At 39.3% G+C, this 72,089-nt stretch overlaps 2 protein-coding genes and 2 long non-coding RNA genes across 4 annotated transcripts in view; 2 read left to right on the top strand and 2 right to left on the bottom strand.

Moving 5' to 3' along the window:
- Window positions 1-11,953: 11,953 nt before the first annotated feature.
- LOC145483072 (uncharacterized) lies at window positions 11,954-15,947 on the top strand. Its single transcript, XR_014048870.1, has 2 exons — window positions 11,954-12,458; window positions 15,020-15,947. It is a non-coding gene; the product is annotated as an uncharacterized LOC145483072 (long non-coding RNA).
- A 6,278-nt stretch (window positions 15,948-22,225) lies between these two features.
- LOC145481470 (uncharacterized) lies at window positions 22,226-36,871 on the bottom strand. Its single transcript, XR_014048646.1, has 6 exons — window positions 33,268-36,871; window positions 27,966-28,044; window positions 26,780-26,852; window positions 26,198-26,283; window positions 25,487-25,568; window positions 22,226-24,580 (listed from the first exon to the last, which is right to left on the bottom strand). It is a non-coding gene; the product is annotated as an uncharacterized LOC145481470 (long non-coding RNA).
- Window positions 36,872-38,911: 2,040 nt separating this feature from the next.
- LOC145483071 (uncharacterized) lies at window positions 38,912-42,455 on the top strand. The gene is made up of 3 exons (XM_081461687.1): window positions 38,912-39,701; window positions 40,117-40,264; window positions 41,290-42,455. The coding sequence occupies exons 1-3, from the start codon at window positions 39,170-39,172 to the stop codon at window positions 41,399-41,401; spliced, it is 792 nt and encodes a 263-aa protein (XP_081317813.1). The 5' UTR covers window positions 38,912-39,169; the 3' UTR covers window positions 41,402-42,455.
- Window positions 42,456-68,375: 25,920 nt separating this feature from the next.
- The window catches only part of LOC145481457 (runt-related transcription factor 1-like), an 8,094-nt gene continuing 4,380 nt past the window's right edge, over window positions 68,376-72,089 (bottom strand). Inside the window, exons 3-4 of the mRNA XM_081459953.1 lie at window positions 71,448-71,657; window positions 68,376-69,918 (exon numbers count right to left, since the gene is read on the bottom strand). Coding sequence (XP_081316079.1) covers window positions 69,032-69,918; window positions 71,448-71,657 — 1,097 coding nt within the window. The 3' untranslated portion in view covers window positions 68,376-69,031. The remainder of the gene's footprint in view (window positions 69,919-71,447; window positions 71,658-72,089) is intronic.

Raw genomic sequence — 72,089 nt, 5'->3', positions numbered from 1 at the left:
ATTTCGCCTGGGACTCGAATGGCAGAGTTGCAGCCGTAGCACTTAAAGGCCTTAGTGTCCTTTAGCCATTTAAGTTTATACTTGCGGGTTGCGGAGCTCTTCGTGTTTTCCGAGAAAGTAGCGGATGGTGGTTTATCTGATCGTTGCCTTTTTGGGCGCTTCCCTTTGTTCCCGAGGGTTGATTTCTTCACATTTAAGTTGGCAGCGCTGGTCAAATTCCGCTTCTTGGCAAACTTTAGCTTACCATACCAGGTAAGGTAGGAAGCGATCTCGTCTTCCTTTTCGACAACGGCCAGGGCATGAGAGCATATCTTAGCTGCCTTCCAGTGAGGACACTCGCATTCGACTTTCCCTCTATCATCCATCAGGACATAATTTGGCCTTTTCCCAGATTGACTTGCGACGTAAACAGACCTTGATCCATCGGCAGCTCGAGGTTCTCGCCATACACTGTTTAGGCGTAACAGCAATTTGGCCTTTTCAATCATTGCCTCACGGGCACGACTGGACAGGTGTTGTAGTCGCTCATCATTCTCAAGATTGCTCAGAACGCTGACCAGTGATTCCTTAGGATCGTTCTGTTCAGAAAGATCGCTTTCCTCGAAGTCGCTGTCGTTGAAATAAGAATGCGCCAAGTCTGACTTTCCAGAATCTAAAGTGAAGCTTGCATCTTTTTGTCTTCTTATGACGCTATCTGGTACAAGGCCGAGACTTGTGGGATTCTCAGCGGCATAGAGCTCTTCCATAGTGGCTTTTCGTAACTTCTCAAGGTAAGATGTCCTTTCAATCTTCTTCCAATCCATAAAGTCAGGAACGGTGAACTTGGCAAACTCAGGACGAAGTTCATAGCTTTGTGAAATGCCTCCGACGGCTTGCGCAGACTCCTCCTCTTCTTCTTTCGCGATACTTTCAACAGCCTCGATGGTACCAGTAAAACCGGATGACTGCCTGCCTTTCTTGGCCTTCAATCTGTTGATGTTCGATTCTGCTTCGTTTGTGAAGAAGTGGACAGGAATGTCCACTTGTGGGCTCATCGCCTGGAGCCTTGCAGCTCGACAAACACTAGCGATTGCTCTTTTCTTCAGCATCTCTCCCCGTTCTGAGACCCAGGAGTAAACCTTTTCTGATTTATCTCCTCTTTCCACCCATCTCTGTCTGAGAGACTGAAGTGTGGCATCAAACTCTTCGGGAGACTCTGCATCAAGGAGGCCAGCCAGGTAAATGCCGTCCTTGTCAACACTGCCGAATACGTCATCAATGTAGTCTCTCTGTCTTCCTGTTACGCCAAACGAGCCAAGAGCAGATTTCATGTTATCCTGGAGATGTTTAAAACACCTCACACTTCTTTCGTCCGCCTTCGGAAGAACGCGTTGGATTGCGTTGATCAACGCTGTCTCCCCATCCGTACCACAGAACAGAATTTCCTTGAGCTTCGGTTTTGCATCAATGACCGTCTGGAGGAAGTCTCGAAAGGTTTTCTCGTCTTTTCGATAATGAATCAAAACGGGACCAAGCCTTACTGGAAATGTACCACTTCTTTTGCTTTTTAGCGACAGATTTCTGTAGGAAATCGGTGTACATTCGTATGGCCCCAGATTGAATGTGGGATCTAGGTGAACAATGGAGAAGTCCAATTCTGATGTGCTGTACTTTGCCAACTCTGCTAACTGGTTTTCTGATGCAAGAACGATGGTAAGGTTTTCCTTTTCTAGAGAAACCTTCCGGATGAAAGGTTCCTTTTCGCTTTTCATCTTTAGCAGAACCTCAAGTAGCTCATCATCTTTTTCCTTGCCCTGGAGATAGGCTGGTAGAGGTGTCTTCTTTACCTGATTTCGGTAATAACCCTGACGTGGACCACGTGGAAGGTCACTCTAAGAGTCCACTTGCATGACACTACCGGCGTCTCTCGTTGCCTGGAATACTGCTTCTTTAGGACCCATAGAGGACAAATTAGTGTCAATTTTCCGGATAACTGAAGCCTTTCTACGCGTGTAACCAGGTGCACGCCCCTTTTTGGTGTTTTGGTGAGGCTTGTCAATGATGTTCTCCTCGTCACCGTCATAGACGTACTGCACAAAAGCCACGTTGTTAAGAATGTCATTTCTTCGATCTCTCATGTGCATAATCTTTCTATGGAATTTATTTCCCCCGCTTCCAACACTCCAACTGTGATATAACCTTTCGAAATGATACTCGTTGTTGCTCTTCAGATTGTCCTTCGCTCGTCTTGTAACCAGCACCTTCATATCATCAGCATCAGCGTCGTTTACCTCGACTGTCCGGGTGCGTTTACCTCCACATGTGTCATATTGAGGCAAGCCATCATCTCGAAGATCTTCAAGGCTCGTGTAACGCAGATCAATCAAGAAGACAGCATTCTGTTGAACTTTCTTCGGAGGTTTCCTACACTTAAACTGGTCTTCTGTTGCACTCCAGAGTATCTTCACAATTTCGACCGTGGTGTAGGTGCATTTATCACTGTGGAATATCGTCACGTCTTTGTCGTTGTTGAAGTAAAGGGGATGGCCTCCAGCCCTCAGATGATCTTTGCTTTCAGAGTCGCTATCACTTGAACTCGATATTTTTCCATACATTTCATCCTTGCAAGTCTTGACTGGACTTTCTGTCAAATCTACAACCTCAAATTCCCCAGCCTACAGATACAAAAAACGTTCTTTCTATAATTGAGTGCCTACATTTGCCTTGCTATCATATCCTAGTGCTAACGAGTTGAGGTCCTGGTGGTGGGAAAGACTTGAGGTGACGCTGCCTTATAGCTAATCAAAGGTAATCTTAACCCTATTCAGACCGGGAGGGGATGGGTGGGGCTTCCCCGTTACTCCTGTTAAGGGTATGACATTTAATCTTCGGTGCAGCCCCGTCCCAGGACTTTTTATATAATACGTCCAAATATCTTTTTCTTAATTTAGTACAAAAACGTATTAACCCAGCCTAGGAGGCAGAGACAACTTCACCGATCACCAGATCCATCCACCAGATTCGAGTTTACCAATACGCGAGAAAACCACTCAGAATTCATAAACGGTCATAGTCTGGGGGAGGACCACTCCCTACACGCACACTAACACATACACGAGCACCCCGGTCTCGGAAAGAAAAAAAAAGAATTTTTTAAGGTGACAAAACCCTTCCGAGGTGGGCGTGAAACATTTTAGTTTAAAGTATGTTCTTTTTTTATTTATTTATTTATTTATTTATTTATTTTTTGCGTTTCTTGTTATCCACGTCAGTGACATTTAGGTTTAGGTTAATTTGCATAGAGACTATATCGACATCGAAACTTTGCTATTTTTTTATAATCGCCAACTTACGGGCCTGCTTTAACATCAACGTGTGTTACAGCTTTTAAATAGGTTTTTCGCCCTTTTTAAAATACTGGAAATCCCTATTTAGGAAAATGGGCAGCATTTAGAATTCAAATGAAAAGGAGAAACACAGACGTATTGTTCTCCGTGATATCCCCTTTCTTAAAAATTCGGAGTTATAATTAACCTCGTCAGCCTCTTTCAGGAATTTGGCCGGCCCTCTGAACTCTTCCTCAATGCTGCCAAGAAATGAAATGAAAGCAGAATCAATACAGTATTTACAACTAAAGCTGGAGAATGTAAGGGGAACTATCGCTTAAACGGTCAGTATATGGATTTGTAATGGTTCGCCCCTAAAAGTTTTCTTTTCCGGTTGCGCTTTCGCATTTCTGTGGTTTGTCGCTGGCAAAGATGAAAACGTTCCCCACGCGGTCGACATTGACTCGCCAGACAGAAAGGCAACAACACGTCCTTTGGCGCCGTTCTGGTCGGCGATTATGCTAAATGCCCTCTGCCGAGAAAAGTACTTGCCGGTTGCCGGTATAATAGCAACAGTTTATTTCTACTACTGTAAACAACTAAAAGAATTTACAAGATTGTAATTATAAATATATAAATAAACAGTGCAGTACATACAGTAGTGGGACACCCAAAATAACTAAAAAGCTAAACTAGTTGGGTGACCGTAATTATAATAATTAAAAATGTAAGAGTCAGGAAAGAGGCACAACAAATACATTGGTACACATAAGTATCACAAACTTGGTACAAGATTAAATATACAAAACAAAACAAAATAAATAGATATAAACCATCAAAATATCAGTAAAGATTAATAGAGACTAATGAAATGCGAAGTTAGTTCTTTTTTAAATTGATTAGAAGTACAAAACTTGAATCTTTCATCGAGTTCATTCCATAATTTGGGTCCATTAAATCGAATATTAAATTTGCCATAATTTGTTCGAATTTTTGGAAGATAGAAAGTAGATCTAGATGCAAAGCGAGTATTTACATTATGTCTACAAGATGTTTTGACAAAAAAAGAATCAAAGATCTTTGGTAGTTTGCCAGTATTAAACTGGTGAATGAAAAAGAGAGTTTGAAGCTTAATATAATCTTGAAGTTTAAGAAGGTTAAGCTTAGCAAACAAAGGACTTGTATGTGCATCAAAATTTGAGAAAGTAATTAAACGGATTGTTTTCCTTTGTATTATTTGAAGTGGTTTAATATTGTGATCATAAGTGTAATAGAACAATTTGTTTTCATTAATGAACGAGCATTTTTTCCACTGTGTTCAGAGTATATACTTATTAAAAGAGCTGAGGCGCGTGTTTATCAAATTATAAGGATTACTTTTAGACTATTAGAATAAAATATATTATGATTTCAGATCTAGACTGATCCGCAAAAACTTGTGTAATCATTTTGCTCGTTAGTTCAATATGCTTGTGGAATGTAAATCGCTTAGCGTATAACGAATCAAATTCAGGTAAAGAAGAAATTAAAAAGTTCAAAGTATTAATGTCTACGACATGGACTACATAAATCGCCCAGGTGCACTTCAGTAGTCGATCCTATATAAAAATCTTACTCCTCACCTCATTTTTCGCCTCTTCTCTTGCGTGTGCTAAAATGAATTAAAGAAAAGTAGCAAAGTAGATGATATATATAAAAAACAAATAATAACTGACTGGTGAAATGATGCCTACCTCTCGATTGCCTTCTTCCATGGCGGCGCGCACTTCACGAAACTCCTCTATGAAAGTCACTCAGCAAAACAACTTTCAGCGGGGCTTGGGCTCCATTATGTCTCGCAGACTTTATTTTGGCTTGTAACGCAACATTTCTGATTTTCGTTTAACATATTTTTTATTCATTATTATCTTATAAACGATTTGAATTTTTTTTTTTGATTTTTTTTTCTTTAAATTTTTTGATCCGATCCGTGATCCTGTCCGCTCCGATCCGGGTTTTGTCGACGCCGATGTTGCAACATTTTTAAATCGCTACTCTGAAAATGTCGCTCTTTTGTAAACAAGAGCTGCGCGTCTGCTCAAAAGTGAAAATAATTGATACTGAAAGCCACCATGCTTAATGAATTGCATCTCAAAACGCGGCACTTCTGGATGACGAAAATTGCATTGAATTGCTTGACAGAAGTCACCTGTGTTACAAATCAATCATTAACTATGACCTCGATACAACGAACATTTTGGTCGTTTCCCCTCAAATTCGTTATATCGAGGTTTTCGATTTAACGAACCCTCGATTTAGCGAACAAATTTGGCCGGTCCCCAGCGACTTCGTTAAATCGAGGTTCCAGTGTATTTAGAAGTCATAACTTTATTGCATTTAATTAAAAACAGCACAAGCTGCGACAACCGAAACGATTTTGCCTGACTCCAAACACAAGGTCTACTATAAAGTTTAAGAATCAGTTTCTCTGTCTATGTTCCAATGTTCTAGGAACAATTTTACAAACAGTGGTTAAAACATCATCGCTTCTGCACGCATTGCGTGCCGTTTATTTAAGGGCCTCTTCATATGAGCCCGGTCAACCGGGCTCACTCGGTTTCCGAGATCTCGCCTCGCCACTCTTTCCTTCGTAAATATTTCGATGTGTTCATATGGCTTCATATGATCATGAGAGGCCGGGCTGGCCCGGTTACCGAGATCTCGGTTTTTGCGACGGAGATCTCGGTAACCAGGAAGAAAATTTCCCATATGAACACCCTAGGCCTGGTGACCGGGAAGAAACTTTTTTGACAAAATAGCTTCGTTTTCGCAACATAGCGGCCAAAATGGCCTAATTTTTGTCTTGTATGTATTCCATTTCAAAAGCATGTGAATTAGCTTTATTAGTAAAGTTACAAGAGCCCACAAAGCTAAGTCAGTCGCGAACGATAAAAGTTTATGTTCCACCATTTTGGTTTTGTTTGAATTTCAGCCCGGTCGACCGGGCTGAAATTTCCCATATGCGCGCAGGGGGGGGGGGGGGGGGGGCGGGGGGCCTTAGCGCCACCCCCCACTTTTTTGGCGGATTAAATCACTATTTATTTTTACTTAAGTAAACCAGGTCTTTAAGGTGTTGATGAAGGACGGAGAATTTACCTGTTTAGATGACATTTTAGCCAAGATCAAGCAGTTTTCTGAAGCCGAAAAGTGTATGATAAGTGAAATCATAACGATATGTAAACTTCTTCTTGCAAATCCAGCAACCAGTGCGGCAGGCGAGAGATCCTTTTCTTCCGCTCTCAGACTGAAAACGTGGCTACGCTCGACGGTGACACAAACAAGATTTAGTAATCTGACGCGAACACCCACAAACAGAGCACAGACAAACTTTGTCTTATAGATGTCGCCAATGAGTTTGCAGCTCTCGATAACAGTCGAAAAAGCAACTGCGGCACCTTCAAAGAATCCGACTTAAAAATGTCGGGATTACACTCTACTGTTGCGTCTGTTGGATTTAGCTTAGAAGTTAGTCTATTCATTTAAATTTGGTCAAACGTGAGGGCCACTTCGTTACTCGTTGTTTTACAGTAATTAAAAATTAACTTCACTATTGACAGTTTTAGATCCATTTCTAGCGATATCAGAGGACTTAAATTTTAAATTTTCCCGGAGGAGCATGCCCCCGGACCCACATTCACATTAGCCCCCCCCCCCCCTTTACTCGAAAATCCGCTCCGCGGGCCCTGCTTTTTACTTACTTTATTCGGTGAAGCGCATTTGAACATTACTTTAGTATGGAATTTGCGCTATATAAATATTTAAGAAATAGAAAACATGTACCGTGTGTTCGAGTTATAGAAACACGAGTAGAAGTTTGGAAGAAAGAGAAATGCTGTGGGAACACGAGCCGCAGGCGAGTGTTTCCACAGCTTTTTCGAGTTTTCCTAAACTTTCACCAGTGTTTCTATAACTCGATAGAAACACGGAGAACATGTTTTCTATTTCTTTTAGAAAACACCGCGAGGAAAAAAAGGAAAACAACTTGTTTACTTTGATCATCAAAATGTAAATTCTCTTTGCACGCACCATCATTACGTCAACAGTTCGTGTCACGTTCTGTTTCCATCGAGTTATAGAAACAGGATTTTTAACCAACCAGCGCGCGTATTTTCTTAGGGCTGTTTTCTAAATTGTATTATTATGATGTTTTAAAATCAGCGTTTCAAACCTTTTGTAGACACGGCTTTGACTAGGTGCATAAATTCATATGTAGTTGCAATTCTGCTGGAGTAATTACAATTTACGATAAATATTTTAGTTCTAGAAACATTCTACACAAATTCATACCAAAGTGACCCTTAGTGACCCAGGATTTTTAACTTTTTGAAGGTTTCGAAAATGAGACAATCAGGAATTGCAGGGCAGGTATATTTTCAAGTTGGCAGGTTGCAGGTTGAAAAATCAACTTTTGAGTCTCGGTTAGCCTACATAGCACTCCGCATAACCTAAATCAGCTTAGGTTGCTTGCGGTTAGCCTTTATATTGGGGTTTATTCAACTTCAATTCGAATAAACAGCTCATTTCAACCTGCAACCTGCAAAATGTACCTGCTGGGAATTACGCAGATTTCACATGTCACATGCTGTGCAAGATGCTATCGTGTGAGACATGAAAAGGAAAGGAAATATCGTGTGTATTGTTCTTCATAAATTTGTAAGCATAACAGGAGCGCAATTAACACTTTCCTATGCTGTATGGAACTCAAAGAGCACTGGTTTATTTTCCTAGGTGTAACAGCCGACAGGGATTATTCCACAAATTTGAGTGCTAACCAGGCCAGTTACACTCTCATGATCTCCTAAACGGATCAATTCAATCAGAGCCCCAAAGAAAGAAAATTGGAAAGCTTTACTTGTCTTCCATAACGAAACCATTATTTGTTGACCAGGCTGTTGATCCTGAATTTCAATATATAAAAAATCACCTATTACAACTCATTTATTGAAGTATACGTAATGTTTTTCCTGTGTTTTCATTTTAAACACAAAGTAGTTCTTTTATCTAAAAATTGAGTAAATGTAGTCAGGAGATGACATCATCGATAAAAGTGCCGTTTTTTGTCACTGACTTGTATATATCGACTGACTTGTATATATCGCACGTAACATCAAGGCTTAAGAGTTAGACGAAAAGTCTTGCTAAAATATATACAAGTCAGTGACAAAAAACGGCACTTCTATCGGTTAGTTCTTTTAACATTCATAAGAACAAAGTTATCAACAAAAATTGTTCTGATTAAAAAGCACAGAACATTTACATGTATATATAATTAGGAATTTAGTCTCAATTGTGCAAGTTCTAGGGCAGAGAGACCCTTAAAAACAAAATACATATACTAGTTTTGACTAGTAAATGTTGTAGGATATTTTTTATTGAGAGCATTCTCTCGTCATGAAGAAAGTATTATTATAATTTGTCATATTATGAAAAACTGCTTTAACTAATTAGCAAAAAGTTACAGGGATAGTAGTACATATTCTTTCTTGTTTTCATCCTGTGTGGGTCAAAGTGGGAGTTGAATTTCATAAACTGTGAACAGGCTCTTTATTGGGGTGAAGAGAACAGGGGCACATATTCTTCATATGACCAGAAGTTCCCTTCATACAAGAAGTTTCAGGCGTATACATCTTTCTGTTTTTAGATAAAGATTAACTAAAAACGGCTTTGCGGGCGCGAAAGGTTTCCGGGGCTTTCGAGAAACAGGCCTCTGGCCCTTCCCTGGGGTGTTGAAATACCTTTTGCAGCGTACCTGAGAAGGACCAAGCCCGTAAAGTCTGTGATAACCTCGCCATTTTTCACATTTAAGAGCTTTGTCAAGAGAGACATCATTCTCGATTTATGATTTCTGTTATTAACAAGAGAGTAAGGGTTCTATGCCCCGGGCTTATACAGCTTCGTAAGCATTTTTAGGTGGGTTTGTAAACGGAAGGGCGTATATCCGAGGGGTCTTATAACCGGAATAAAAAATCCGTTTCGAAACGAGTTATAGCTGCACATGTTGATCGAAATAGTTAAAGTCATAATAAAACGAATTCAAAACAAGGAAAGCTAGAGGGGGACTTATATTATAATCGCATGTAGTTTTTGGTTTACAGGTAATTGGGCCTATAGCTGGGGGGTGCTTAAAGAGGCAGTTTACGATATCTTTTTTACTGCCGCCACTTGATGAAAATATAAGGAATATATGAGTCTTCTAAGGACAATATGCAGTCCTAAATTCATTCATGTTGGAGTGACTATTTTTATGACTTCAATTTTCAATACGTACGAACATTTTCTATCCTGGCTTGCATGTCTAAAACACTGATACACGACACAAGGGCGACCTCTAGTTGTTCAAAGAAAGGGTAACGCTTTCCACCGGGTAGATCGCGCCCCGGGGGGTACTCCACAAAGTTCTATACTTGGAGGCTCCGCCCCGAGGCGAGGACCAACCCCTTACCCTCTTGTATAGCATTTTGACAGAAAAGGCACCTCTTTCGTATACTTGCTATTGAGAAAAGGTGGTACTCTTTTCAGTAATTCACATACTTTTATAACTGGCCAATAGTATGAATAAATTGACAAAAAAGGAAGTCTTCTTGTCATTTTCATGTGGTGCCTAATAAATGAAATAATACAGCAGTAAGGTGCGTCTCTTTGAATTTTAATTAAAGGCCCTTTAAAATACCTAAATGATAGATTTCCCTACCCTGTCATATACCTCATCTTGTGAAATCCCTTCCCTTTTATATCGGAGCCCCATACCTTAGAAAATTTGGAAACCCATCGATCTAAAAAAGTTTGGTTGTCACGTGACTGTCTCTACGAGGGGTCATGTTGCATGGTCATGTTGCAGCGACAAAAAACTTCTGTAGTACACACTGAGGCGACATGAAGCAGGGACGTGTAGCGGGGACATGTAGCAGGGACAAAATCACAACATCTGCACACACATGAAAATGTTGCGGGTACATATCCCAGGGATATGTTGCAGCGACATGTCCCCTCGTGTAATCCGATACTTTTTTACTTGTGCAACACCAATTTGGGGGTCATTTTGTCCCTGCTACATGTCGTACAAAGTTCAGCTTGTTGAACTTCATGGGGCACGTCGCGGGGACAAAACGTTGCAATGATGCCATGAAACTTCGTGTGTACGGTTATGCAGCATGTCCCTGATACAGAATCAAAAGTTGAGCCAATCAGAGACAACGACCAGAATTCTTTGTGCTCGTGCACAGAGAAAAACAACATGGCAGCCATTAGTAGCGGTGGTCATGCTGCTGCTTTTGACTGGAATGATTTAGGTCGAAATAGAAAACTGCTTGTGCCACCTTGATTTGATCGCCGCTAGGTTTCTTGGTGGTTGTGCCTTCTCAAATCGTGCTAACAAAGGTGCGATTGCCTTTTTAGTTTTCTGTCTGTTAGCACTGTCTTTTAGTTGCTTGTCCCATAGAATTGGATTATCCTTGAAATGAGCAATCAGCATACCTATCTCGCTATTATTCCAAGAAATATGACCGCTGTCCTCAGGATTTTCAGCTGGAGAATCATCCTCAACCGATTCTACTTCGATGGCCGCCATTTTACTTCAACGATGCAGTGCCTCAAAGCAGGCTGGGCATTACCAAAACCATGCACCATGCGGTCAGTCAGTTCACGCGAGGGGACATGTCGCTGCAACACATCCCTGGGACATGTTCCCGCTACATTTTCATGTGTGTGCAGATGTTGTGATTTTGTCCCTGCTACATGTCCCCGCTACACGTCGCCTCAGTGTGTACTACACACGTTTTTGTCGCCGCAACATGTCCTTGCAACATGACCCCTCGTGTCCGGCCACCTGAAAACCCTAGCTCCTATCTATGAAAAGGCATGTTAACTCGTCCTTATGCTAAAAAAATGTCCAGTGTGGAAAGAAAAGTTGAAATGAGAATGAGGAGCCAAATGACAAAGAGTTGAAACTGAATAACAGATGAGTATTAATCAAAGAGTTAATTATGGAATGCAGGATTGAACGTTAAACAAGACGAATTGGATATTGCTTCATTTGGCTTGCCATTCATGTATTGAGCTACTTTTGTGTTATTAAATAGGAATTATTTATGGTCGCTTTCATTTTTTAAAAGTTTTTCGTTTATGTTTTTATTCCTTATTCTCGTTGAACGATTTTTGAACATCTTTTCGGTTTATAATCAAATTCAATACGAGAATTCACTCTTTCCTCTGTATCAGTGATATTAATGTAACAGTAATTTTGCCTGTTTTCACTACTCACGCGAAGATCTTAGTGAAGAGCGACTTGTTGTAGTCATACTTTTTCTTCAAGGTAATGTGTTCATCCCAAGTGGTTTCCCTTTGAGTCTCTTTACAATCACATTCTTATTGAGATCTTTTGCTACCAAAAGTAACGATGTAATGGGTCCATTATCAATTTCATGTAATTGAAAGATTTAGATCATAACTTTACCTTGTAGAAGCCGGAAAACGTTACGAGCTACGCCCCACGACAGATTTCAAGATTACTTTTGGAGAAATTACCTTTACACTTTAAATAATTTAGTATTTAGTGCCACAAAATATGAAACAATCCTGGTGAAATCCGTTTCAAAGGTAACAAAAATATACTGAATTTGAACTGCTTAAGATTTTTTTTTCAGGTCTAATAAGAGCTTTTGTTTTGTCTTGAGCTGTTCAGGCGGAGTGGAGCACTTATGAAAATTTCATCTTAACGACCAGCAAATCAAACGCCGTGACGAAAGATCACGATTGCATGCAAAATAGAAACAACCACGAACGAGCGGAAAAAAACGTTTGCTATCAGCTGTATCTTGAAGCCGAGGAAGAACTTACGGGACAACTGCTGTTCACTGCATTTGGCCGAAGAGAAACACTGTAAAACTTGCTGAGCTTGATTTTGATTTTTAGTATTCATATCGCCGAAGGTGAAGAACAAATCTGTGTCGGTCGATTGGGGGATAGAATTAATATTATTAGAAATCATTTTCCATGTTGGCCTGAGTTTTAATCGAGAGGAAAGATGGGCCAAACGGAGAGTCGTCGTTGCAGAATCTGTGCCACAAAATTAAACCCGAAGAAGAAGCAGGACATGGAACAGTCGCTATGTTCCAAGTAAGTGTTTATTATAATTTTTGGTAAGAAATCGTCGGGTTTGAACGCAGCAAATTTCACGTTGTTTTGTTGAAAATTTGGTGTATCGATATAATCACAGTCGTCTAAAACCTAAACCAACTAAGCTTACTGCTGCTTTCCTTTACAGAGAAAATGTCTATTTATTTTGCGTGTCAATCAGGTGAATCAGGAAAACGCTTTCGCAAGTATTTGACACAGTTGTTTTGAAATCGGGAACTGATCGAAGCGTGTCACGGAATATAAATTAAGGTACACGTAGAAATCATCCAAAATCTTCCCATCGATTATTATCTCCAAGGGGCGACAACAGTGCAGATTTAAAACGAGTTCTGTATTGCTTTCCAAAAAATATCTGAATCGAAGAATTAAGTATTTTCCCTGTTGTGAATATTTAATTACTTTTTCACCGCAGCGGAAGAAAACATTGTTATTGTAAATCGTGGTTATGTAATCATTTCTTTACTATACAGTTTTGATGGAAAATGTCAGATGAACGTTTGCGCGGTGTTTATAAAGAAAAGAAGTTTAGATAAAGAAAAATTCGATTTCTCTGTTGTTTGGGCTGGGAAGAAAGCATTTTGAATCAATTTTAAGAATTTAAGAAAAAAAATTTAACCGGATGAAAACCTGATCGAGCTAAGTTTATTTGTAGTATGTTATGTCTTAAACTTTGTTCCAATATTTTTGCAAAACCTTTTCCCACAATAAAAAAAAAAAAAAAAACAAACTTTGAAGTGAAGTTTCATACACTTTGGTTTCTTTTTGCTGGGAAGAGGTTTTACATTAGTTTCTACTCTACGTATTCTCTGTTACAGTTCTGTTCTTTTTTTGTTCATTCTAATCATTGATGTTTACTTTTTATGCAACCAAATCGTCTTTGTGATTGACAGATTTTCACCTATGATCAATTGTCCATGAGAACAGCTGGTCTGAATTTTATTACAAACACTCATAAAAATGTGAGAGTTCACTACTGGAATTTCTTGTTCTCCCAGACGTACACTCATTCATGTATCCAAAACATTTAAGAATACGGGAATGTTTCGCATTTCTTCCATGTACAGTTTGTAGTTACGTTTCTTTTTTTGAGTGCAATGTACTTCGATCTTTATCGGTCAATGACAAAACAAGTGAATAGTGCGTTCTGATTGGCCGCTTAAACAGTCAATATCCCGTATGATTTTCCGTATTTGACAAACTACGGGCAAAATTTCCCTCCTCTCGTACTTCACCTGACGATCTTTGACGGGGATGGAACTTACCCAATGTTCTTTCTTTTGCCTTAAGTTCCAACCATTTATACTGCAAGGTAGTTTGCGTCAGTTCATTTACACTGGTTAGACAAACGTCCTCGAAAAACCGCGTTTCTTTAATAAGGTTAACATAGTAAATGGTTTGAACACTGACGTCTCGACAGGTTTAAGTGGCCGATCAGAGCACGCTATTCACTTGATTTTTCATTGACCGATACAGATCAAGTCAGAGCCTCTATTAACGAGGTGGTGCTTTACCGACAATTACTTTCGGGAATAGAAGGACGGGGGGAGCTGGGTAAGAGCGGGTTGAAAAAGGAAACTAAAGGTTTTACTCCTTGTGTGCGGTACTTGTGACATATCGTGTAAATTGCATGTGAATATCCCCGCTAGTTACAATCGCCTTAAGGGTCACGTGTATACCGAAATTCACGTCAGTCATGTCATGTGCTGAATGGGCCACCCTGCATAAATAAAGTTTTACCTACCTACCTACCATGTTTTAAGATAGGCTAGTAAGTAAACGTTTGAAGTTGTCCTTCCGTGGCATGTTGGGTGATTCAATCGGATCGCCCACTTAGCTACTCGAAAGTGTTACTTTAAAGTAAATTTATGAGGACTAGACAGCTAACGCAAGGTTTCTGTCAGTTGATAGTTGATGAGAGGTGAACTAGTACTTCGATGTCAATGCCGTCCCCAGAGCCGGCGCGTTTTCGGCCAGCGGTGAGCGAATGCTCAACTCTGGCGAGATCAAGAACCGGAACTAGAAAATCCTAGTTCCGGTTTGATTGTGAGCATAGGTTCAAGCATTCTCGTGCCCAGAGGCTGCGCTCGTTTTGGTCAGCACCAAAAATCGCGACCTCTGGAAAGGTCAAATTTTCTGAGCATGCGCAGAGTACTCGTTTTGTATTCTCAGCCAATCAGATTTGTCAGACTTTACTCTGAGCATGCGCAGAGTGACGGGAGGTCCGTGAATCGCGGACTTCCGGTGTTGGACCCTCCCAGAGGTCGCGATTCTTGGTGCTGACCAAGAGGAGCGCGGCCCCTGGGGACGAAAATGAGGTTCAAGTTCAACAACGGTTTCTGAACATGCGCAGAGAGAAAGTAACCGCTGTGACTAATACTGGCTCGCCTTTCAATTACTCCCAGAGGTGTTAACCAAAAGGATCGTGGCCTCTGCGAACGATATTGCTCTGATACAAAATCATCCACAGAAATCGCATGTGTAGGCCATTAGATTGCGAGTTTGACAACTGCTGGTCTTACAATTATTTTTCTTTTCCACAGGTGTAGAAAGAAGGGTTCAAAAGCAGTGTGGGAAAATAGATCAGTCATTAAGTCGATTGTTTTCGGAGGAGGAAAGAAAGAGAAAAAGAAGAAGAAAAAGAGGGGCAAAAAGAACAAGAATAAGAACAAGAGTGGATAACCTAGCGCAATTTTGTGTATTTATCAACTTGCGTGGAGGTCTTCTGTTTAAACAAACTTATTAGCTGAATCACAAAGTGGTAAAACTTAAGGTGAAAACAGGAAAAAAACCATTAGCCGTTCTTGATCATCGACATGGTCATCGTTATCATGGTGATTGAAAATGCATTTTTACCTGAATTTTTATCGTGTTGGCTCATTTCAATGCTTATCATCCTGCAATAGCATTTCCTTCGACTAAGGCCCCGTGCACACTACGCCGGAAAAACATTGAAAACGGAAGTTTCAGTCAGAAAACGAATCAATTTTTTTTTCCGACCACACTACGCCGGAGGAATTAAAAAAAAACCAACAATAACCGGCCATTTTGGATTTGTGTTTGAGAAAAAAAACTCGGGCAGAGAAATCGCATTATTATCGTAAGGTCATAGTTTTTAAAAAGCTTCGTTCCGTCCACACGAAAACGAAAACCCGGGGTTTTCAGATTCCTCCGGTTTGAAGAGCGTTTTCGAAAAGCTCTGTTTTCGTGACGGATTAGTGTGGATGGTACGCCTAACCGTAGAAATAAAGCTGCGTTTGCAAATTCCTACGGCGAAGTGTGAACCGATCCTAAATTGACTAAAGTGATACACAAAAAAATTAAGAGAACAGCGCTGTAATTGTTGGAAATTCGCATGTAAGTTGCTTTTACTCGTTGAGTTAAGAAGATAAACAGACTTTTTTTCTAACGATTAGAGAGTGATTTAACATTAAAACACTTTAAAACAAGAACTCTTATTTCCTTCCGCCACTTCTCTCAATGTATCTATCCATTTTGCAAAACGTTTAGGTGATGATTATTCAGTTTTATTATATAGACACGAGTGTTTTACTGGAAAATACACCACTCGTAAAATTCATACGAAACCACATCCGGAACTCCAGTGGCGTATTTTCCACTGATATCCTCACTAGTGAAGATATCAATGATTTCACTGATATCAACTTTGTCTGTTAATTAAATTGTTCTTAAATTCATTGGTGTATCATCGAAGCATCTTCAGGTCTTCCTCGAATGTCTTCGGCAATCGTCGGATATTTTCGTAAAATGTTCGGCAATGTTCGTGTGACCTTCGGACAAGTTTTGGAGAATCTTCAGAGATCTTCGGAAAGTGGTCGGAACTCTTCGGAAAATCTTTAAAAACGCCGCCATCAGTATGGCTACATAATAAAAAGAACATAACACGTTAACTCGAAGATATGAATTTTACGTTCTCTTGGCAAGAAGATATTGTTCTTGCCACTCGAACATAAAATTCATTTCTTCTCGCCACCGTGTTTTATCCTCTGTATACGTTTAGTGGGCCTCAGTTTATTGAAAGGCGGAACGTTCCATCGGCTGATTACGCAAACACTGTCCTAATTAGACCTTGGTTTTTGCCTGTCCCGGTTTTATATACCTCTTACTAACCTCGTCTTCTCGGTCCGTACTGTAATTTACGGACCGAGATCTTTTCCCTTCGATTTATGGCCCAAGCACGAAGGGGAAAAAACGACGATTCGTAACTTACCGTACGGACCGAGAAGACAAGGATTTTAGCGTTTTTTCTTTGATGAATGAATAGTACCCCTCTTTTCAATTGATGCTGTAAAAAATTTACAAACAAATACTCAATGATTGGTCGACATATTTTAGTCTTTTTCGTGTTGCGAAACGCAACCATAGCAACAGCATAAACAATTAAAAACACCCTTAATTGTAGTTTCAGACTTTCAGTCCTCTCATCTTAAAAACATGTCTGGTGACCCCCATGTTTGAATTGTAATTAGCATATCAAGATGTAATTTATTTTTACAGACTTAAGGATTTAGCAGGCAAAGGCGGTCGCTACTTTCGGGTAGCCGTTTAGTACCTTCGGATGGCTAAAAAACGTTTGAACGTTAATTCACAGTCGTTTCAGATAAAGCAGACATGTATTCCCTGAAAAAAATGTCTATTTATGTATGTTTCTAACTACCCACATATAAAAGGCAGACCGTATAAACAAAAACAGCCCGAAATGTTGCCGGCACAATAGGAAGAAAGTAAAGGTCGCTTTATATTGCCATGTAATTAATTTCCCTGTATGATCCTTTATCATTTGACTCTTCTGCCAGAAAAATGCAGCGTATAAATCAAAGTTTCAAGAAAGATTCAATAAAGGTCGAAATAAAATCACAAATGGCTCGTTGTTCAGTCCTGCAGTCAGGCAATTTCGTCCGTACTTCGCTTTAGGTCAGAGAGTAAACTTCGTCAAAGGGCCGCTACTTTCGGGGAAACATCAACGTTGTAGGGGACCTTACTTGTTTCCAGATATAAAAGAATTAAGTATGCTATATAATTGGTTTATTAAAAAGGACGTCCTATTCGTTGATCTGATTCTTGATCTTGCTCATTTCTAGCCGATTTGAGGGCTGGAGGGTGGGACTGGGTGGGGTAAGGAAAGTGGCGACAGAAGAAGGAGTGGGTAAAAGAAGATTGTTATACCTCCCAACTCAAATACGTTTTCCGATTGGAGGAGAACGTATCACGTGCAGTTTTTCTCAAGCTTCGCTCTCGGAAAAATGTCCGCCTCTCGGAACAGATAATCTCCGAGGACAAATATCCTAGCATATTTTCGCGCCAAAAGGAGGCTATCGTTTATACATACACTCTGTAATCAGTTGTGTTAGGCTTACCATATACAGATGTGAATAAATACTGTATATTAAAGGACCAAACCAAATTTTTTTTTTTATTTTCCTGGTAATCAACAACTATATCTGTTTCATAAAAATTAAGAACCTAATTAAAACCTACTTAGCCTAAATTGCCTGTAAGAACCCCAAAATACAAAGACCTATTTTGCCAGACTTTAAAAATATAGGCTCTTTCACCAGGTTTTTACTGTACTTAGCTGATCATTAAGACGGTGTTACATGGGACAACTTTCAAAGACGATTCGAAAAATTGAACTTCGTGTAAAGGTGGTGTTATACGAGAAGATTTCTAACACAGCATTTCAAATTCGGGCGACAGTGTTGCAGGTTTTTGAATCTCTTTCAAAAACCTGCAACATGCGGCAACGAAACGTTTCCTAAAAAGTTGCCCTGTGCGCCATGTTACACGATATCGGTTGAGCTGAGTTAAAAATCGGCTTGTAGAACAACACCTTTAGTTAGCTGGGGATTTTTTAGAAAATCAAAACTGTTTACAAACGTGTTTACGTTAGCTCTTTTTTTTTTAAATAGAGTCAGGGACTATTGAAGGTTCGGGTTTCCGTTATTGATGTTTTTTTAACAATTACTTTTTTTGTGGGGGGTGGGGGCAGCTTCTGATACAAGGTCAACCAGAGAACCAATTAGCGATACAACTGTGACAGAGATTCTTGTAACGGAGGGATTCTCTTTCAATTGTGGCGCTCTGTCACTCGAGAGCGTATTGTTGCGTGACAACGAGAGCCAAGACTGGATCAAACGTTGTTTGTAGTTGATGATTAAAGTAACACTTCAAAAAATACCCTGCTGTTTACTCTTTGTTTTGTTCAAACCCTTCCACGCAGGCGCAGGGGTAAACTGCTCCACACCCTCCAGGCTAGTCTTACGGTGTTTGCTACGCAACACCGTTCGATTTAGATGAAGACCTTTAATTATACTCAGGTAATTTAATGACAAGATAAAACATGAGACCTCCTGGGAACAGAGAGCTTTTTGAGCGTTTGAATGCATAGGGAACGCAAAGGGGATCGAGAGTAACTGTATGAGGGGGACACAAGGGTCAGCGAATGTACGGCTACGGTACTGGGATCGGAAGAAACCCAATCGGGAACCCCTGGGAAACCCGGAGCATCAGACAAGAAGAGACATTGGGAAGGCACGGGAAATGTAAGAGCGAACTCACGGGGCAGGGCTTAACGAACGGGGAAACACGTGGGGAGGGGTACCCACGGTAAATGCACAGGGAACGTGGGAGAGACCCCACCAGTAAACCTGTTGGGGTTGTGTATGGAGAAACGAAGGAACAACGTACAACGAAACGCACGGGAAATAGAAGGGACGCAAAGTGAAAGCATGCGAGGCATGCATAAGGGAACAGATGACGAAATGCAAGAGGACACCTACAGTGTAACAAATAGGCAAAGACATGGGGACGCACAGTAAAAGTGTGGGCGACATAGCAAGGACCTCGCCGCCTCGTCGAAGAAGAAAGTACAAGGAAAGCCATAGCCGAACACAGGAAAGCCCTCGACAAATACACGTGAAGCACATAACGCGAGGAGATTTTGCGTGTGGCAGAAAGCGCAGGGATTACGAGGAGCAACGGAGAGAGAAAAATAAGAGAAAATTACATAGGAGTGCACGGTAAAAAGCCGGCGGGGTTGCAAATGCAAGGGGAGAGTAGGTGGGAATCCTCAAGGGAACCCATGATTTCCAACGGAAATACCTCGATTTTTGAAGGCATGACTGATCATCGCAGTTATGTACATAACTTAAGCAGCTGTGAAATTAAAGGAAAAAAAATTCAAGCCTGAATTTTTTTCAGGCTTTCATTTTACAGCTGCTTAAGTTGTGTTTATAACTGCGATGATCAACCCAGTACAAATACCTTATCTGTCATACATTACTTGTTTACCTCGATTTTGTGTCTGAATGCCCTTAATTAAATGCCAATAAGTAAAAGTAGTAAAGTCATACAAATATCAAACTTTAAAACCGGTTAATTAAAGTTGTCCTTTTCTTGTTTAATTATATCGAGCTTGTACCTAATTAAAAGCTTTGATTCGTAGGCCATTGGATCTTTAATCGACCGATAAGATTATAAGAAAAGGCCGCGTGAATCAGTCTTTGCAAATGTATTAATTTTACGTATTATTGTCGTAATAACGCCTAAAAATGCAAAGATCTGGAGTGAACTTGATATTTTTGAAGTGATAAAATAGTTTTACATAAGAATTAATATTAGTCGTGAAAATATGCGGCAACGTTTTTGTCATCGATTGGTTCTAGTTTGTAATCAATATTCATAACTACTTGTGGAATTTGCGTGAAACAAAACACATGGTCATAGTGTGAAGACGTGAATTTATGTGCTCGTTGTGATGTCGGACCTGGCTAGGTTCTTGCTACGAAGAAAATAAAGCAGGACGAGATAGAAGTATTGAAATATTAATGGTGAGTGCACGTTTTAATCTTTTTGCTCTTTACCAAACGGAACAATTTTTACCTTCCTTAAGTTAAGTTCCACCCTTCGCTCGCAATTTTCTTTGCCGAGCTGAACACGGCGTCGTTCATTAACCAGATAGTCGTACTTTCGCGATCACTGAGATGAAAAGTTTCAGTGAAGGGTTAAGAAATAAGTTTTACGCAAGTTTGTAAGATACTTACGCTACAGTTGTTTGATATTTCCTGTTCTTCTCGTTGCGTGTTGGTCTCGGTAAGTTGAAAACCGTTACCACATGCAGCCGGTTTATACGAGCTTTGGTCGCTGCTTGCCCTGGCAGTAATAGTGTATGTCGTTAATACATTTGTCCCGTTATGAAGCTTATTTGTTTTCTTACTGTCTTATTTTCAGTCCTGGAAAGGAAATGTCCCAACGGCGAAGGTGGCAAACGAATGAAGAGATTGAAATTCACGAGGAATTCAAATGGTTATTCAACATTGGAGATGGCAACGAGATAAGAATTTTAATTTCACAACTTTCGATCACAATGGTGGCAATATACATTTGAAGCTTACGTTGTAAGACCTTGTAAGGATTAGTTGTCGAGATTTTTTCCTAGTGGAAAAAGTGGAGGTATTTATTTGTTTCGAACGATTGATACAATAATTAATCTGAGATCTCGATCCTGGTAGCCACCATTTTGGTCGACATGATTTCAGGGAATATTTTAAGTGGATAAACAACGTTGAGTTTTTACGGTGGCACTATATTTGACATCACCATCTAAATTTTTGTGATCAAAACGCGTACGTTTTATCGCGGAATCGACGAAGCACTGAAACATTGCTGGGTTTTTTAGGCAAAAGGAAATGGCCTGTACGACAACGAAAAAATAAATTTGGCAACAACGAAATTCACTCTCAACAAATAAATTTGTTTGCCAGAAATAAAATTATCGCGCAAAATTTTTACTCTCTTGAGATCAAATAAAACTGACCTCAAAGTTATATTCAGTGTTTTTTTTTTTTATGTACAAGGATATTAATAGGACTATATACAGAAAAAATATATTTATATATTTTGGGGAACAAAGGAAATTATTCTGTAACAAATGCAAATTGTCTTGCTACTATTAAAATTACCTCCAAACATAAAATATTCATCGTGTTGAGCCTCAGACTCGTAATGTAATAAGGCAGAAAAATGCCCCGACAATGAAAATCATTATTGAAAGAGTACGGACTTTCATCTGAATTAATCACATTAACAAACAATTGTATTATGAAATTATTTGTACACATGTTCAAAAACCTGAAACACACTTGAAAGCAAATATCGACTCTGGCCAAAAACGTTGATTGCAAATTACAACAAAGATTTGTAAACAAATACGAAGATTCCGAACGGCTGCCGACGGCCATCCGAGGTATTCAGAAAATCGCCAACGATAGAATTTCGGAGATCAATCGAAGATTTCCGAAGACTTCCGAATATTTCCCAAAGGTAACGAAAGTTTTTGGAACACTTAAGGGATTCGGTAGGCTAAAGGGAAATTTCTAAGAAATTGCAAACTGCATTCAGAATCATGTGATTATTGAGATAATCATCTTTCGCTATAAATCGAAGCTTTTCTTGCAATTGTTGTGTCACAGCTACTTTAAAATAAATTGAAATTATCTTCAGGTTCTTGGACATACTACACAATTCTCAAATTTTGAAAGTGCCACCTTAAAGACAGATCAACGTTTGTTTAACCTTTAGATATATAAAGTTTAGGCTTTCAAAATCAATATCTGGTTTGTAAAAGGTGTTGTGAAAAGGAAAAAGCAGAGAAGTATAGCGACAGTGATAAACACAATCATCGACAAAAAGATGTTGTCTTGATGTGCTACCAAATTCTCAAAACTACGGTTAAGACCAAGTAAGGCAATCGAGTTGATATTTTCAGCTTTAAATTACGAGAGTTCAGTTTTGCGGAGAGCAACTGAATACACAAACTTTGTTTCTATAAATGCTTTAACATTTGCAAATCAAATTTGATTCTGCCATCTTTTGTTCTTCAACAATTGTCTAGCAATGACCTCCAAAAAGAGAACCTTTCGCATGCAACTACTACACAATAAACATTTAAAATTAGCCATTGAACTGATTGTTTTTCAAGATTTACTGTAAAAGGCTGGCAACAACTTTGTTACAATCATGACGAAAACTAAAAAGACCAGCGACAATTTTTATTTTAACGATGATTTTTGCATATGAACTGGTATTAAAAAGCATGCCTTGTGATACAAAGTTTTCGTGGCGCCTTTGCTAAACATGTTTGTTTTTCTTTGTCATTTCTAACGTTTAAATTTCTGGACAGTCAAAAGAAGTACATAAGTTTTTTTCTTTGATAAGCTTTGCTCAAAACAGAATAAAATATTTTCCAAAACCTTGCAGCAAGGGGGTTAAATATTCACGGCAGATTATTCCGACATTGTTTTGATTGAACCGGCCGAATAAATTTTGCGTTATTTTAGGAATAAACATCTTTGTAATACCAGATATTGATTATTTTGTGGTGTTTACACTTTGGTTGTTGCACAGGAAAAGACCAAGGAGCGGCGGTCGCATCGGAAGAGAAAATTAACTTGTTTCGAAACTTAAATGGGTTATAACCCATCGAAATTTGGCAATTTTGCGGGCGGACAATGATCGGATTTTGATTGATAAGTGTTCTTGCTCCTGTGCAACTGATCCGAAGTGTACCATCTATATGATCGTCTGACAGAGAAAGATATGAAATGACAAGCGACAAACAGTTGCAAATCAAACTCAGTTAGTTCAAACGGCATTTCACGGTCACTGCCAGATTTAACAACCCATTTCGGAATGAAACCTGTTTGATTCATTTGTCATTTCATCTTTTTCATGTCTCGAGAAACTCTTGCGATACCTCGCACAAAAACCATCGCGAAGTTTGTTAAAAAATGAAATTTTAAGGCTGTTTGGCAAAAATTTATTTCGAGACGGGAAACACTATGTAATCTAAAATATCAAAATCGCTTTTTCAATGCGAGTTATGCATTAGTTTTTGACGGGATTTGATGTCAACTGTTGCCTTTGAGAAATTTTTTTGATCAAAAATTTCTGAAGGGTAACCTCTAAATTTTTTTTCAATAAAAATTGTAAGGGGAAACGCTGTGCAAATTTTTTAAATTTTCCCGCCAAAAGTCTTAGTTTTTAAACGCGAACTTTTTCCTTCACACGTTTTAAGTTATTTAACTGATTTTCAATTAATTAATTATTGCAAAACAATAAAACTACACTGAATGAAAACAGCAAGTGGTGGTGGTTTCTACTGTGTACATTATCTTAGCATTGTTAACAAATATTAAAGACAATAAAAATGCTACAGCAAATGAAGTCCATACACACGCGTCTTCAATGTAACTTTTATTGGGTTTTAAATAATTCATTACAAACAGTTTAAATAAGAAAACAAAATAAAAAAAATCGCGCTTTTAAAAGGGCCTGGTAACTAGTCAAAATGTAGGCTATCTCTTTTACTATTTTTTGACTATGTAGGGTTGCCAAAAAGAAAAAAAATTCTGCGCTTTTTAACAGAGTCCAGCCAGAAATTAAGCATATACTGTGACTTTTAATGGAAAAAATCCTACATAGTGCAAGAGTATTTTCTGCCAAAAGACTCTGTACATGTTTGACTCAAAACAAGACACCATTTACAATTGCAGACTTTTTTCTCTAAGGACAACTTTTCCACTTTTCGATTTTTTTCTTGGCCCTTTAAAAAGCGCAACCCTTTCATCAATTCAATGCGTCCTCGAAAACTAGAAAGATTTCAGTAAATTTGCGAAATAGATACTAGACAATTAGACAGTAATTTCAACAAGTTTAATAATGAAACTGTCGGGCTGAAAATTCGGGTTACAAAAACAAATCCAGGTAATGCTAATATTCTACCTTTGCTACAAACTTTAAATACAGTTCACGGCTTCTTCGAAAACTAGCAAGATACGAGACAATTTGGTAGATACTAGTCAATTCGACATTAATTCTAATCTCTTCTTTTGACTCTTGAGTTTTGTGTTGTGAAATCAATCTTATCAATCTTTCGCAAGAAACCCCATCGAGATAAAATTCATCTTGTAAATCTACCTTACTTTTAAAACGTGATCCACTAAAGAAACATCCAAGCAGAGTTCTTTGCTTTCCTTTGCTTCTTTCCATGCTAATGTCGCTGCATGTACACTTGAGATGGCAACCTGAAAGAATGATAAATAAAATGTCCAATTAACAATGGGTAAACTGAAACCCAAAGAACAAAATATACATGCAGTGTATACTCGACTAAAGTCAACAAATTAATTCTCTCATTGGGAATGCGCTTGTCGTTTGGTTATATCATCATCTAGAAATTCACGGAGTTTACACAATGATATTACAAACAACTTAAAACGCGGACAAGCAGCAACAGGAAATAAAATGGCAACGGCCAAAATATAGCACTCTAAATTCGCCTTGATTTGCATTGTTTGCAGACGAAAAGCTCACTGGCAAAATAGCACACTAAAACGTTCGCGACTAAATGAGATGTTTCAATATTGGCACTTTCTTCTTGAGGATGAATTTATATGTGGCTAATGGTCGCCAATCTTCAAGTAACTCTTGAAATGTTCTTAACACAAAAAAGCTCTCGGGTAGCTTCACATTTGTAAAGTATTAGAATAAAGCCTATGACCAAATACAAACAAAAAATTGAAATATTACACAAGCGAGTAACAAGACAAAGTTTCTTTAAAATTAAAATTGTTGTTCAAATGGAATACTTATGCAAACAAGCAAAAACCGTTTTCGACGAGGTACGTGCAAGACAATTAGCGAATTACAAGAGATTTTACAGTAATTTACAGGCTACTATGGTTTCCCTTGTTCACCTTTGATCTGACAACCTGACAGCTACAGCTAGTTTTGACAAGACGGCTTTTACAAAACTACGACTGAAAACGACTTTCACTTTAACAGCTATTTCAAGAACATTTCCCAGTGGTATCTGAAATCCCAGAGGGAAATTCACACGACGGTGGAAATCCGAAAAAGTCGTGGCAATAAATTATTCCTAGAGTGATTAAAAACCCTTCCTTTTAAAATAAAATTGATTTGTTTCTCACCTGAAGGGTATCCAATGCCATAATTTGAACTTTTTTCCTCTTGAGTCTCAGCACAGCTTTTATTGTTACTTCTGTTTTGTATCTACAGTGGTAAGAACCAGAAAATATGTTAACCTTTATGACATCCTTCGTCTCTTAATTTCAAAAACTACACAACTAAAACTAAACCATCAGATATTTTCCATTTCGACCCTACAGGGGAATTCGAAAGTTTCGACTGCATTACGCCAAGAGATCCAAACCACCATAGCTTATCCAGGTCTCTGTTGCATTAAATGATAAGGCATATTTCTGTTCCGCCTGGGATGCTAGTCTGTCACAGGGTTAGCAACCGGTATTAAATTCACCCAGTACCCATTTTCAAACGTAAAATGAGAGCAAAGTGTCTGTCCCAAGAAAATAGCACACAGACCCTAACCATTGGCTCAAACCCAGACTGCTTGATGTGCAGTCCAGTACACTAACCATTTGAACACAGGGCCCCTCCTGCCACAAAACAATACTCCTCAACAATAGTACCCCAGGAATTCTTAAGGCATTTTTGTACACCCTACCCCCAAATGTCTAAAGCATACGGCCACATAACAACGGTATGTTGAAATAGTTGAACATTAGTGAAACAATAAAATCTCTATTCGTTTTAATTTTGTCTGCATTGAGCAAAATGATTCCTTGTACACGATACCAAACATAAATAAAATTGTGACTGACCTACTATTGGATCCAATGTCTCAGTTTGATTCTTTCTCCTCTGAGTCTCAGCACATAGCTCTTTTTCTTGCTTCTCTGTTTTGTATCTAGTAAGAAACTGCAGATGTTTACCTTCATGGAATTCCTTGACCTCTCAAGTTTTACAAACTACTCAATTAAGAATAAGTCATCAGATCTTTAAACTTTCAACTCTACTTTGGGGAGTTTCGATGAGGAAGGTAAGGTTAAGTCTTCATCAGGCCAAGTGATCCAAACTAGTGCCACACCTTATCCCTGTTTCTGTAGCATCAATCGATGAGGTGTCTTTCCACTCCCCTGACCTCCCACCTCCCCCTAAATGGGATGTCAGTCTGTTGTAGGGTTATGAAATTCACCCAGTAGCCATTTGCATATCTAGGTGGAGGGAGGCACAGTGAGAGTAACATGAACACAATGCAGTGCAATAGCTGAACTGTGAAACATCATCTCTATTTCTTTTAATTTTCTGCCAGCATTAATGCCAATTATGATTCCTAATGCTACATGTAAAATTAAGTAACTGATAACATCTCCAACCAAACACAAAGGAATGCAAAGACTCACCTGATATGGAAACTATTGCCTCAATATGGATCTCTGTCCGCAAAAGTCTCAACACACAGCTTTCTGTTTGTATCTAGTAGTAAGAAATGACAACTGTTTTTAACCTTTATGACTGCCTTGATCTCTTATGTTTTTCAAACTACACAATGAAAGGATCATGTGTACTAATGGCATTCGCAATCAACTGTCATTCGATACCCTCGATCAACATCTTGATTGGTACTCGATCAACATCCCGATCAATACTAGGTCAATACTTGATCAACAGTCGGTCAATATTCGGTCCTGTGTTGACCGGCACATATGTATTAATCGAAAATTAGTTGACTGTCAACCAATTGTTGATGGAGTGTCCACAGACTGTTGACCGAGTGTCAACCGAGGTGTTGATTGAGCGTCAACCGAGGTGTAGATGGAGTGTTGATCGAGGATATCGATCGTCACTCACTGTGGATGCGTTTAGTACACATGATCCCAATTAAAATAAGTCATCAGACTTTTAAAGTTTTAATCCTACAAGGGCAAGTTTTCAGTATGAAAGTAAGGTAAAGTCTGCATCAGGCCAAGTGATCTAAATCACCACAGCTCAACGGTAACCCAGTCTGTGGTGCATTAAGTGATATTAAGTAGCCGTACTACCCCATGGATGGGATGTGAGTCTGCCTGTTTAACAGAACTACACAATTAAAAAAAATCATAGATTTTTAACAGTTTAAACCCTACAGGGGTAAGGTTTGACAATGAAGGGATGGGATGCTAGTCTGTCGCTGGGTTAACGCCCAGTATTAAATTACCCAGTACCCCATTGCTCACCTATTTGGAAAGAGGTAGTGTGAGAGTAAAGTGTCTTGCCCAAGAATACAACACAGAGACCCTAACCATTGGCTCAAACCCAGACCTCTTGATCTGCAGTCCAGTGTGCTTAACATTAGATTACTATGTCCCTTCTCCCACAAAAGCATACTTGTCATTAACAGTACAACAAGCATTGCAGTTTTAAGGAATTTTTGTGAACCCTACCCCTGAAGGGCTAAGGTGTAGTACATTGTATTGCCACACAACAACAGTTTCTTGGAATAGCTGAACAGTGAAACAGTATTATCTCTATAGGTTTTAAATTTGCCACCTGCATTGTGCACTGTCGTGCCTAGTACATGAGACCAAACACAAAGAAATTGTGACTCACTTAATGTGGTATCAAATGTTTCATGGTAAATCTCTCTCGTCTTGAGTCTCAGCACATGTTGCTTCTCTGTTTTTTTTATCTAGCAGGAAACAGGAAATGTTTTTAATAACCTTCATGACAGCCCTAATTTCTTAAGTTGTGAAAACTACACAATTAACATTTAGTGACCAGATTAAAAAGTTTCAACCCTACTAAGGGAGAGGTTTGACAATGAAGGTAAGGTAGAATCTGTGTCAGGCCAAGTGATCCAAAACACAGCAGCTTAGGCTGGTTTTGGAAGCATTATGTCATTAATATTAGAGAGGATTTCTCCTCTCCCCCCACCCCCTAGAAGGGATGTTAGTCTGTTGCAGGGTTAGCCCCCCAGCATTGAATTCACTAAGTATACCTGTGTGGTAAGGGGCACTGTGAGAGTAAAGTGTCTTACAAGAAAAACCCTAAGACTGCTTGTGTATGCCGATAACATTTGGCGCAAACATTTCCATGTCTCAAGACAAACGTTCCAGTTTGTCTGCAATTTGGTTAGTTGGTTCAACGAGACACATGCGTGATTCCAGTGGAGAAGCGAGTAGCTGTTGCATTTCCGATTTGACAGCTCTGTCAGGTGAATAACCACAAGCCACTTGTCATAGGCCCAAACTTATAGCCAACTTGCTTAAGCAACCTGGATTGGTGGCTTAAATTTAATGAGAATTCCACTGAAGTTTGATGACTCGCTTAACTTTCAGCAAATTGGAAAAGTAACCGTTTCCATGGGATTTCCGGTTGCCACTCGCTAAGCAACCTGACAAAATGCTCATGAAAACACGGTCAAGCATCGATCGATACCCTTGAGCGATACCCTCAATCGACCCTCGATATATGAGTCAGTTGACACTGCCAACAGTTGATTGAGTGTCGGCCAAGTATCCATCAAGACGTCCATCAAATATCGATTGAGATTTCAATTGAGTGTTAATCGAGGGTCAATCTCGAGTACTGATCAACACTCGACCTTTAGTACATGTGATCTGCTTCTTCTAGTCTGGGCATTGGAGTGTCCCACTACAGATAGCCTGACAAAAGGCTTTTTTGGACAGGTCAATGAAATAATTATGTTCAAATCCTCCTCTCCATTACGGAGCAAGACTTAATGGTAAGGCAAGATACCAGCATGTGACATGTTTTGCCATTTACACATCCAGTCATCCCTTTTTGGAAAGAAATGTAGACTGCACTTAGGATAGCAGCAGGAATCGAGCCCAGGAGCCTTGGTAAGTACATGTGTACACCTTTTTCGACTGTGAACAGTATGACTGTTGCAGAGGAAGATCAGTGCTTGTCTTCATAGTCAGGATCTGATTACGTGATAGCAAAAAAGGATACCTAGGATCACTTCAGATAGCTGTGAGCAGTCTTGAGTTGACAACAGATTTATTGAGGTATGAAAGGATTTGTCATCCAAATGACTTCTGTGTTCAAGTAGGAGTATATCAAGGATTATATGTGCAGTTGCAATTTGTCTTTGCTAGACTCTGCCCAGGTGGCTTACAGCAGGAGGGTTGAATTTCCAATCAATCTGGCAGAGCTTCAGCTCTTTGTTGTCCATTAAATAGATTGTTTCACATAGCGCTAGTTTCTGCACCAACAAACTTGGTTCTGTTGTTACTTGGTGCAGGACTGTGAAGGGCAATGACATGTCAAAGTATGTAAAGGAAGCAGTCTGTCTTGAGCAAGCAGGCGACTTCAATATGAATCGCCCTCCTTACAAGGCATGTAAACAGTGTTCCACATCTTTTTTGTTCATTGTGGCCTTCTTTCTTAAAGTATGGACCAAAATAATCCTCTGCAACATAGGTGAAGGGCAGTGCTGGAGTCACTCAGTTCTCTGGCAAATCAGCCATCTCATGATCTTGGGGCATGGCCTTATTTGTCTGCAGGCAACACATGAGGAAATCATGTGTACCACAGAGTTAACTTTGACAATCTGGTACTTTTTATGAAGTCTAGTGAGGACAGTATCTGGTTAGATTGTTCCATAGTCAGATTATTCCAAGTTAGATCATTTCATACTATAGTAAGATCGCACCACAAAAAAGTCAGATGTTCCACTTTTAAGCACCCGTATTGCCCAATGTGTGAACTTATGATAATTCCCATTCATTTCATAAAACACTAGTCAATGGTAGATTTACTTTTCACTACAAATTTCACAATGTTTACATTCATAAGAACTCAAATACAAAAAATAAGTACAATTTTAATTCAATGCAGTCTCGTAGCTTAGTAGTTTTTTGAAGAAGCAAGTTTGAAAATTTTTGAACAATCTGACAATAATTCCTGAGGACATGTCCACATCCTGCATGACCAAGCTGCTCGTGTGTGGAACAGTTAATTAATGCTGTCACACGGCTTTTTTGAGGTTAGATTACGGGATACTTGGATTCTTCTGGAATGTCAGCATAATTCAATTGACCACCAACTTGCAGAAGACTTACTCCAGGAAATGGGTCCAGGCAATGAAAAGAGCTGGTCTTTCTTATTGTGGTATTACTCTTCCATGTCCAAGGGCATGTCCATTGATGTTCCAAATTGTTATCGCTTGCTTGGTTGACGCTCTTTAGCTCAATATCAATGTCAAAGACTGAGTGAAATGAATTATTGCATGTTCTACTTCTTCTAGCTCCTGAACAGTACCAGTAAGAGATGAGTGGACTTCATTAAGCTTATTTGCATAATCTTAACCTAATCTTTTCTGGGCTCCCAGAGAAGCTTGGCGAAAACATTGTTATTCATTCAGTAACTTTAGCATCTAATCTGTGAGAGGCATTGCTGGCAGGACTCTCTTTTGTATCCACTTATCTCCATTGACTTAGATCTTCCAGGTTGAATCATTTGGACTTGACTGGCCATGATACCTAATTGAAATCATTTCTTATTGTTGCTGTTGCACTTCGGCACAGTAATTAAGTCAGTGGGATATTGGATGTTAAGTTTTTTGTCGAGTTCTTTCCTGATAATCTTGCCAAGGTGAACAGAAAATGGTGTGGGACTTTCTTTTCTTGAATGATGCGAGGCAAATTTGTGGACCTGTCTGGACCTCATTTCTCCATCTATTAGCTTCACCTAACCAGGGGAACTAATTTCACAATTTTTCCTAGCCGTTTTTTAGGAGTCAGGAAGTTCACTACCCCATCTTGGCTTCTGTTCTGTATGAAGGTCTTGAACCAACTTCTTAGCAGTCAGAGTGAATGGTGCAGTGAATCCTAAAGGGTGACAGATTGAAGATACGATTGAAAGCAGTTTAGTGTGAAATCTGAAGGTGTCGGATTTGATGCACCACTGATCACACCAAGAGCATGGTCAATGGGTAGCTCATCATTATTCACAGTTTTGATCCAACGTTTTAATATCTTAACAAATCTTTGATTTGTTCCTTGGTTTTGGTTTTTCTGCTGGCAGACCAGAGGCAGTCGTCTATGTAAGACTTGGGGCACATTGTACTGGCAACAGCACTCCCATATTTTTCTTGGTTATCATTTGATGTTCGTCACAGGGTGTAGTTGGAACAGCTTGGGGAAAAGACAGTAACAAAAGGACAAACAGCCATTTGGTATGCCACAAGGGATGTCCCAGCAAACTTGCCACACTGCAGTCAGAAACAACACTAATCCCCTTGGGTTTTCTGGGATGGTTAATGCCATGATGGGGATGTTCCATGCCTTACTGGGATCTGTTCTCAGGGTTATGTGAGGAACCAATTCTCTGCATAATGTTGCAGGATTACTTCGTTGATAAAGGCTACCTAATCATTCTAGTACTTGCTGCTTTTTCTTTGTCTTTCAGTAATGTTAATTTGTGTTGATGCAGACTATAAGCATCTTGAAATTAAGAAGATGTACATATAAGATCCGGAAGTTAATTTCTTATGAGGTGCAAATAGTTTTTGTCACACATTAATTCTGTCAGTCATTTCCAAAGGTTTGTGGGAAACTGCCTTTAATGCATTTTTAAGACACTGAATGTTCTCTTCTTGGCCCCTCTCCGTAATTTTTCAAGACCATATGCTTGAAGCTCCTGGTTCTGATTCATAATTAATATTTTTCTTGAGCTGTATTTCTTTTGTTTTATCCATGTCTAAATCAGCGTTTACAAGTTCATCATCTTCAGTTTTGTCATTGCTAGGGCTATCAATAAGGACCCTAACTTATAACACCTGCTACAACTGAGCATGCTTGATGGGCCCTTGATGTTATGGGTGAACTTGCCTGTTCTTGATACAATTCACCCAGAAAGTAACAAATTTGTTACTGGTGTGGAGATAAGGCTGCAGGTTACACAAAACTTAATGACAGCCCTGATTGCCATGTGCATTCCTTACATTTTCTAGGACTCCTTTGTCTGAGCACCTGAGTGTTTTTTCGCTTCCATATCACATTCTTTTGAATAGGCCAATTTCCTTAAAATTCAGCCAAACCAAGCATTTTAATATATCACTGTTTAGATTGGCTGGTGCATACTGAGACATTAGAGGACTTCAACCAAAGCAAAGCGATGTCAATGGAAGTGTAACAAATCAAATACCAAAGCAATGTATAGAGTGAAGCGTTGCAAAGAAGTGTTGTTGGGACACGATTGAGAAATGGTAAAATGGATTTGAAATTTCTGTGTCCACGGGTATTTCACATAATCTTATGGATCGAGTTGGCCTAAGAGTTTGATCTACACACTTTGACACTTTACTAGAACTGATGATTTTTGAACAGGTAAGCAGAAATATTACCTAATACAAAGTATAATAGAGTTGTTTGTTTCATTTATTGTGTGTCAGTACACATATCCACAAAAATGACTGCAAAAAAGCATCCAATGACTAATACAAAAGAAAAAAAACTGAGCATGCTTGATTTTCCCTTGATGCTACAGGTAAAATTGCCTGCTGTTGATAGAGTTCACCCACAGGTAACAAGTTTGCTACATGTGTGGAAAACAAGGTTACAGGTGACTAAAACCTTAATGACAGCCCTGCCCGGAAACATGCACCCCATCTTTATCCAGACCACTGCTCTGCAGTTCCTACACCTACAGACAGCCTTTTACTCAGAAAATAATTCATGCATCTCTTGCACACCTGTGTCCATTGGGCCACTTAACAATAGTTTACATTATTTAACGTGTGAAAGTTTGGAAGAACTCGAGAAAGCTGTGGAAATACTCGCCTGTGGCTCGTGTTCCCACAGCATTTCTCATTCTCCCAAACTTCCACTCGTGTTTCTATAACTCAATAGAAACACAATACATGTTTCCTATTAATAATACCTACCAATCAGAGTTTCAATGTTGACATCATCATGTCCTGTCTTGAAAACCTGGGTTCCTTTCAAATTGGTGGGTTTCATTCTGTGGGAACAAATAACACCAATGAGAAGACTCATAAAGTAACTACAATACATACAATCATAATTCTACATTTAAAATTAAGTCCAAGTGACCACTCAGACTTTCATGTTGCACTCTACAATTACTCAGTTTTGTACTCTGCACCCTTAATGTGCATGTGTCATTGACCAATCAGAATTCAGAAATCATTTTGATTATCATAGCAATAACAAAATTAGTCATTCATCATGCAGTCACTTGGGTAACCAATTGCAGGTATCCAGTCACAACTAAATTTTATAATGGGGGATACCTGTAGCTGGATACCCATTATGGAATCGCGTCCATTGAAACATGTCAGCCAAAAAAAAGTGGGGTACCCAAGATGCTTTCCGCACCCATAAAGCTTTACTGCCGTTTTCGGTTCCCTTTGACTCCAAAACCAGAACTCCCAAAAGGGAGTTAAATAATTTTTCCTCTCAGTCTGTTCGAGACAATAGGAGCAATTGGTATCATGAAAAAGTGTGAAAATGTTCTTGATTTCGATCAATGCTAGCTATAAATGAAACAAATATCAGTTATGCAAAACTATGCGAAAAATATTTCACTACAAGACACAAGTGACCGCCGCATGGAAATAAACACAAGCTGTGTGGAAATATACATGGTCCTCTGTTGTTTGTTAGGAGAGAGGGTTAAAGAGCTGTTTTGGTTTTGATGTTTGTGTAAAGCGTGAAGCGAGAGCATTGGATTTTTTCTGCGGTGGCTGTCAAGGATGGCGAACAATCGAATGAAAAAAGCAAAAGCGAACAAAGCACATGGATCTGTTTACCTCTCATGTAATTTCACTAAACGTGTAAATACCAGTCCTCAGCTGAGAACAATTATCACATCGAGGCCATCTGGGCCAGTCTATCCAAACCCTGAAAGCATATGGCATCACAGTTGATCGACACAACTAGTCTGCATTCTCCAAACAAACAATAAAACGTTTTGCTTTTAAGAATTAACAGAAACAACAGAGAATAAAGCATTTTAATAACTGAGGCTCTGCGAGTTTGTGTCAGATCTGCGATAAACCCCACAGTTTCCAAAAGGCGTCATGTTTGCCAAGTAGCTTCAAGAGCTGTGTGTCTTTATCACGCTGTCCGGTAAATAACTGGATCTCACAGAAGGAGTAATGCATAAAGAACAAGTAAATTGTAAGTTTTTTTTTCTGGTATTTTGTATTGAATGTTTTTGAAGAAAGGATATTAAGTCTGCATTTGTTTTCACTTTCTGTTGTTTGTTAATTTGGCGATCAGTGGGTTTGAACTGATCAGCACATTTGTCAATATCTCTAGACTAGTTGAAAAGTTTGTTCGTTCGGTCCAATTGATAATATTATGGACTTGTTTTCGCAAAGCTCTTGCATTTATTAAATTTAAGTGATGTATTTCTTAACAATGGTGGTTAAATCAAGATGGTCTTCCTACTAAATTACGTCTATTGTTACACAATGAATAGATCAAGGTTTCACAAGCAAATTTCAGGAACAATGGTTTTGACACTGATATACACTTGGGATTTTAACGATTGACATCTCTCACCATCTCTGCATCTAGTTACGCATGCCCTGTTAACGTTTTTGGAAGCTAATTTGAATGTTCAGTCAACGTGTTTCAATGGGCGCAATTCCGTAATGCCATGCCATTCACTTTCTTCGTAATGTTTCTTAGTGTTAAAAGCTTATGGAAAAAACACCACTGAGTTTTTCTCAAAAGAAGTTCTTAACAGACTTTTTTCATCTTGAAATTTGAAATTACTCACGTATTTACGCCATGAATTGTGCTCCACTTAGTCCACATTATTGCACGTGGATTATTGACCAGACATGATGTAAAGATGGCTGGATATTGGCGAAGTTTCTTTTGCATGTTTATAGACCAAAACAGAGTCAAGGTCCATAAACACGAAAAAAAAAAAAAAAGAAAAAAAACAAGGCCAATATTCAGAAATTTTGAATGAGCAAACACGCTTAGGCAAAATAGGAAATTATTATCATATGGGATAAAGAACAATTTTTCCTTGTGGGTCATAGCATGTAACCAGGGCTATCATTAAGTTTCAAGTCATCTGCAGCCTTGTTCTCCACACCCGTAGCAAACTCATTACTTTGTGGGTGAATTCTATCAACAACAGACAATTTCACAAGTAGCATAACAGAAAAATCAAGCATACTCAGCTGTAGCAGGTGTTATGGTTTACGGCCCTCAATGACAGTCCTGGTAACCCCGAGTAGCAGCATAACACCATCTTGCCTGCTCAGGGAGCAAGCCATATAATAATATTAATATTGTAGAGCTAAAACTGGACCTGCATTCTGGGATTTGTTATGATTTGATTAGAAGGATAAGTTTAAATCAACAATTGGCTGTTTTCACACTAGAGACGGACAATCCTTCTAAGACGGGTTATCTGTCCAGCACGGATAGTCCGTCTTAGTGTGAAAACAGAACAGTGTTCATTTTAGATGGATAATCCGTCTATTTTTATCCATCCAATTAATCGGATGGATAAAAATAGACGGATTATCCCTCTAAAATGAACACTGTTCTGTTTTCACACTAAGACGGATTATCCGTGCTGGACAGATAACCCGTCTTAGATGGATTATCCGTCTCTAGTGTGAAAACAGCCCATACCAAGACGGAAAATGTAGCAAACAGATAATCTGTCTAGATGGATTATCCGTCTAGACGGATTATCCATCTCTGGTGTGAAAACGGCCATTCACAGAGTTCCATTTAGGGTCACGCACCAGACAAATTGGCCGGCTGTGAGGATGATTTTGCCTACCTGGTTTGACCATCTAAGAGGAAAGTTTTCTTATAAAGAGGTTTAGTTAAAAAACGTTTGCCCAGCTGTGGAAACCAATTGCCCTCCCGCTGAAAACGTTACTGAAAGCCCTACAATTAAGCTTCCAACTGGGTTCAAAAATATGCACAGCTATTTGCTCTTAGACATTATTTGTTATGCCGACCAAAGTAGTAGTAGCTTAGACTGTTCTAGACTATGTACCGCTAACGAAGTGTTTATGTTTAAATGTTATTGCCATGTGCTCAAATTCACCTGCTTTACACACTTCCTTCCTTATTTTCAATTTAAAGGATAAATTTTACCTATGATGATTCAAGAACAAGCCACAGAAGAACAAATAAAAAGACAAAAAAACGCCAAAATATCTTACCTTGCCAAAGACAAAACCCGCCATATTTCCAAAGACAGCTTCTGGCCACGTGATCTTAGATTGTGCTTTTAGTGCCCTTTCAGTGTATGATGGGATACTCAACCGGATGTGACATCACATCATTGCTGCAGCGATGCTTTTCAAACAAATTTTTAAGCCTTTAAGTTTGGCAGCTTAGTTTAACGAATCTGTCGAAATAAAGGCCATTTCCGTTCATTGTATATGTTGCAATATGCAAGGTAATCCATTTGCCACGAAAATTTGAGTGGTCGGTCCTTACTCGGACACGCTCTTAATTCTTGTTATTGTTCTAACCATCCTTCTCACCTGAACACCTCCATGGTAAACCTTTCGTTTTGGTCTATCACGTCTTCTGTTCTTATAACTACAATTTCAAACGCTAACACTCGCGTCAACAGAAGAAATAGAATTCTTGTGAGTGAATCGGTCCATAGAAAAACAGACTAACAATTACGAAAGTTCTTCTTGAAAATCATCGGTTTAAATAGACAAGGTGAGTGAGTTTTAACACCACGAAGTAAACAGTCAGTATCATTATAAAAACAGATACCAATTGGTTAGGTGAATCGCACGTAAAAACCAAGTTGGAACTCGACTAATCAAGATAATGCGCTGCAGAATAGCTAGAAGAACAAAGATATCATTATGAACAATAAAACGATGTTAGAAGGCTGAGGTAAAAAGCTACTTGTGCAGCTAACAAGCGTTATTGTACAGAAAGAAGTAGAAAAAAGCGATGTGTTTCTTTCATCTCGACTTTCGACTAAATGACCGCATTACCTTTAGATGTAACAACATGTTCTGTCTAAATAAGCAAAATGGTTTTAGAAAGACTGTACACTAATGTAATGTATGTACTAAAGAGTCACTAAACTGCCTTCGTGGAAAGAAAACTGGGAACAAGCCTGAATGTTCCGCGCTCACTGCGTCATAAAACGCTCATTGTGACGTCACTTTCCACTTCGCTCTTTTTCGCGGAACGAACAAGTCGTGCGTTCATCGTGAGAAGAAAAAAGTTTTGTTGGCAAGCATGAAGGTGGTGTTTCCGCTTTCGGCGCTGACAGTTTTCTTGATTTTAGCGTATCTTACGCACCCTGCTAAACGAGACGGTAAGTCTTTTCTTGTGTTTCATTTCTATTCATGTTTTCTTTTTTCGTCGCTCACTAAAATTTTTACCCTCCACTCTAACAAATGCGTTTTTTTCATTATGGTTTTTCGTTTTTCTAAACAAATCATGTAGTTTTTATTCGCTGAATGGAAAGAAGAAATTCGCGACACTTTTTAAGAACAAAAAGTTTGGTCTTAATCGTGGGAAAGTTGACAGACAAAAGTTGTTTCACTTCTCAGAAAACATAAACAACTATGGTCGTCATGGAAATCGTTACGTGGAAACATTGCGCGCGAGCGTTCTTCAGTTTTTTCTCTGTGAAGCGCGCGCTTAAACGGTTACATTTAAGTTCACTCCCGGCTCTACGGCCAATGTTTTTTATTGGCCGTTGCTCTGATCTTTCCATTTGTTTGTTAATGGGCAAACAATTGCTTAATACAGAACTCACGCTTCTTTTTTGTCTTTATTCTGGCTTTTTAAACTGCTCTTTCAAGTGAAAAAGTCATTTATTTTAAACGAAATGCATTGTGACAATTCGTATATATTATCTTCGCAGAAACTCCACAATCTGTTGAGAAACAGGATTTCTTCTTCAAGGATTTTATCCATGGCACTACCATCACTGGAAGCTGGATTAATGAGGTGGGTGAATTTGTAAAAAGCTGGCGTAAGGCCATACTGCATTGTTCCCTGTTTGTTTGACGGGTTATTGTTGTTGTTGTGCGACGCGCTATCATTGGTCCGACATCCGACCCCAAGGCAAGACAATTTACTCTCACGGTGCCTCTCTCCTTCCAGGTGAATAAATCGGTGCCGGCAAATTTAATTCTGAGGGGTAACCCTGTGACGGACTATTATCCCATCCTTAAAGGAGTAGAAATACTCCTAGTCGCTTTTAATGTTACAGAACGGGGGATAAACTCCACAAGGTGGGACACTTTGGCCCGCACAGATGTAACATTTTTCGCATACGTTTCTCCAATTTACTGTACAGCGAGTTGAGAGACCATCACAATTATTATGATGGTCTCTTAAAACCCGATGAAAAGAGAAATCTCATTTTCAGAAGCGGGGAAACCCCTTCCCCCCCCCCCCCCCACTCCCCCGTATTCTGTTTGTTAATATTACTATTTTCTTGTTACAGGATTACATGTTTAAGATGGAAATCAACTCCATCAGACTGGACATGAAATTGGTTTTCGAATTCACCGAGAACGTGGGCTCGGGAGATATCAACAGCTCACCCAATGGTAACAGGACACCCAGACATGGCAAGGTATTGAACGTTTATCTTTGCGAAATGAAGTTGATATATTTCTCTGTCGTGAAAGTGCAGTCTTATATTTGTTGACAAGCTTCGGCAATAGGTTCTTAGTTAAGAATAGTTATGTGTGCCGGAGAGCTCTTAAAATAACTTTCACAACTAACAAAATATAGTGATCTGTATCGAAGACGGTTTAAGTAATCTCTTGTCAAATCTATTGCCAGATGCACAAGTTCAAAGCATGTCCTAAATATCCCCGAAATGCCACATGGCAAGACTTCGAAACATTCAGATCCATGACTCCCCGATTGATGGAAAGGGCGTGGAACGTTTCATGGACAATGATGACAGGTGCACAGAACAAATGTTATGACATTACGGTGGCAATGGTTGCTGGGTTCTGGAATGGGGTGACATGGTTGGCCGAGTGTATCTGGGATAAAGTTACATCGTCGGCCGATGGAGTCTGGAATGGAGTTACATGGCTGGCTAATAGGGTCTGGAATGGAGTTGCATGGCTGGCTGATGGGGTCTGGTATGGAGTTACATGGTTGGCTGATGGGGTCTGGAATGGAGTTACATGGCTGGCCGATGGGGTCTGGAATGGAGTTGAATGGCTGGCCAAGCGGACCTGGAATGGAGTTGCATGGCTGGCCGACTGGATTTGGAATGGACTTACATGGACTGGAAGACTGTTTGTTCCTGGCAACTATGTAACTGATGGTGTTGTCAAGTTCTATTATGGATATTTAGACAGTAAGTGACGAAGAACCTAGTTGATCGCCGTGATAATAATTCGACTTATTTATGAACGAGTAATGTAGCATCACCCAAATATTAATAATCCAGTGGAAATGACTGTCCATTTCTGTTTCTTCCTATGAGTTTTCTTACAGAAATTGTTTTTCAGTCAAGATCAGGTCGTCTATTTTCTATTTGAGTGAAAAAAAAAAGAGAAAAGCTTGGAAAGTAAAGAAAAGTAAGAGATAGACCGCTCAAGATTAGACCGTAGATGTTTTCGCTACTAAAAGCCACCAGTTGTGTTAGGCCTTGGATTATTCAATCTTTAACAATGAAGCATGGTTAATTAGTAGAAACGTAGAATTAGTTTCGTTTGGTTTCTTCTAGCTTACACTGTTTAGTTATCTGGTTTATACTTATTTCCCCACAGGTCATGTGAATCATATTGGAGCTCGCGTTGCTGCCTCCACTTGGCAAGATGTCTTCTACATGATGTCCGCTGTTTTTGTTGTGAATTTTGCTCTCCTTGCCATTTACTTGTCGATTTCATGTACAGTCCACTTCATTCGACGACTGTGGTGAGTTGTACGACAGAATACGAAGTCCCGTTTAGTAGTTTAGCCTCATTTCCCTAGGGGTTCTCTACAAAGTTTCCAATGGGGAGGCTCCGCCCCGAGGTCCAAACCCCTTAACCTTTTGTATACCATTTTGACAGAAAAGCTATCCCTTTCGTATACCTTTTATTGAGAAAAGGTGCCCCATTCACATACGTACTTAACCGACAACACCACATCCCTTTTCTAAACCCTTGGAATGAAGTTGATGAACAATACTACGGGACAACGTCAAGCATTACCAGAAGAAATGTTAGCCATAAAACGAGTTTCATTTATTCAGTTCCCGTTCTCGTTATCTCTAAATGACAGATTTCCCTAGTCTTTCAAATACCTGATAGCTGAAAAAGGAACCTGTTTAGGGCGGAACCTCCCCGTACAGGCCGTTATAAGAAGTATCCCCCTCCCCGGGCCTCATTTCCAGTATTGTCAGCATGCAGCGTGACGTTTAGAGCTTTCCTGGAGTTTCTCCTTCGTCACTCACTCCAGACCATCAATACAAGAGAGGAAGAAAAGAAAGAGGTCGGATTGAGCTGATTTTCAAAATCATCAAATAACAACAGTTTCTAGAAATGATTCTTTATAAGGTCAACACTTATTAAGGCATTAATGAAGAAAAGTTTGTGAAACCAGTTCCTATGGGGCATGTCGCTAAATGTTGACAAATTATCATCGGGCTCAGGTCAGAGACACATACAGCATTGTGCCACAGTGGAGTTTAAGCCCACTAATCACAGCAAACGCAAACGATGCAATTGACCAATCAAAGATTAAAACAAAAGAAAAATGTAGCCGATCCTATGCGCGGGAAAACACGTTGAGGCCAGAAGGGTTTGTCTTTGACAAGATCACGATTGCTGGATTGATCCAAATGATTTGAATTCTTCGTTTATGTGCTGTAATCTGATTAAAACTGACATTGCAAACCAACAGTTTTTAAAAGTTGCATGCGTTATGAACTAACTCACTGACTGGCTTTCTTCTTGCAGGCAAGCTCGCAAAGACAGGATAACTGCGACCAATCCACCCCCTGCACCAAAGAAACCAATATGGCGACCAAAGCCGAAGAAAAAACGAAGAAAGAGCAAGAATAGCTGGTAGCCGTCAAGGCGCATTTGAACGGTTCACTATTTTTGTCTGGAAAAGGAAATTGTCTGAATTGTTCAGTTAACAATAAAGTTCTCTGAAGAAAACAAAATAAACAAAGTTATTAAAAACCAGCAGACTTTTTGCTGGGATTCTGTTAATAAAGTTGGATGTATTTTTTATCCTGTTGTTTGGTCATGTTCTCCGGCAACATCCAAACTTATTAATCCTTGTTCATCCCTCATTCACCCCTTATGTTTGTTTATTTCTTTACCTTTTTTATCGGCAAGGCATTATGCAGCTGGGAGGGGATCAATGGACTGGCGCTGTCCGTATTTTAAAACCCGGCACGTGACGACAAAAGATTTCTTGAAAGACCGCGATCTCAGTCAGGCATCGTCAAAGCATTATAAACGAAATCAGCGTGCTGTTCTCGACCCTCATTATCACGGCTCTTTATTTTCTCACTGGACAAATTTTCCTTCGAAATACAATATACAGGCACACAAAACATTTAAACCACCAGTCTTCATTAAGTGATAGATCCACACTTATTTACAGTGGTTGCCCGAAACGAAAAGAAGGGTCTGGACTAACTAAGTTTAAAAATAAGGAAAGGGTTACTGTGCACTGAGCATGAAAACCTAAAAACAATGGTCTAGTTTTGATGAAAATCACTAATTAAAGGAGCTACGTAATAGTATTTTGAGTTATTTTGGCCACGTACAAAACTATCTTTAAATTGAAGGAAACCTGAAAATAGTAGTTTATTATGATAGAGAAACGCCAAAGCGAAATTTCGAATGACAGACCATTTCCAGTTTTTGTATTGTTAGTTCTTCATAAGATATTCTTTATTGTGTAGTTTAACAGTGTAATTTAAGAGACCACCTGACTTAACTGGAAAGAGTTGGGTGTAGGGAACTGTGAAGAAATTTTCCGAGTCCCGTGAGCTGATGAGCAGCGCGAAGAATAGCCAGTATAAAAACGCGAGGGAGGACGTAAGAGTTTTGTAGTTATTTCTCTTGACCGTTTACCTTTGACTACTTCGCGTTCGGTGTCCTTTGCAGTGGCGGATCCAGACTGTTTTTAAATGAAGATTTTACCTTTACCTTGAGCTAAGGGGTTGGGGGGGGGGGGGGTATTTTTGTTTGGCTTGCCCTGTCAGCTTTTCTTCCTTTTGCGATTTTTTTTTTGTTTTTACCCAAAATAAGGGGGGCGGGGGGGGGGGGGGCCCGGGCCCCTCCTCTAGATCCGCGACTGTTTTGAGCTGCTCCCCAGCTAACTGCACCTCTGAATTAGACTTACAATTTACGAAAGAAATCTTCACATTAGTTGTTTGAGTGGCGCATCTAGGTCTACTCTAGAGAGAAAAGAGGGGGGCCGGGGTGAAAAAGTGACCTTTCTTGCTTTAACACAAAGAGGGGCGAGAATTTTTCGTCTTTCCTTTATCACCTCCACCAGATCCGCTATTTTCTGATATGACAGAACCAAGGAAAACTGTCAGTTAAATCAATGCTGGCTTTCACTAACTCGCTGCAAATTCTCTTCTGGTTTTGTATTTGTCTAATTCAAACCACCACTGCAATACCGCCAATCTCTAATCTCTCAAAAGTTTTTACGGTAACCTCTCGGTCTCAGCCTTGGATATGTATTCTCTTTACATCTTCTCATGCATGTTTGTTCTGAGAATATGATAAAGACAATATCTCTGTAAGAAATAACAGCCTACTTCAGACTCCTTTTCCAAAATAACTGAGATACTACGCGCGCTCTCATTAATCGATAGGTGTGTTTAGAGGAGAGTATATAAACACGGTTGTGACGTCTTAGATTGGCGTGTATTTTTGAGAAATATTCTATAAAAGTGATAGTGTATTTTTTCCGTATTGCTATAGCCTTATCTAAATACTTAACTGTCTCGAATTCTCCCAACGACTCTCGTGTTTAGACGAGGTTATGTAAACACGGAAAAAGTACTCAGTTGCTTAAATAAAATGGGGGTTTATATGCCGATATTTTGGCCTTCTATACTTTATGTAACATCATACCCGTCCTTGTACTTTAAGGAATGACCACACCCATGCATCCATGATAAAATGTTCTGGATGTTAAACAAATCTGCGACATAACAGGCCTTCAAATTAACAAAACTGTAAACAATTTGTAACATACATCACTGGTAAATTTCTTTGGGCGATGTCAATGATATCAACCACACCTTTCACAACCAGGAATGCGCGTCACGTTGTAAACTTTGGCTATTTTTGGATCAACAGAACATATTGATGACGAAGATATGAAGGATATCTTAACTTTCTTGAAATAGCTTTATATCTACTTTAAAAATATTGGTGTGTTGGTGTGATACATTTAATATTTTCAGGATTAAATTATTTCCCCTCTTAGGCCTTAAGAGTAAATGCCTATAAAAATGGACCTAAATCGCCTATCAATGGCACAGGTCGAAAAATTGATTTCGCTTGTATTTTGTCCATAGATAGGTCCTAGTAAGAATAGAAACGGACCATAGTTAGTTTCTGCTAATACAGCTTTCTTTGGTAGAAATACGCCAAAAACGATTTCGACCCGACTGGGCTCAAAATCTACTTCCGGTTTTGCTGAATTTTCCGAATATTTGATTGCTTCGCGCTCCGCAGAACAACTACTTGAGAATCTTTCAATGGATTTTATATTCAGTTCAGGTCTTGGTAGTATGACTGAGCGAAAAATAAAATAAATCAAAGTTAGTTTTGAGCCCGAAAAGAGGTAAAACTGAAACGCAAAATTTTACAGTATGTCGCAAGAGAATTATTGCTTAAAAACATCGCCATATTTTTCTATGGGCTATAACTTTAAATGCCATAAAAACACTTTCTACGGGTTAAATATACACCCACCTGTTAGGATATCAAAAAATATCTCTGGGCAAATGGTTTCAAGTCGCCCGCCTTGGCCTGTGTTTCTCATAGATTTTGCCCAAAATCCGCCGTTGGAATGTAAGCAGTTGCGTGACGCGGATAGCCACTCTCGAGTAAAATATTCGTTTCCAGCAATCCGATGAAAGCAATTTTTGAAACGTTGTGTGGATAAAATAATGGAAAATGTTTTTTTGTTGTTGTTTTTTGTTTTTGTTTTTTTTGTTTAACTTAGTATAAATATATATGTTTTTTCATTTGCATTGCGACACCCACGACATCCATGATAAAGAACGTTACTACAGTACTCCGGGAAATGATTTTAACACTTGTTTATTTTATTGATTTCACTGATAACTTACAACACAGTAGCAGTTTCAGAGATACACTTAACCAATCCTCTATGATTTATGGCAACTGAATCATTGACTGACAAATAAAGTCAAGTGGAAATACCATAATTTCTATAGACTACTAACTGCGTGACGGCATCTCAGCTCTTCTAGCTGTGTAGAAAATTTGTAACTACACAATATGCTCAAACTCAGCTAGAAAACCCGGAATTTCTTGAATTGAATTAGCCGAGGAAGAAATTGCGTTTAAGTTTCAATCATACTGGGAAAAAAATCCATCTTTTCTACTTTGGTTGTTTGATCAATTAACTGAAATTTGCAGATCAAAACACTGGTAGACAAATAAACATTACAGTGGTCGATCTAGGACTAGGTTTACAATAAAGGAGTTCCCGAATTCATCAATTTTAGAGTATTCGGATTAGTAGGGGTTTACAGTGAAAGGATATTCGGATTCTTAATCGTTTATACACGACGATAACTCCGGGAACATTCATGATGGAATGGTTAACAAGCAGTTTGTTGCCTCGACAACGAGAAACAAAATGCCTCCGAAAATAAGGCTAGGGGTAGGTTGAGACAGTCTGAAGTTTTCTTTCAACTCGCTGACCACGGTACTGTTGTCCATCATGCCAGGTTCCTCCAGGTATTTACTTAGGGTTTAGGGTCGAAAACCGTCGAGGTTTTCGATCGTGCCATCGTCGTCATCTGCGCAGTAAAGTATAAATTGGGCACGGTTTCTGAGGAGTATGGCATTACCCATTATAAAAGTGATTACCTACACCTGAAACAGCACGAGGTAATCACCCAGCGACCGCCATCAAATGGCCATCAATGCGCCTACGACTCGACTACGACTGGATCATGTAATCCGCCATTTTCGTTCCACCGCAAACTCAAAAGATCACAGGCGGAAAAATATCTGGATTCGAGAGAAAATCGTTCACACGACAAAACTCTCCGGATTCAAAAGTTTTCGGATTCAAAGTTCCCACTTTAAATTCCGGATTCAAAATCTCCGGAGACACGACCAAACCGGGGGGTTTTTATTTCGGTTTCGTCCACTTTTGTGTAAATGGCAAAATCAATCCGGCACTAAAACATTCTGGATTCATCACGAATCCGGAACAATTTCCTCTAGTGTAAACCTGCAATCTTGGCCATAAGTTGTTGGGACACCTCCCATTTTTGCGTGCTGAAACCCACGATTTCAACTACGTCCTTAACGTTTTAGAACAAAAGATGAATGGAAGCAAGTACAATTGACCCCCCTCTCCCCTAGCAATGTTGCATGAAAATGAAGCTATTCTGAAGACTAGATTGGATGTGGGAAAAAAGGAAAAAGGGACAATACAAAGTGGTTAGACAGTTGTGTTGGAACCAAACGCGGTTTCTGAAAAATCGCTATTATTGGAATAAGACGTGAATATCTATCTTATCGTCTCTTTAGTTCGAGAATACTGTTCTAGGAGGCGAACAACTCTTGAAACGAGGCTATTCTGAGGCTATTGTCAAGGATTTTTTTTCTTCAAGATTTTTATCAACATTGACAGGGGGAGGGGGTAGGCGGGCTTGCGCGGTTTTGGTCTTAAGAGAGGCTGCCTGTGAAGTCATCTGCCGTAACTGTCCCAACACTTTTGACCAGGATTGTAGTCTTAAATGAACAGCGAACATCCATCTTGTTTTGTTCGCGGAAGTCGGTCACAGAGGAGCGAATTTCAATGAAATATATATATAATTTGATTAAGCAATTAGCCAAAAATAGGTTGGCCGCCAAAACAGTTTAGGGTTTAGCCTAACTTTAACCTTAAGTTGACTGAGAAAAAAAGGAAAAAGCACTGAGCATTTCAGTTGTTTGAAACAGAAACATTCGCGCACAATGAACTATGTATAGTACGTGGGTAACCAGGAAAGCAATCCGTCCAGCACAGTAATTGTTCAAATTAACAGCTTACCGAGACACTCGCACTGTCGATGCCTCTTATTTATGACTTTTAGGATTTGTTTACTTTACTTTTTCCGACTTTTTAGCAGGAGAAAAAGCACTAAATGTGCTGGCACAAATAAAAAGGTTTAACCGAAAATCGATCCGTCGAAATCAACAAATACAAATTTAATCACTGTAGCGTTCCTTCAGATCACGTAAGGCTACAAACCAACAATATCAACTTTTCATTACGCTTAACAAATGAACTTAGAACGATTTTCTTTCTAGAACTCGTTCTTGTAATTAAAATGATCAGAGAAAGAACGACAGCCTAAAACGACATAGCAGTAACACCCGAACTCCGAGTAAATTGCTTTTAATTGGCGTTTTTAATTAACGAAATTTCCAAAGCGATGACTTTCAAAATATAAAAAGTGGTCCAATATGTTTTTCTTTTTTCACCCAAATGTTCTAAGATAGCCATCTGCGGTTTGTTGGAAACGAATTATGTATTCAGGGTGACCGCCAGAGTCACGCAATTGTTTACATTCTCACGGCGGTTCCAGGAAAAATTCATGAGAAGCACAGGCCAAGGCGGGCGACTTAAAACCATTTGCCCAGAGATATTTTTTGATTTTCAAACAGGTGGGTGTACAGTTAACCCGTATAAAGTGTTTTTATGGCATTTAAAGTTATAGCCCATAGAAAAATATGGCGATATTTTAGTGCTATAATTCGTTTGAAACACATCGTAATATTTTCCGTTTGTGTTCGATCTCGTTTCAGGCTGAAACGAAGCCTCGATTTATTTTATTTTTCGCTCAGTCATACCATGAAGACCTGAGCTGAATGTAAAGACCATTGAAAGATTCTCAAGTAGCTGTTCTGCGGAGCGCGAAGCAATAAAATATTCGGAAAATTCAGCAAAACCGGAAGTACATTTTGAGCCTAATCGGAAAAAAATCGTTTTTCGCAAATTTCTCCCCAAAAAAGCTGCATTAGCAGAAACTAATTATGGTCCGTTTGTTTACTAGCTAGGGCCAATCTATGGGCAAAAAATGAGCAAAATCGATTTTTCGACTTGTGCCGTTGTTTGGTCCATAATTATGGGCACTGGCTCTTAAACATCTTATATAAGAGGCAGGCGTTTTCCAGTGCAAATTAGGACTCAAAGAGATTCAATGCTGCAGGTACATTGATGCGAATTTTTTTGCAAAAGGTGACCATGAAAGGCGCGTAGGCTGTTTTTTTGTAGCACCGTAAACAATGCTCACTGAAAGCATTCCTTTAAAAAAGTTTTGAATGCCACACCTCCAGCCTCTTGACAGTTGTTCGTGTTATCGTCTGTAAAACAGGAAGTCTGTAGTTTAATTAGGCAAGAAATCAACAAAAACAGTTGACTGGATCCGTTGCAGTATTCTGCTTGCTAGGAGGTCCAAAAAAGGCAAATGAAAAGGACTAAATTAAAACTAGACGAATTGCAAACTACGGTTAGTTCATCAGTAGAAACGTCGCAAGCTTTCTAGTACAAGTGAAACATTTAGCTACCAGGTTTCTTCTTCCTGTCCTTTCCTCTAGCTGGTATAGACAAAACGCAACAACAACAAAAACACGTGAAGTCTGGTTTGCGCATTCGCTAGATGAAGATGAAGTATAAATGAAAAAACCATATGTAAGAGAAGCGTAACTGGAAACCAAAAAAGAATATCTTGCTCTGTTGCTTTTGTCTTCGCTTATGCTCGCGTCGTTGCCTGACCCGAGTAAAACCCAAAGCGGAGGGCGGGGGGGGGGGGGGGTGTGGGGAAGGGGGAAGGACTCACTATGAAAGGGTCGGGGATACTCGTCGTCTCCCTTAAGAGGTGTAAATCAAGGATGTTGGTCTCACATATTTTTACCGGCAAAGTATCTTTTAGGGAGCACTCGAAAAAATAAAAAAAGCTGTAATTTTCATTTTAAGTGGTATCCTTTCGCGGTCAAACAAAGCTCCAGCCACACCCAGGTTGGCTTCCTTTAAGAACTGATTCAAATTTTCTATTGTTAAGCCTTCAAGAGCCTCCAGTGAACGGCTAGTTTCCGCGAACGACACGGGAAAGCGTAAGCAGAAAGCTGTTGAGAGTATGTAGCTCAGTACCTATGGGTATCGCATGTGAACGCTCTTACACTCTTAAACTTATGACTTCTTCAAATCATTATATTGATATTCAATTAGCAAAATTTTTTTCATATTGCTTTGATCTACTCAATATTCTACTTTCAAATCAAACCAATGTAACTTGATTGCTATATCATAACATTATTATATGATCACGATAATCGTTACTGTTTTACTTTTAGATTACAAAAGCTTTTGCAACACTGTATGTATTTATGGTCATGCAAATAAAACTAGTTGTTGTTGTTACACTTATGCTTTGCACTTACACTTGCATTCTATACAGGTAAAACTAGCCTTATTATTTATTACACAAGAAAAAGCGTTGCTGTAATACTTTTTGCACGCGTGAAGAACACTCCTGCACTTGTGTCGTTCTTGTAACCAACCTTGTACGTTTCAGAACCGGAACGATAAGGCGTCAACCTAAGCGAGCAAGAGATAATCTCTTGACCTAAGCTAACATCCTAGTGATCTGACTATGGTTTCGAAGATGAACTATAGAACAGAGACATGTATAGTTTTAAGCACAAAAAATCTTTCCAAATACCAAGTATGAACTTAAGGAAAATTCCCCTTAAATACTCATAGATAACAAGTAGAAAGGGGTAAAGCAACTTTATACAAGATGTTGTATTTAAAACAAATATTGTATTAGGCCTTCTGCGTCCCATGGCGCAACGAGGAAGGAGGTAATATAACGTAGTCGGTAGAACTTCCGGTTGGGAGGGGCTGACCAGTTGGTTCTTTTCAAAACATGGAGGAGTTGCATTTGGGACCACCGAAGATAAATCTAGTTAGCGACAGGATTTGAAACAAGAACTGTGTCTAGGTTATAACTGAGTTGAGAGCTCTCACAGCTAGGGATATAATAATTTTTCATAGAATCATTTTGGGTTAGGGTTAGTGTTCTGTTTTGGGGCGTCTTCGACAGCTTTTAGGTGATTGGTTTTATTACTAACTACGCCCTTCCCTCCCCTGTGGCGCATATTTTGAACGCGTGAATCTCGTCCCAGGAACTGACTTCAGTAGTTATGCTTACGTTGTACGTGAAAACCAGCACCACGATACCGGTCTATATATGAAACAATCTAAAGTGAGGTTGTTGTGGTGCACCGCAAAGATAGGGCCCTGAAGGACTAACCACTTAACCCCACCCACTGGGAGCCCTTGCTCACATTATCCCACAATTTAACCTCTGGCGTCCCCCCTCCCCCCGCCCTTTAGCAACTGGAACGTATGATTCGTGTAAACGTGTCATTTCCGACAAAACCGCTGTTAATATGCGTTGATTTAATTACTTGCGGTCTATAGTGCAGCGAGATCTTAGTAGTCACGTAGTTGTGTTGAATTTTTGCACTCCACTAAAGCTGTTAACAAGTGTCTTAAGTTGCGGTACATTCCTAACTTGCATGAGCTGTCGCATCGGCGCGCACAGCGAAAATGATATAGATTTTAGCCGAAAATTATTTCCTGAGTTCGTTTGTGATTTTAATTACAAAGAGCTGTTTCCTGTAGGCTCTTGTTTTTGATCTTTGAAGTGAAATATCGTTTGGAAAACCACAACTGGTAAGCATGTGATCAACGAAAAATGTTGGGTCTTCCAAAAATCAAAAGTAGCGGTTTATCGTATTCTTATTCTGGTCATATTTAACATTAGAACACAAGGAGCTTTTTGGCATTTTATTTTTTTTAAGTTTGAATAAACTCTCGTGCAGGTATTTTTCGGTTTCTTTTTCTTTGTTTTTGTTAAATGTTCCGTTAGATTTTTGCCGATTCAGATGATACCGTTTATCAGCCGAATCATTTAAAGCTCATTATCAGCTCAGCAAAGATATTTGTCTTTCACCCTGCGCTTCAGGGATTTTTTGACCTTTTGTTTTCGGTAAAGACCTTCTGTCTTTTTTGTTCGGAAGCGCCTCCTTATTCAAATGTGATATTTGTTCCGGAAAAGCTGATGCATTGACCGATAAACCCATCTAAATATAAAACAAACACGGTGAAATGACAAAAATTGACAGGTAGCTTGCATTCAACTGGGTTTATTCCAAAGTATTTAAAAAAACATATCAACGATATCGAATGAATGAGAGGTTTAGGGGTGTATTAACCTATGATATTGAAAACCAGTCTGCTCAATAGACACATGTTAAGACAATGATTAGTGTTCTTCAACTTTCAGCAAATGTTTTTATTTAGGCTCATTTCCTGGGAGTAAAAACAAAAGCTATGATTCCGGTTTGGCGCTTTAGCGTGTTTTTCGACAAAAAAGAACCTCCGGTATCGCCGACTGACATGATGAAATTTGCTAATTTTTATCTTTTTAAAATAAATCCTTTGTTTTCAGAAGATTCCGGAAAGAAAACATCCTGTTAATTGCAGAGGAACAATTTTCTTCTTTGTTCAATTGTGTTATCACTCTTTGGAATGTTTCGTTTCGATTTGATCACGCGAGCTTAAATCAAAGAGAAATAAAATAATTTTTACCTTTAATCAACTCGAACGGATACAGGTGTTTGTCTATTTCATTAGTTAGACTGTCTTCACCTTTTGAGGACTTGTTATTAAGTTTGATTTGCAGACTTCTTAATTTTCACGATCTTGATGGTTTCAGAACGATCGAAGCTGCTCGCCCATGTTTCCTCTCACAAACGACGAAAATTGCAATTATTTTTAAATTTAGAAAATATCGTGACTTCAGAAAGCTGTACGTGGCCTTCCATTATATCTTCCCAGTTAACAGGCATATTGACACTTTTTTTTACAAGTTTGGCTAGCAATTAACGTCATTAAATTTCTTTTCTGCCACGCTAACTACTCAAAAATCACCGCACCGAAGACATGATTTTATATATCGACCTCAAAATACGTCATTTAGCTAATTTATGACTCATTATAACAAGCACTGAATGACCACGGTTGATATGTCGACTGATATTGCCTAAGCAACCGCAAGTTGTTTCATCTATGTATTGAAATGAATATCAGCGAATACAGTAAAAGATATATCACAAAGGGTTTTTTTCACGGGTTTCCAAGGCGCACAGAAAATGAAATAGTTGAAGTGACAAGGATAAGCGATTCAGGGAAAATGAAAAATAAAATTTTGACTTTGTCACCAGAAAAAGGTGCTCCGTATGAATAATAAATATATACGGCCACTTTAAATTGGCATCAATCGCTCTTGTTTGCTGACTAAAGAAGGTTCGAGGGCGGTCACTTTGGCTAAGGGCCTCGGAAACTCAGTGGTTTTATGAAAGCCAGTTATTTGTCCTTGCGTGCCGGGGTTTTGCCATTTCTAGCATGTTCAATTCATTTAAGGTGTAGTTTTAGGTTTCTACGCGCTTCACCGATAAAACGGCGGAAAGATAAGGGATAGTTCGTGAAAGAAGCCACTTTTTCAGCATGGAAAATCGATTGGTTGGGTAATACACTGAATTGTAAGTGAAAATGTAGAGTTTAGAAACTTTAATAAGAAAAAAAAATGATCACACAAATTTCAATTTGTATTCTTAAGTGGGTGAGAAGTGAGCTTCACTTGTTCTTTTCTGAGTACAATTTATGAAGACTTGAAACAACTGTGACTCAGCTCGTGAAAGATTTGAAACTGCTTAGTCATTGCCAGCTAGCGAGACAGACTTTGCTCTTTCGACATCGACGATAGAGTCAATGTGTTTCATGCCATTTATAAAACCATGTATATAACATTCACATGCACTTCCTGAAGAAAGAACTTCAGCTGTACAGCATTAGCCAGGTCTCAAGTTTTTTTTTTCTGGCAGTTGAGTAGCTTTCTCTATATTACTGTAGAGGTTTCTTCGGTTAAGTCGACGAGCTTCCCTATAAGCTACATTATTTTGCCCCACTATATTTAAGGCGAATGTATCAAAAAAAAAATCAGTCGAATCATAGCTGGTAGAACTATGGTCGAATATATCTTCAAGATCTCCTTTTCCTCCGGCAGTCAATAAATACCTTTTGTCGGGTGTTCCATAGGGAGACGGGTAGTCAAAAATGTCCCCTTCATGCATTTACCATGGCAGTAAAAAAGTAAATTATTCTATAACAAGCTGTTATTATCTCCGCTGAAATTTCCAATCTGGCTCCTCCGGGTCTGCGGTCTCGGTACTTTTCATCACAGATTCATAGAAACAAAAGCCACTCAAATAAACCTTGTACGTCAAGGCACACTTAAAACTACGTCCTCACAGCGCCTTAGTTCCCGTTCAAAGAGGAAAACGTGGAGAGCATAATATAAAACGCAAGGTTTAGGTTTAAAATCAACAACACTGCATGTTTCATGCAGTGAGGAACAAAAGACAGCAAACTTCTCGCGTAGGCGGTATAATCGAGAAGACCAACTACGAATGTAAAGTGATAAACTCCCACGCCGCAGATCTGTCGAACGAACCTGCCCGAGGACATCACGTTGCAGATCGGTATGGGCACTTAAAAAACATCGTTTTAAAAAGTCAACTTCCGAGGTACTCGTGAGTTCGAGAAAAGTCAGAAAATCATGCACTGATTTCAAAGCATGCAGTCTTATAGGTTCACTATAACATTTACTCGTGAAACTGACTGAATTCGGAATAAGCCCTACCAAATGAGCGAAGTCCGATGGCTAAAGTTCTGTTCCTCAACGAAAGTAGAGAGGTATGGAGTGCGAATTCTGCCGCTTTCTAACAACTGCAATGGCAACGTATAACCTGTTGATTTAGAAGACTACCCGTTTTGTCGCCCCCAGAACAGTATTAGCTTGAAAATAGCTTCCCATGCAAGAAAACATGAGATGTCGACTCTTTCATATGATTGGTATTATGTTTTAGTTTGAGTGGGCTGCGATTTCCATCTATCCACTTGTACGTGGAAGGGAAGGATATATTATGTTCTCCTTCCGCACTCTGTTGTTCGCCATCAGTTTATCGTGTTTCATGTGATTTTGCGAAAGATGTACCACGTTTACTTGTTGATTTCATGTACAGTCCACTTCATTTGACGACTATGGTGAGTTGTACGACAGAATTGAAGTCCCGTTTAGTATATTTAGCCTCATTTCCCTAGGGGTTCTCTACAAAGTTTCCAATGGGGAGGCTCCGCCCCGAGGTCCAAACCCCTTAACCTTTTGTATACCATTTTGACAGAAAAGCTATCCCTTTCGTATACCTTTTATTGAGAAAAGGTGCCCCATTCACATACGTACTTAACCGACAACACCACATCCCTTTTCTAAACCCTTGGAATGAAGTTGATGAACAATACTACGGGACAACGTCAAGCATTACCAGAAGAAATGTTAGCCATAAAACGAGTTTCATTTATTCAGTTCCCGTTCTCGTTATCTCTAAATGACAGATTTCCCTAGTCTTTCAAATACCTGATAGCTGAAAAAGGAACCTGTTTAGGGCGGAACCTCCCCGTACAGGCCGTTATAAGAAGTATCCCCCTCCCCGGGCCTCATTTCCAGTATTGTCAGCATGCAGCGTGACGTTTAGAGCTTTCCTGGAGTTTCTCCTTCGTCACTCACTCCAGACCATCAATACAAGAGAGGAAGAAAAGAAAGAGGTCGGATTGAGCTGATTTTCAAAATCATCAAATAACAACAGTTTCTAGAAATGATTCTTTATAAGGTCAACACTTATTAAGGCATTAATGAAGAAAAGTTTGTGAAACCAGTTCCTATGGGGCATGTCGCTAAATGTTGACAAATTATCATCGGGCTCAGGTCAGAGACACATACAGCATTGTGCCACAGTGGAGTTTAAGCCCACTAATCACAGCAAACGCAAACGATGCAATTGACCAATCAAAGATTAAAACAAAAGAAAAATGTAGCCGATCCTATGCGCGGGAAAACACGTTGAGGCCAGAAGGGTTTGTCTTTGACAAGATCACGATTGCTGGATTGATCCAAATGATTTGAATTCTTCGTTTATGTGCTGTAATCTGATTAAAACTGACATTGCAAACCAACAGTTTTTAAAAGTTGCATGCGTTATGAACTAACTCACTGACTGGCTTTCTTCTTGCAGGCAAGCTCGCAAAGACAGGATAACTGCGACCAATCCACCCCCTGCACCAAAGAAACCAATATGGCGACCAAAGCCGAAGAAAAAACGAAGAAAGAGCAAGAATAGCTGGTAGCCGTCAAGGCGCATTTGAACGGTTCACTATTTTTGTCTGGAAAAGGAAATTGTCTGAATTGTTCAGTTAACAATAAAGTTCTCTGAAGAAAACAAAATAAACAAAGTTATTAAAAACCAGCAGACTTTTTGCTGGGATTCTGTTAATAAAGTTGGATGTATTTTTTATCCTGTTGTTTGGTCATGTTCTCCGGCAACATCCAAACTTATTAATCCTTGTTCATCCCTCATTCACCCCTTATGTTTGTTTATTTCTTTACCTTTTTTATCGGCAAGGCATTATGCAGCTGGGAGGGGATCAATGGGCTGGCGCTGTCCGTATTTTAAAACCCGGCACGTGACGACAAAAGATTTCTTGAAAGACCGCGATCTCAGTCAGGCATCGTCAAAGCATTATAAACGAAATCAGCGTGCTGTTCTCGACCCTCATTATCACGGCTCTTTATTTTCTCACTGGACAAATTTTCCTTCGAAATACAATATACAGACACACAAAACATTTAAACCACCAGTCTTCATTAAGTGATAGATCCACACTTATTTACAGTGGTTGCCCGAAACGAAAAGAAGGGTCTGGACTAACTAAGTTTAAAAATAAGGAAAGGGTTACTGTGCACTGAGCATGAAAACCTAAAAACAATGGTCTAGTTTTGATGAAAATCACTAATTAAAGGAGCTACGTAATAGTATTTTGAGTTATTTTGGCCACGTACAAAACTATCTTTAAATTGAAGGAAACCTGAAAATAGTAGTTTATTATGATAGAGAAACGCCAAAGCGAAATTTCGAATGACAGACCATTTCCAGTTTTTGTATTGTTAGTTCTTCATAAGATATTCTTTATTGTGTAGTTTAACAGTGTAATTTAAGAGACCACCTGACTTAACTGGAAAGAGTTGGGTGTAGGGAACTGTGAAGAAATTTTCCGAGTCCCGTGAGCTGATGAGCAGCGCGAAGAATAGCCAGTATAAAAACGCGAGGGAGGACGTAAGAGTTTTGTAGTTATTTCTCTTGACCGTTTACCTTTGACTACTTCGCGTTCGGTGTCCTTTGCAGTGGCGGATCCAGACTGTTTTTAAATGAAGATTTTACCTTTACCTTGAGCGAAGAGGTTGGGGGGGGGGGGGGGGTGGTGGTGGTATTTTTTTGTTTGGCTTGCCCTGTCAGCTTTTCTTTCTTTTGCGATTTTTTTTTGTTTTTACCCAAAATAAGGGGAGCGGGGCGGGGCGCCCGGGCCCCTCCTCTAGATCCGCCACTGCTTTGCGCTACTCCCCAGCTAACTGCACCTCTGAATTAGACTTACAATTTACGAAAGAAATCTTCACACTAGTTGTTTGAGTGGCGCATCTAGGTCTACTCTGAGAGAAAAGAGGGGGCCGGGGTGAAAAAGTGACCTTTCTTGCTTTAACACAAAGAGGGGCGAGAATTTTTCGTCTTTCCTTTATCACCTCCACCAGATCCGCTATTTTCCGATATGACAGAACCAAGGAAAACTGTCAGTTAAATCAATGCTGGCTTTCACTAACTCGCTGCAAATTCTCTTCTGGTTTTGTATTTGTCTAATTCAAACCACCACTGCAATACCGCCAATCTCTAATCTCTCAAAAGTTTTTACGGTAACCTCTCGGTCTCAGCCTTGGATATGTATTCTCTTTACATCTTCTCATGCATGTTTGTTCTGAGAATATGATAAAGACAATATCTCTGTAAGAAATAACAGCCTACTTCAGACTCCTTTTCCAAAATAACTGAGATACTACGCGCGCTCTCATTGATCGATAGGTGTGCTTAGAGGAGAGTATATAAACACGGTTGTGACGTCTTAGATTGGCGTGTATTTTTGAGAAATATTCTATAAAAGTGATAGTGTATTTTTTCCGTATTGCTATAGCCTTATCTAAATACTTAACTGTCTCGAATTCTCCCAACGACTCTCGTGTTTAGACGAGGTTATGTAAACACGGAAAAAGTACTCAGTTGCTTAAATAAAATGGGGGTTTATATGCCGATATTTTGGCCTTCTATACTTTATGTAACATCATACCCGTCCTTGTACTTTAAGGAATGACCACACCCATGCATCCATGATAAAATGTTCTGGATGTTAAACAAATCTGCGACATAACAGGCCTTCAAATTAACAAAACTGTAAACAATTTGTAACATACATCACTGGTAAATTTCTTTGGGCGATGTCAATGATATCAACCACACCTTTCACAACCAGGAATGCGCGTCACGTTGTAAACTTTGGCTATTTTTGGATCAACAGAACATATTGATGACGAAGATATGAAGGATATCTTAACTTTCTTGAAATAGCTTTATATCTACTTTAAAAATATTGGTGTGTTGGTGTGATACATTTAATATTTTCAGGATTAAATTATCTCCCCTCTTAGGCCTTAAACATCTTATATAAGAGGCAGGCGTTTTCCAGTGCAAATTAGGACTCAAAGAGATTCAATGCTGCAGGCACATTGATGCGAATTTTTTTGCAAAAGGTGACCATAAAAGGCGCGTAGGCTGTTTTTTTGTAGCACCGTAAACAATGCTTACTGAAAGCATTCCTTTAAAAAAGTTTTGAATGCCACACCTCCAGCCTCTTGACAGTTGTTCGTGTTATCGTCTGTAAAACAGGAAGTCTGTAGTTTAATTAGGCAAGAAATCAACAAAAACGGTTGACTGGATCCGTTGCAGTATTCTGCTTGCTAGGAGGTCCAAAAAAGGCAAATGAAAAGGACTAAATTAAAACTAGACGAATTGAAAACTACGGTTAGTTCATCAGTAGAAACGTCGCAAGCTTTCTAGTACAAGCGAAACATTTAGCTGCCAGGTTTCTTCTTCCTGTCCTTTCCTCTAGCTGGTATAGACGAAACGCAACAACAACAACAACAACAACAACAAAAACACGTGAAGTCTGGTTTGCGCATTCGTTAGATGAAGATGAAGTATAAATGAAAAACCCATATGTAAAAGAAGCGTAACTGGAAACCAAAAAAGGATATCTTGTTCTGTTGCTTTTGTCCTCGCTTATGCGCGCTTCGTTGCCTGACCCGAGTAAAACCCCATGCGGGGGGCGGGGGGGGGGGGGAAGGGGGGGAGGGACTCACGTATGAAAAGGTCGGGGATACTCGTCGTCTCCCTTAAGAGGTGCAAATCAAGGATTTTGGTCTCACATATTTTTACCGGCAAAGTATCTTTTAGGGAGCACTCGAAGAAATAAAAAAAGCTGTAATTTTCATTTTAAGTGGTATCTTTTTGCGGTCAAACAAAGCTCCAGCCACACCCAGGTTGGCTTCCTTTAAGAACTGATTCAAATTTTCTTTTGTTAAGCCTTCAAAAACCTCCACTGAACTGCTAGTTTCCGCGAACGACAAGGGAAAGCGTAAGCAGAAAGCTGTTGAAAGTTTGACGTACTACGCCAGAGTATGTAGCCCAGTACCTATGGGTATCGCATGTGAACGCTCCTACACTCTTAAACTTATGACTTCTTCAAATCATTATATTGATATTCAATTAGCAAAATTTTTTCCATATTGCTTTGATCTACGCAATATTCTACTTTCAAATCAAACCAATGTAACTTGATTGCTATATCACTGATAACATTATTATATGATCACGATAATCTTTACTGTTTTACTTTAAGTTTACAAAAGCTTTTGCAACACTGTATGTATTTATGGTCATGCAAATAAAACTAGTTGTTGTTGTTACATTTATGCTTTGCACTTACACTTGCATTCTATACGGGTAAAACTAGCCTTAATATTAATTACACAAGAAAAAGCGTTGCTGTAATACTTTTTGCACGCGTGAAGAACACTCCTGCACTTGTGTCGTTCTTGTACCCAACCTTGTACGTTTCAGAACCGGAACGATAAGGCGTCAACCTAAGCGAGCAAGAGATAATCTCTTGACCTAAGCTAACATCCTAGTGATCTGACTATGGTTTCGAAGATGAACTATAGAACAGAGACATGTATAGTTTTAAGCACAAAAAATCTTTCCAAATACCAAGTATGAACTTAAGGAAAATTCCCCTTAAATACTCATAGATAACAAGTAGAAAGGGGTAAAGCAACTTTATACAAGATGTTGTATTTAAAACAAATATTGTATTAGGCCTTCTGCGTCCCATGGCGCAACGAGGAAGGAGGTAATATAACGTAGTCGGTAGAACTTCCGGTTGGGAGGGGCTGACCAGTTGGTTCTTTTCAAAGCATGGAGGAGTTGTATTTGGAACCACCCAAGATAAATCTAGTTAGTGACAGGATTTGAAACAAGAACTGTGTCTAGGTTATAACTGAGTTAAGAGCTCTCACAACTAGGCATATAATAATTTTTCATAGAATCATTTTGGGTTAGGGTTAGTGTTTTGTTTTGGGGCGTCTTCGACAACTTTTAGATGGTTGGTTTCATAACTAACTACGCCCTTCCCTCCCCTGTGGCGCATATTTTGAACGCGTGAATCTCGTCCCAGGAACTGACTTCAGTAGTTATGCTTACGTTGTACGTGAAAACCAGCACCACGATACCGGTCTATATATGAAACAATCTAAAGTGAGGTTGTTGTGGTGCACCGCAAAGATAGGGCCCTGAAGAACTAACCACTTAACCCCACCCACTGGGAGCCCTTGCTCACATTATCCCACAATTTAACCTCTGGCGTCCCCCCTCCCCCCGCCCTTTAGCAACTGGAACGTATGATTCGTGTAAACGTGTCATTTCCGACAAAACCGCTGTTAATATGCGTTGATTTAATTACTTGCGGTCTATAGTGCAGCGAGATCTTAGTAGTCACGTAGTTGTGTTGAATTTTTGCACTCCACTAAAGCTGTTAACAAGTGTCTTAAGTTGCGGTACATTCCTAACTTGCATGAGCTGTCGCATCGGCGCGCACAGCGAAAATGATATAGATTTTAGCCGAAAATTATTTCCTGAGTTCGTTTGTGATTTTAATTACAAAGAGCTGTTTCCTGTAGGCTCTTGTTTTTGATCTTTGAAGTGAAATATCGTTTGGAAAACCACAACTGGTAAGCATGTGATCAACGAAAAATGTTGGGTCTTCCAAACATCAAAAGTAGCGGTTTATCGTATTCTTATTCTGGTCATATCTAACATTAGAACACAAGGAGCTTTTTGGCATTTTATTTTTTTTAAGTTTGAATAAACTCTCGTGCAGGTATTTTTCGGTTTCTTTTTCTTTGTTTTTGTTAAATGCTCCGTTAGATTTTTGCCGATTCAGATGATACCGTTTATCAGCCGAATCATTTAAAGCTCATTATCAGCTCAGCAAAGATATTTGTCTTTCACCCTGCGCTTCAGGGATTTTTTGACCTTTTGTTTTCGGTAAAGACCTTCTGTCTTTTTTGTTCGGAAGCGCCTCCTTATTCAAATGTGATATTTGTTCCGGAAAAGCTGATGCATTGACCGATAAACCCATCTAAATATAAAACAAATACGGTGAAATGACAAAAATTGACAGGTAGCTTGCATTCAACTGGGTTTATTCCAAAGTATTTAAAAAAACATATCAACGATATCGAATGAATGAGAGGTTTAGGGGTGTATTAACCTATGATATTGAAAACCAGTCTGCTCAATAGACACATGTTAAGACAATGATTAGTGTTCTTCAACTTTCAGCAAATGTTTTTATTTAGGCTCATTTCCTGGGAGTAAAAACAAAAGCTATGATTCCGGTTTGGCGCTTTAGCGTGTTTTTCGACAAAAAAGAACCTCCGGTATCGCCGACTGACATGATGAAATTTGCTAATTTTTATCTTTTTAAAATAAATCCTTTGTTTTCAGAAGATTCCGGAAAGAAAACATCCTGTTAATTGCAGAGGAACAATTTTCTTCTTTGTTCAATTGTGTTATCACTCTTTGGAATGTTTCGTTTCGATTTGATCACGCGAGCTTAAATCAAAGAGAAATAAAATAATTTTAACCTTTAATCAACTCGAACGGACACAGGCGTTTGTCTATTTCATTAGTTAGACTGTCTTCACCTTTTGTGGACTTGTTATTAAGTTTGATTTGCAGACTTCTTAATTTTCACGATCTTGATGGTTTCAGAACGATCGAAGCTGCTCGCCCATGTTTCCTCTCACAAACGACAAAAATTGCAATTATTTTTAAATTTAGAAAATACCGTGACTTCAGAAAGCTGTACGTGCCCTTCCATTATATCTTCCCAGTTAACAGGCATATTGACACTTTTTTTTTACAAGTTTGGCTTGCAATTAACGTCATTAAATTTCTTTTCTGCCACGCGAACTACTCAAAAATGACCGCACCAAAGAGACGATTTTATATATCGACCTCAAAATACGTCATTTAGCTAATTTATGACTCATTATAACAAGCACTGAATGACCACGGTTGATATGTCGACTGATATTGCCTAAGCAACCGTAAGTTGTTTCATCTATGTATTGAAATATCAGCGAATACAGTAAAAGATATATCACAAAGGGTTTTTTTTCACGGGTTTCCAAGACGCACAGAAAATGAAATAGTTGAATTGACAAGGATAAGCGATTCAGGGAAAATGAAAAATAAAATTTTGACTTTGTAGCCAGAAAAAGGTGCTCAGTATGAATAATAAATATATACGGCCACTTTAAATTGGCATCAATCGCTCTTGTTTGCTGACTAAAGAAGGTTCGAGGGCGGTCACTTTGGCTAGGGGCCTCGGAAACTCAGTGGTTTTATGAGAGCCAGTTATTTGTCCTTGAGTGCCGGGGTTTTGCCATTTTTAGCATGTTCATTTACGGTGTAGTTTTGAATTTCTACGTGCTTCACCGATGAAACGGCGGAAAGATAAGGGATAGTTCGTGAAAGAAGCCACTTTTTCAGCATGGAAAATCGATTGGTTGGGTAATACACTGAATTGTAAGTGAAAATGTAGAGTTTAGAAACTTTAATAAGAAAAAAAATGATCACACAAATTTCAATTTGTATTCTTAAGTGGGTGAGAAGTGAGCTTCACTTGTTCTTTTCTGAGTACAATTTATGAAGACTTGAAACAACTGTGACTCAGCTCGTGAAAGATTTGAAACTGCTTAGTCATTGCCAGCTAGCGAGACAGACTTTGCTCTTTCGACATCGACGATAGAGTCAATGTGTTTCATGCCATTTATAAAACCATGTATATAACATTCACATGCACTTCCTGAAGAAAGAACCTCAGCTGTACAGCGTTAGCCAGGTCTCAAGTTTTTTTTTCTGGCATTTGTAGCTTTCTCTATATTACTGTAGAGGTTTCTTCGGTAAAGTCGACGAGCTTCCCTATAAGCTACATTATTTTGCCCCACTATATTTAAGGCAAATGTATCAAAGAAAATTCATTCGAATCATAGTTGGAAGAACTATGGTCGAATGTATCTTAAAGATCTCCTTTTCCTCTGGCAGTCAGTAAATACCTTTTGTCGGGTGTTCCATAGGGAGACGGGTAGTCAAAAATGTCCCCTTCATACATTTACGATGGCAGTAGAAAAGTATATTATTCTATAACAAGCTGTTATTATCTCCGCTGAAATTTCCAGTCTGGCTCCTCCGGGTCTCCGGTCTCGGTACTTTTCATCACAGATTCATAGAAACAAAAGCCACTCAAATAAACCTTGTACGTCAAGGCACACTTAAAACTACGTCTTCACAGCGCCTTAGTTCCCGTTCAAAGAGGAAAACGCGGAGAGCATAATATAAAACGCAAGGTTTAGGTTTAAAATCAACAACACTGCATGTTTCATGCAGTGAGGAACAAAAGACAGCAAACTTCTCGCGTAGGCGGTATAATCGAGAAGACCAACTACGAATGTAAAGTGATAAACTCCCACGCCGCAGATCTGTCGAACGAACCTGCCCGAGGACATCACGTTGCAGATCGGTATGGGAACTTAAAAAACATCGTTTTGAAAAGTCAACTCCCGAGGTACTCGTGAGTTTGAGAAAAGTCAGAAAATTATGCACTGATTTCAAAGCATGCAGCCTTATGGGTTCACTATAACATTTACTCATGAAACTGACTGAGTTCGGAATAAGCCCTACCAAATGAGCGAAGTCCGATGGCTAAAGTTCTGCTTCTCAACGAAAGTAGAGGGGTATGGAGTGCGAATTCTGCCGCTTTCTAACAACTGCAATGGCAACGTATAACCTGTTGATTTAGAAGACTACCCGTTTTGTCGCCCCCAGAACAGTATTAGCTTGAAAATAGCTTCCCATGCAAGAAAACATGAGATGTCGACTCTTTCATATGATTGGTATTATGTTTTAGTTTGAGTGGGCTGCGATTTCCATCTATCCACTTGTACGTGGAAGGGAAGGATATATTATGTTCTCCTTCCGCACTCTGTTGTTTGCCATCAGTTTATCGTGTTTCATGTGATTTTGCGAAAGATGTATCACGTTCAGCAGTGTAGGTTATAATTTACTGCCAAATTGAGTTGTAAAGGAGTTCAATTTATCTTCATCCTTTGTTTCCTGTTTTTCAGCACTTCTGCCGGAGGCAGTCTTGCTGAAGTTTTCGTAAGATGTTGAAGACAAGAGCGTGTCAATTCATGTTATACTGACTGGCGTTTCAAAGTTCCGTTTTAGGTTGGAGTAGAACGTGACTTCGATATCGTTTTAGTAAAAGTAAAGTTTTGTGGCTTGAAACGTAAGAAGTTTCCCAAATCCGCCTTTTTCATCGTATATGTGGGAAGTTAGGTTCCTAGACACGTTTATGGTACTGGATGGTCATAGCAATACAGTGGAACCCATCGATTTTTCGAACCTACCGATAACTCGAACCACTGGAAAGTCGCTTCCCTCGGCTTCAGTCGAACACTTTGATTTTACCAAGGATTTCTCTAAACTACCCCGTTTCTCAAACCAATTTTCGTTTCCCTTGGAGGTTCAAAAAATCGGGATTCCTCTGTACTCTAACATCATGCAGCCTAAGTGTTTTCAACGGAACCTAAAGATGGCGGACCACGCATCGACACATTTCATATGTAACAGGGCGTAGTATATTTTTAAAGCTCCAGTTGTGGAAGGGTGTTTATGTATACCACACACTCAACAAAGGAGGGTTTTTAATAGGTATGTTAGCTGTCATTACACTAATTTACTCTTTTTAGCCATCTTATCGCAATATTTTAAAGCGGGTGGGACTGGCTGCGTGGGTGTGCTTCGGAATGAATCGCTCGAAAGTTGTAGCTGGAAATCAACGGTGTAGCTACAACATTGACTGTTAATTAGCCGGTGTGTTTTGAAAGTCAATAAAAATTGAATAGGTTGAGAATTTCTGTCGAACATTTTCTTTTCTTAATAACTATTAACTTGCGCCTACATGCATGCATTGGTGAGCAAGGAAGGAATTTCTATGCCTTAACTCCGAGTCAAGACCTTCCCAACTTCTAACTAAGCACTAGAAAATTTGAAAATAATGTTTATTTCGCAGATTCTAAGAAACCTGAAAACAAAAGTAGGAATTGCTACCCTGTAGGTTCTATTTGAATAACCACACACCAGGTTTCACCTTGGAACTACAACGGAAAGTTTGACTCTACCCGAGCGTTGAAGTCAATGTAACATTTATATTCACAAAGGCTTCCAGTTATTGCCAATGTTAACGAAACGCCGTTACCAGACAACGCACGTCAGTAGGAATTAGGCAAAACTTGAACATCTCTATAAGTTTCAATTGCTGCGAAATCGCAACCATTGTGTTGCAGGGATGACTGAAACATTTAGATTTAATGGCATACAGGAACAAGACTGAACCTAACGTTTGTAGTTGTTCTTGCTAAAAATACAGTAATTTTAGAACCATTTTCGATCTTGGTTACCGTTTCTTTGTACGCCTGATTCTGCTAAACCTTGAAAAAAATTCGTAGTTCTGGAGATCGCGTACCAAGGGCAAAATTTAATCGATGCCAGTACTCAGTCTGGATTACGTGTGACACTTCTTAACCCTTCAAATACTAGTCATGCCTGCATGCGAACGTTATTATCATAAAACAGCTAGAACTTTGTGTTTGAATCGTGATAATTCCGTCCTTCCGTAGGCTGAATATAAATGAAAGTCAGTCAAAGTTAAATCAACAAAGGTAACTTGATGTGTCTTCTCTATCGCTGAGTGATTCGTCCAGGACGGCAGACAGAACTAAAGTTTGATCAAACTTTATCTACGGTAATTCAAAATTCCATGAAAGATTTTCCAAAGATACGAAACAGTTTGTCAAGAACTTTTCGGCCAAATAACTCATAAGCGCCATTACGTAATGTTAATATTTTTCGTTGGTGTGTCTAACAAGTATAGTATCTCTCATGTTAAATCTTAAGATCCTCCTCTCCAAGACAGTATGGCGGACGTAGACAACAGCCTGCAACTAGCTCTTGAAAGTCACAAGTTTAAACTTCACCCTAAAAATACTTTCAACAGCCGCCAAAATAAACTTTGTTGCGTGATGAAATTGGCAAAACAGGAAGAAGTTATCCTCGTGTTTTAACTTGTTTTCATGACAACTGCGAGGATATAAACTCATCTATCGCCACTCAAATTTTACTGCAACGAATTTGTAAGATTTTATCACAGTTAGCGTGATAGAGTGCAGGATTTTGTTCAGAAAAAAAACCATTGCCAAAAAATCAGTGTGCTTTATTTTCCCTCTTGGTCCCATGCCAATCATTTTCTTAGAGCTTCAGAGCTGAAACGGAACTTGTCAAAAATAAAGAAATGACCTTTCAGTTCTGAACAAATTTGACGAACAATATTAAGAGAATCCCGGAAAAATATAGTTCAGAAACCTTACTAATGAACGGCTTATGAGCTACTTGGGTTTTTGCCACTTATATCAAAAATTCCGCTATTTATTTTAACGTGTCAAGCTGTTTTAACGTTGTTTCTGCAACCTGAAATGAATTAAGAGAAGATGATTTTTTCAGGGCTACAAAAACAACTCTCGATAAGTCGCCCATGCGTGCCGCGCTTCTTTTAGCAAAGAATGCGCGCAATTAGGCCAGATACGCCTGGAATCCTTGGCAAGGTTATAAACAACTTAATTCGACGCCTTTTATTCGAAAGCATAGCGTAATTGGCATTTCTCTTGGGGGTGAGGCGAGTTTTGCCAGGGCGGTAAGCGACACTTGGTCTCTCGTGTCAAGTGCGGGGTTGTTTACGAAAGTTTATAGGCACGTACGCGGATTTTGAACAAACACGATTTTGTTCCACTTTTATTCCACTCCGGGGGAGTGAACTTTAATATTCTTGCAGCGAAAGTAGTGAGTAAAAATCTCCCTCTGCCTTCCTGTCAGACTTCCATTTATTGAAGTAACGCATTCTATTTGTGACTTTTTAATTAGAGTCTGCTTGCTGTTAGGGGGTTTCTGTTTATAAACCTTCAGGGGACAAAAACTTCTCTCCCTCTCCTGTTCGCATTCTGTCTCTCCCCCCGTTTAACATTCAGTTGTTATATTTGCCTATATCTTTTAATTGGCGGTTAGGTCTGTACTTAAAATCTCCCACAAAATCATAAGCTGATTTGTCCCTTGTCCAGTCTATACATAATGCAATTTAGCAGATTTGTTTTCAGCCAAAACAACCAAGCTCGTTGACCGTCTGTGAAAGGTTTGATTGGTGTTGAAAAGGGGGGCACGTGGTTGAACACGCACTGACATTATTTATTACGTCGCTCAATTCTCCAGAAAAAAAAAAAAACTGCTAACAGCGAAGATTCGGACATGCCCCGGCAGAAACTCGCTTACGCTAGCTTAAGTCATGTATTTCCGGAGAAGATGTGTCCAAAAAAACGAATAATATTAAATAACAATAATGATAATAACAAATAAAAAAGGAATAAAAACACAGAATTGATCTCCCAGCTCGAGTTAAGTCACTATTACGTAAGCAAGTTAATTTAGATGCAGAATCCAGTTAAGTCCTTGTTCAACACTTCCAAACATACCACAACACTCTTGAAAGTTCACGAACTCTTAAGACCCAAGTCACGTTTTCTTGTCGCGTTGAAATAGTTGTTTTCCTTTCTCGTTTGGAATGACAACAATGACGGTCGCATGTAAATTCTAAGCACCTTATTTTAATACCACCCGGAGAAGGTCAATGTTAGAACGTAGTTGGCATTTTTCAACATTGTCTTCTTTTTGTCGAATTGGCGGTATGTTTTATATTAAATCACGCGTATTTCAGGGCCAGAGATAACAGAACTTCCGTGCTCCCATAACGAACAATTTAACATGGCTTGACGCCCAGCTGAGGGCGCATAATAATAGCTCTCTTTGTTGTGATCGGTGTTGCTGCTTGGAGAGATTAAGATTTAACACCGAAGATCACGCACGTCTTAAACAGGCTTTAAATCTTCTTATACACCGAAAGACAGCTATAGAATGCTCATCTAATCGGAGAGTAAACATTTTACTGCCTAACTTTGGTGGTGTCGTTAACGGCAGTCAAGGGCAACTTCGTCGTATCGTCTGTAAATACAACTTTAATGAATCCTCGAATAAAGTCGAGAATGAAGCTTTTGGCCTTTTTAAGTGGTAATTTAGGACTTACTTAAGTTATTGACGACAATTTTAACGTTTTCCCAGTTATTGAAGTTGATAATTAAACGTTCGTGACTTTCGAGTTCCACTTGAATGAAACTATCGCGTGATAAGTCATTTCAGTCGAAAACAACTTCCGTTTAAAGATCACACCATCAATATCACTTATGCCTTTACTTACTTAACCACTTGGGTTGTTTTTATATAACATACCGTCTCTTTGAACTCTTTTAAATAGTTTTATTTCGATCCACTAAGTTTACAAATTAGTGTTTATTCATGTATTTTACAATAAGGATCTAAAATTGTGTTACAGTCATTTATTAATTGGAAAACCACTGATTCGCCGTTGTTGTGGCGTCTGCGGTAACTAAGCTAAATTGTTATTGCCATCATGAACACTTCAGTAGAATCCTGCGTTTTAACTGTTCATTAATTTCTATTTTTTTGAATTACAATAATCAAGTAAAACAACTAACAATAAAACATGCATTTTACAAAATCAGAATATAATTAGACTTCCTGTTAGATTTTTACACGTGCTATTAAAATGAGTTTATCTCTTCAGTGAAAAGTTTATCGGATCTCAATTTTATAAATTTAGTACTATTTAACGCTAAAATAAGAAATGCATTGATTACTGAGTCGTAATAATTTTACATTTTCTTCCTCCGGTTTGTATGGTTACCGAATTGTTTAGTAAGTCAGTTACATAACGGCCTGAATTTCAACGCAAAATTTGACGCGTTGCTTAGTCCTTAAAAAAAAGTTGAATTTCGATCGTTTCCACTCTCAGCTACTCGGTGAAAAAAACAAACAGAAAAAAAAAAAAAACAGAAGGACAAACAGGCGAATCTTGCAAAAATAAAGTTGGGGGACAAAAATAACACCAACTTACGATCAACAGGAAATTCAGTGAGGGAATATATAATTTTACATAAATAGAATGTGATAATAATAATAATAACGACAATGATGATACAGAAATATGTTGTAGCATTTAAGAATTTAATGATAATCTCACGCGCAGCATGTTATTAAGTCTTGAAATTTCATTTCACTTCAAACATATTTTCCGAGGGTTTCAAATAATACATGTATATAAATATCAATACTATATTCTTTAGCTCTCTTTCCATATTATGGTACTTTTCCATGCTTAGTTTATTATATTTTAATTTCAATGTGGGATTCCGCCTCCTCTTGCGGCGCCTAACGCTATAACCTCTCGAGGCACACGAGCAATAAATAAATAAGAAACAAAACCGAATTTGCGAATAAAAAAGATCCACAGCCCAATTTTGAAGGACATTGGGTGCGTTGTCAATACTTTTCAACGATTTGTATAAATGCACTAACGCGTGAATTTCGAGACTTGGTCTAATCGAGTTCTAAAAGCGATTGCAAACTTTAACATGGCTCTACTCAGTGTGAAGTGCTACTGATATTGAAATGTATGTTCTAAAACAAACAGCCACTCGGCTGTAATTTCGAGAATTCTGCCCGCATCTAAGAGCAGGTTTTAAAATTTAAAATTAAATAGCCAACAAAGTACTCGACTTGTGTACACAACTACGAGATTTTAAAGAGATTTTTGCCACTAGTACGGTCTCCATACTCCCTTGGGAGTTGTGGTACCGTTGCGTTCGTGTAGCGCTGTATCGGCGTGCGACACCTCGAGTCCCGTGTGGTGATTAACAACATGGTTGGACATGTTATCAATGGGTTCCTGCTTTAGCGTGATCATTCCATGTCCTTCATTCCTTGACAGAGTGTTGAAACCACCCACACTGTTCAAATCTACGTTGCCTAGAGGCAGAGGTATCCTCTGTGAAACGGCGGGGCTTCCAACCCCCATGGTTTGTCCCACTAAGGGGACCACACCGGGTCTCGATAGGGGGAACGACACCCCACTGGTCGTGTTCGCCTGAGACATGGGTCCAACCATAGAGGTGGAGGTAGTTTGTGTTATAGGCATGTTTCCTTTGGTCATTGCCGTTTGCTGCATGAACGGTTGTGGGCGAAACGTATAGCCGTTGTTCACCATGCCATTTGGCAAGCTATTGTTGTTCAACATCGAATTGTTCATAACAGAATTCGTTCCGGGCGCCGCGTTCAACTGCTGGCATTGTGAAGAGAACATGCTGTGAGCTGCATCCAGAGGCGGGGCCGGACAGACTTGATTCATCCCTCCTGCTATACCGTCTGCGACTGTTGTAAGAGTCGTGTTCGTCGTCGCTTGCGGCGATGAACGAAAAGGAAACTGCGCAATGCCCTGAAAACGCGGCTCCGAGTAGTGAGGTAGCATTGGTACGTTTCCATTTGTGTTCGGCAAGTTCACCTGCGGTCTTGAAGGTGGAAGCCCGTTTGGTTGCAGAGCACTCAGCGCAGACAAGTTCACCGGAGCTTCAGGCGGTGGATGGGGCGGTAAGAAGCTCGGAAAGCTGTGGAAACCCCACGTCGATGGTGAACGAATTTGATTGTTGTCTGTGAATAAAAAAGCAGCAAACATGTCACTTGTTTTGGATACTGTTAAAGTTCAAACCCTACAGTGGATTAATTTTGAAAATAAGCTTTACACGAGACCGCTCATTTCCTTTCTCCATTTATCACACGGCGATCGCCAAGGGCAAAATGAACACGCGCGTTCAAAGAAGAGCTCGATTATATGTATCTTTTTTTTTACCGGTTTTAATGAAGAGTCAGTACAGTAACTGTTTTGAGCGTAACTTTAGGTAGGTGTATTCCGAGTCCTAAAAACCATCGCTCTCGAGTTTAACTGTAATCACTGATAGTGAAACCAATGGACAGACCATCAACCACACAATTAGAGAGCACCTAAAACAATTAGTTCCCAAAGTCAAATGTAATTAAAAAAACAAAACTGGTTGACCGCATGCTATCGATGTTACACAGTTCGCACTTAACTTTTGGGGCTATTATTTGAAGCAGAAGGAAATTGTGACAACCAAAATTGAAAGCTTGTCTTGTCTTTCAAATTCATATCAAGGTGAACTACCGGCCAGCGCCCTAAACTCGCTTCCGATCAATTGTGGCACTCTTTCAATTTTGAAGTATTTAGAATTACAACAGAGCAGATTTGCTTTTTGATTAAAGTGGCCTCAACGTTCCTGCAACATCAAAGCCTGAGAAGTCAAATTTTACATCGTTACCGGCTAAACGGCCCATACAGGACTAAAACTTGTCAAAACTGAAACGAATCTTTGCCAAAAGAAAAATTACGACCAGAGTGCTAAATCTTGATTTGAGACGAGACAGATGGAAGTACTATTCTAAAAGCGGAAAGATCAACCTTCAACGAGAGCAATCTTGTTTGCACTTGGTGTTCGACAAATAGCACCCGAGTTTCTAGTTCATGAATAGTTCATGAATTCACCAAAGAACGTAGACTGCAAAACCCTCAAGGACCTATTTAGAAAACGAAACCTTCGAATCAGTGACTTCTAGGTAACCTGCCAAAACACTCGTTCGCTTCTTGTGCACTGGACAAAGCAATAATTAGTTTCGCAATAGGAAATAAAAGAAATTTCGCACACAATTGAAAGGTGTGTTTTTTGAAAGAAGTGTTTTTGTTGTCTAGACAGGTAAATGGGTAAAATGTTTCCGCTTCCAACATGTGGCAACTTCGACAACAAACAATTCACTCGGCCATTTTCTACCAGTTAGCAACAATGAACGCGCTAAAAACCACTCGATCTTCTTTCAGTTGCGCAAAAGTTAACAAAGAAAACAAAACGCAGAGTCGACTTTTCTGTTGCGATTTACTGCACTAACTAAAAACAGTGCCGTTTTTGTGATGAAACACTTCCGGAAACCAACGTTGGATACGGAGTCCATAGCATTTCCTCGGGTCTGGCTATCTTTCTTTACTTTTCAACGACATTCCCTCCAACTTGATAACAGCTGGAGGAAATAATAAAACTCAAATAATGGCTTGTCGTTCAGTTCGAAAAACAAGATAAGGGTAAAGGGGGTTTGCCGAAAACGAAACTTACCGGCAGCGAGGGCACTGAAGGCAGAAGTTGCATCTGGAGGCAGTTTCACGGGCTGCAGAGGACCTGGGTGAAGCTCTGTGAAGGGGGCAAAGCTGTTGTCCCTGATGGAGCGTCGAAGACCCTCAAAGCCCAACTCTGAGAGTCGATCCGAAAAGTGAAACTGTTCGTAAGCATTTGCTTGGTCTCTCTCATCTGAACGCGTCCTGTGCCCTGTCAAAGAAAACGAATTTCCTGTTATGTGGGCGACTTGACGCCGGTCTATAGTTGTTTCTCTCCACGCATTTTAAATAGAGCTTTGATTTGGGAAATATGCCAAACGGCACAGGCAAGTTTCCAGAACCACAAATCGCTAAAAATCTTAGTAACAAAGGTCTGCACGACCACTCTAAATAAGCCACGACTTTTAAAGTTTCTTTGATTCTTTACGTTGGTTTCGGAGTTATAAAATAAAGAAAATTAATGTTGGGGTTTGTTTTGGGCTCATAAATACACGGGCCAACGGCTTCAGAGTACCGGGCAGACATTGGAAGAGCGCTTTGCATTCGAAGTATTCTGGAATTTCAACTCTTCAATTAAGAACTGCCACTCGTTCGCTGATATTTCGTTTACATTTTTCCGCATCTGAGGAAACTGCAGTTGGAG

This window comes from Orbicella franksi, chromosome 3 (assembly GCF_964199315.1).
Source record: "Orbicella franksi chromosome 3, jaOrbFran1.1, whole genome shotgun sequence".
NCBI lineage: Eukaryota > Metazoa > Cnidaria > Anthozoa > Scleractinia > Merulinidae > Orbicella > Orbicella franksi.
Note: the sequence above shows the minus strand (reverse complement) of the source record. Positions and strands in the feature narration are given on the sequence as shown.

Coding starts and splice junctions, on each gene's coding strand:
- LOC145483071 (XM_081461687.1), top strand. CDS start 39,170: ATGCACAAGTTCAAAGCATGTCCTAAATATCCCCGAAATGCCACATGG. Junction 39,702..40,116: donor CTATTATGGATATTTAGACA/GTAAGTGACGAA, acceptor ATTTCCCCACAG/GTCATGTGAATCATATTGGA. Junction 40,265..41,289: donor CACTTCATTCGACGACTGTG/GTGAGTTGTACG, acceptor TTCTTCTTGCAG/GCAAGCTCGCAAAGACAGGA.